At 31.3% G+C, this 71,468-nt stretch overlaps 6 protein-coding genes across 6 annotated transcripts; 2 read left to right on the top strand and 4 right to left on the bottom strand.

Moving 5' to 3' along the window:
• Window positions 1–12,047: 12,047 nt before the first annotated feature.
• On the bottom strand, window positions 12,048–18,789 carry HELRODRAFT_162689 (hypothetical protein; the record flags this gene model as incomplete). Its single annotated transcript, XM_009024820.1, has 10 exons — window positions 12,048–14,267; window positions 14,389–14,461; window positions 14,532–14,647; window positions 14,986–15,075; window positions 15,232–15,263; window positions 15,330–15,527; window positions 15,745–15,837; window positions 16,132–16,402; window positions 18,258–18,379; window positions 18,714–18,789. The coding sequence occupies 10 exons, from the start codon at window positions 18,787–18,789 to the stop codon at window positions 12,048–12,050; spliced, it is 3,291 nt and encodes a 1,096-aa protein (XP_009023068.1).
• Window positions 18,790–19,471: 682 nt separating this feature from the next.
• HELRODRAFT_162688 (hypothetical protein) lies at window positions 19,472–29,418 on the bottom strand (the record flags this gene model as incomplete). Its single annotated transcript, XM_009024819.1, has 14 exons — window positions 19,472–19,540; window positions 19,758–19,838; window positions 20,334–20,411; window positions 20,600–20,698; window positions 22,212–22,412; window positions 22,578–22,676; window positions 22,790–22,894; window positions 23,228–23,326; window positions 23,582–23,654; window positions 23,721–23,761; window positions 26,284–26,382; window positions 27,501–27,599; window positions 27,675–27,797; window positions 29,383–29,418. The coding sequence occupies 14 exons, from the start codon at window positions 29,416–29,418 to the stop codon at window positions 19,472–19,474; spliced, it is 1,302 nt and encodes a 433-aa protein (XP_009023067.1).
• A 4,013-nt stretch (window positions 29,419–33,431) lies between these two features.
• HELRODRAFT_185055 (hypothetical protein) lies at window positions 33,432–36,875 on the top strand. Its single transcript, XM_009024818.1, has 10 exons — window positions 33,432–33,546; window positions 33,691–33,764; window positions 33,832–33,837; window positions 34,235–34,575; window positions 34,704–34,738; window positions 34,802–34,849; window positions 34,908–35,097; window positions 35,174–35,386; window positions 35,733–35,855; window positions 36,268–36,875. Exons 4-10 carry the CDS (start codon window positions 34,381–34,383, stop codon window positions 36,340–36,342), a joined length of 879 nt encoding a protein of 292 aa, XP_009023066.1. The 5' UTR covers window positions 33,432–33,546; window positions 33,691–33,764; window positions 33,832–33,837; window positions 34,235–34,380; the 3' UTR covers window positions 36,343–36,875.
• Window positions 36,876–39,200: 2,325 nt separating this feature from the next.
• On the bottom strand, window positions 39,201–43,717 carry HELRODRAFT_95115 (hypothetical protein). The gene is made up of 5 exons (XM_009024351.1): window positions 43,056–43,717; window positions 41,213–41,410; window positions 41,005–41,137; window positions 39,883–39,982; window positions 39,201–39,660 (listed from the first exon to the last, which is right to left on the bottom strand). The coding sequence occupies exons 1-5, from the start codon at window positions 43,354–43,356 to the stop codon at window positions 39,472–39,474; spliced, it is 921 nt and encodes a 306-aa protein (XP_009022599.1). The 5' UTR covers window positions 43,357–43,717; the 3' UTR covers window positions 39,201–39,471.
• A 13,814-nt stretch (window positions 43,718–57,531) lies between these two features.
• HELRODRAFT_66732 (hypothetical protein) lies at window positions 57,532–60,131 on the bottom strand (the record flags this gene model as incomplete). Its single annotated transcript, XM_009024213.1, has 4 exons — window positions 57,532–57,826; window positions 58,075–58,187; window positions 58,278–58,346; window positions 60,063–60,131. The coding sequence occupies 4 exons, from the start codon at window positions 60,129–60,131 to the stop codon at window positions 57,532–57,534; spliced, it is 546 nt and encodes a 181-aa protein (XP_009022461.1).
• A 523-nt stretch (window positions 60,132–60,654) lies between these two features.
• HELRODRAFT_66523 (hypothetical protein) lies at window positions 60,655–69,785 on the top strand (the record flags this gene model as incomplete). The annotated part of the gene is made up of 11 exons (XM_009024187.1): window positions 60,655–60,805; window positions 65,904–66,027; window positions 66,144–66,229; window positions 66,904–67,025; window positions 67,137–67,315; window positions 67,479–67,619; window positions 67,912–68,064; window positions 68,224–68,325; window positions 68,709–68,779; window positions 68,999–69,087; window positions 69,699–69,785. The coding sequence occupies 11 exons, from the start codon at window positions 60,655–60,657 to the stop codon at window positions 69,783–69,785; spliced, it is 1,305 nt and encodes a 434-aa protein (XP_009022435.1).
• Between the last annotated feature and the right edge of the window lie 1,683 nt (window positions 69,786–71,468).

Here is a 71,468-nt window from a genome sequence, read left to right as displayed (position 1 = left end):
GTCAAAATAGACTTGCAAATAAGGCCATTGAATATTTGGTTCGAGGATTTTAACAAATTCCTTGCCTGACTTAAATATTAATATTAACACAAACAAGATTGCCCGATCACTGATTCATTAGGTTTCTTGGAGTCTTAGTTAAAGATAATCTTTCCTGGGACAACTATATTAATTTTATTTCAGACAAATTTAACATATTAATAAGTATAGCCTACTACACAAGATCAAACATAAACTAAATAGAAATATACTTCTGGAAATGTATAACACACTCATTTATCCTCATCTCGTTTATTGTAACTTACTTTGGGGTAATTGTCTTGCTGTGCGCTTGAATCAGGTCAAACGATGTCAAAACCGTTTCATTCGTTTGCTGCTAAATCTCCATCTGTTTTGCTCTGTTTCAAAATATTGCCCTGTTTTGAAGATTTTAAATATAAACAACATCCATGTATATATACTTTGTCTCAATTTTCATGTTTAAATCAATCAATCAATCAATTAGCTTATAAAGCGCTATTTCCGCGATGTTCAACAGCGTTCCTCAATGAATTTTGAAACCAGATGGGTCTTGAGATCCGCTCTGAACTTCGCAAGTGATGGAGAAGTAGTCAGAGAAGTAGGTAGAGGGTTACAGAGAAAAGGACCAGAAAAAGCAAAAGCAGATTTGGCAAAAGAGTGTTTAACACGAGTTAAGTAAAAGCGAGAAGAAGAAGAAGACGATCGTAAACCGGGGCGTTTAGGTGCAATTAATATGTCTGATAAATACTTAGGAAATAATTTAGATTGAGACTTATACATGAACGTGCAAATTTTAAAAATTATTCTATATTTTATAGGTAGCCAGTGCAAGAGAACAAGATATGGAGATATATGAGAAAAGAAAGGGGCACGAGCAACTAGACTAGCAGCAGAGTTAAAAGCTTTACTTAAAGGATAGAGTATAGAGTCAGGAAGACCGTAGTAGAGCGAGTTACAATAATCAATCCTAGATAAGACTAACGAAGTAACAAGAAGGAGAAGAATAGAATCATCAAGAAAAGGCAAAAGTTTTTTTATTCTACGTAGATGAAAGTAATAGCTTCTAGCAACACTATTAATCTGAGAAGAGAGAGAGAGATAAAACCTAGACTACGAAACTTATGAGAGACATCAAGAGTTTTAGAATCAGGTAAGATAATAAGAGGAATAGTAATAGAGTGTTTAGATTTATTAAAACAAATTAATTCAAACTTAGAAGGATTAAGTTTAAGACACATAGAGTCAGACCAAGCAATAATTGAAGAAAGACATAGAGATAAATTATGAAGAACACTATTGAGATTAGATGGAGGAAAAGAAGTATAAATGTAAGAATCATCAGCATATAGTTGACTAGAGAAAGAAAAGTTATTAATAATACGAGGTAGTTCAGAAGTATAGAGTATAAATAGAAAAGGGCCAAGGATAGAACCCTGAGGTACCCCGAAAGTAAGAGTAGAGGAGTTAGAAGTAGAATTATTGAGAACAACGGAAGAAAAACGATTACAGAGATAAGAAGAAAACCAAGATAGACAAGAATCAGTAATATTAAAAGAATGATGCAGCAGTCTCAAGAGAATAGTATGGTCAACAGTATCAAAAGCCGAGGAAAAGTCAAGAGCAAGAAGAAGAGTAAGATTACTATTGTCACTAGAGAGAAGGATATCATTGTGTATTTTGAGTAAAGAAGTTTCAGTACTGTGAGCAGGTCTGAAACCAGATTGAGATACAAGTAGCAAGGAGTTAAAGTTTAAATAGGATGACAGTTGATTAAAAACTACTTTTTCTAATATTTTAGAGATGAAAGTAATATTAGTTACAGGTCTATAATTAGATAAAGAGGTAGGATCTAGGGATGCGTTTTTAAGAATAGGAATAACAATAGAATTCTTATAAGAAGTAGGAAATGTAGAGGTGGAAAGAGATAAATTAACTAATTTGAGAATGATTGGATAAAATATTGAAGAAAATTCTTTAAGTAAATTAGAAGGAAGTAGATCTAGAGAACAGGTTGTAGACGACATAGAATTAATAATTTTAGTTAGTTCTAAATACCTACATAAATTGCTTCCTCTTTCTTATAAAGATAATTTACTCTAATAAATACTATTCATAGTAAGCCTTTAAGACACAATTCTACTTTTTATTCAAATCAAGCCCGAATAAAATTAAATAATAAAAGTTTGAAACTAATAGGACCGAAGGTCTGGAACACGGTGTTCCACTTGAGATTAAAGCTCTCAGTCACTTGCATTTGTTTAAATCTAAAATTAAAAGCTACCTGATTCAAAAAAATACTATTTTCATGAATTAGGAAGTGTTTGTTATTATCGACTATATAAAATTATGTTTTTTTTTATCTATTTACCTTATGTGTTTTGTGCATGTATGTGTGTGAGGGTGTGTGAATGATAGAATGCGTGTATTTTATGAATGGATCTATGCGTAATTCTCTTGACTTTAATATTCTATCTGTTATTTTTTGAATTTACTGGATTTAAATAATGTTATTTCTCACATATCTTAGTGTCTTGTTCTCTTAATAAAACATAGAATAATTTTTAAAATTTGCACATTGATGTATAAGTCGCAATCTGATTTATTTCCTAATTACTTAATAGATATGTTAATTGAACCTAAACGCCCCGGTCCACGATTGTGTTCTTGTTTTCACTTATTCTTAACTCGTGTTAAACACTCTTTTGCTAAATCTGCATTTGCTTTTCAAGCCCTTTTCTCCGAAAATCTTTTCATCCTTCTCTAACTTCTTCTCCTTCACTAACGAAGCTCAGAGCGGATTTCAAGACCCATCTGTTTGCAAAATTCACTGTTGAACATCGCAGAAATAGCGTTTTACAAATTAATTGATTGATTGATGTTTGACATAAGAAACCGTTTTATTGCAGCCAATGAATCCAAAAAATATAGCGTTTATTAAATGTAACGCGTCATATAAACAGCCTCTACGTTATTCACGCTTCAAATGATTTTTTTCTTATTTCATGAGCAAAATAGATAATTAATAATCAAAGGCTTCAATTTTAAAACATAATTTTGAAAAAAGTTACACAATTTGATTAAATATTACTTTAGTGTTCCAAAAGTGCCATATAAATAAAAAAACAACGCATCATTTAAAACCAAACCAAGCGTAACAGCAAAAATGAGAATATAAAATTGAAAAAATAATCATAAAAGCACATAAAATACGAAAATCCAATTATATCCATAGCCACACAACATATTTAAAGAACAGATAATTGTCAACCAAAGAGTGAAAGTATGAAAGTTACAAGGTTATCGAATTGGAAAAATCTAGGAACCTAAACTGAGATATCAGATATTGTGAGACGATTCCCGAAATTAATTTACTATAGTAGGGTTAGTACCTAATGAAATTTTCGATAGAGTATTTTATTTTATATGAGAGTACCTACTTGAAAATGCGCCTCGGACAACAGCACAGACTTGCCCTCCTTTCCTTGCTACGCCGCTGAAATAATAGTATGTTTTGTATTGATTCTTCAATTTATAATTTAATTCGGTCTGGGAGATTACAATGCAAGTGGCCAGGATGCCATGTCATGAATGAACCTATAGACAGTTGGCTTGAATTGTGGTTTATTACAGTTTGAATACGTTTAATTTAAGTTGGACCACATTTTTTTTGTTTTTAGTTTTTAATATTTTAAGCACAAGCAGAGCCGTAGGTTAATGTTATTTTTCTTCTGATCATATTTTCAACCTCAAGCACGCTCACAAGTTTTTATGTGTTGTTTTTATTTTGACCTTCCTATGAATAATTTTGTTTGATTTTTTCCCACGCATCAGATATAATGACGTCACACCATGCCATGAGCTAAACATACATTTTTTTAACAGCATAACATGCTGCAGCATGCTGCGTTCTCAAGTTCTTAGTAGAGTTTAATTGAGTTGTTTTTCTCCCATTTTGTTTAGAACGTTGATAAATCGTCGGGTGTGCATCTACGAAACAGAAACTCTCCTTAACGTTTAATAACAAAACTTTTGTTTTCCTTTTCAAGAAATGACTGGTGAGATAGTTGATATAAAAATGTAATAGTTTTTATTAAATAAAATAATATTTTTGATCTATTGAAAACCGAACAACGAGTACGGCTGGAACATTTTTAAAAAAATTAAATTTATTTAAAGCCAGTTTGCATGGTTTCTAACTGAAAGTTTACTATTTGAGCATACCTACTAGTGAAACATTTGGAAGAAATTAAATTCAACTTCACAATAAACAGCATAGAATTTTGTTGTTGAAATATTTTTCCTTGCACAGAATTGTGAATAATCTATAAAATTGTTGCTATTTATTCCGTAATAGTTATTAACCTCAAATAATATAATAAACTGAAAATGATAATAAAACATCAAAAAAACATTACGTATAATTTTTAATGAGATATATGTTGGTGTTAGTTTGGTGCCATAACTTAAAATCCTGTAAGTTCTGCGAAAGTGGCGTTGAGTTCGCTGTCGATAGTCTTGCACTTCTCTTTCTCAGCGGCAAGCTCATCTGAAAATCATAAAAAATTAACGATCAAAGATCCTAATGCGACTAACAATGAACCCACCAAGAAAAATTTATTAAAGTTTCTTCGAAAACGTTAAATTTTCACTTGGTTTAAAAATTTGTTAATAGATTGGCTAACAAACCTTCCAGCTTGTCGACTTCCTTCTGTAACAATTGCACGTAATTCTCGGCGTCTGCGCATCGCTGTTCAGCCTAAAGAACAACAACGTTAAAAATTAAATAACAATACTGATTACGTAAAAATTTGAACCCCTTAAGTTACGCAAAAATGCTTTCCTCTTAAATAGATGCTGTTTGGTACTGAGAGGCAGCAAGAGTTCCTCATCATAAGCGAGGAAGAAAGATTGTGCGGGGAACTATTTAAATAGTTTTCAAGGCTTAAAAACTTTTAAAATATGTTTCCCGTTCTATTCGTCTTACATATTTTGAATATTTCTCCTAAATTTTTTCCTTGCATGGTTTAGATTGAATAAATGGCGATTATTTAAACCTATCACATTATTTATTTCACGGGGCGTTATGTAAATATTAAACAAATAATAATATTAACAAATAAACAACAAAAATAAAATATGATACATTTTTCAATCCTTCGGTCAGGGCTGCAATTCTTTCTTCATACTCCTCCTCTCTTTGATAAAACTGAAAATTGACATAACACAAATATAAATTTCTATGCTCTCTCCAACAAATCAACTGCAAAGAAACAAACTTCTTGCTCGGTGATCTCAAGAGATTTCATGTTGTTGGTAACGACATGCAACTCTTCCTCCAGTTCAACTACTTTGCTGTAGAAATTTTTTATCATTTACAAGTTCTGATTTTTTTCACCCAAGAGTTTAACAAATTAGAGATGCTGTAACTACATACTAAATAGATCATGCTAAAATGCATGAATTTATTCTTATACATGGTACAATCGCTTCGTCGATATTATAACACGTTATATGGCGAGATGACATAGTTGAATTTTGTGTCTCAGTGTTAGAATTTCTCTCTATCAGGCTGCTCATACATGGTGAATTGTTTTGGCCCCTTTCTGCTTGGAGATGATAATTTAAATCTAGCGCGCTTGACGCTGCACACTGAGCGCTATATAAATGTCATCATATCAACGTTTTGAAGCTCATTTGAATTCAGATGAATGTCGTCAAACTAATTCTAGATGAAACATTGAAATTAAAAATCGCCATGTCATTAAATATTTTATAAGCTAATAAAGCTGGATGGAATTTAATTAAAGCATGAAACTTACGCGTCAGCAGCCTCGTACGAAGCCTCAGCCCTTGTTAGCTCCATGTCAGTTGTGGCCAATTTTTTGAAAATCTGCGAACGAAAATAACGAAAAAATAAATGTTAAATGTACAGTAGGTTATGTTATAGCCATTATTGAGCCTATAAAACATGATAAGTTAAAAACGTTTTGAAAATTAGAGAATTAAAAATTCTAGGAGTGTACCTCTTCAAATCTTCTATCAGAATCTTCACCCGCCATTATTGTTTCTTCCAATTCTTTTTCCAGTTGTTGAATTCTTTCTTCCTCCGTGATCATTTTGTTTTCTAATACTTTAATACCTCTACAATTTTATATTATAATTGAAACATAAAAATTAACGGTAAATGATCAACACGCTAATAAAACAGAATTTTTTCTAGCTATGTGTAGTAACCTTTCGCTTTCATCGGCAGCTTTGCTGGCTAATTCCAATTTTTCCGAAGTTTGTTTCAGTCTGTTTTCAGTATCCTCAAATTTTTCTTCCAAGTTTCGCACTGTTTTTGTCAAGTTTTGAACCTCGGCTTCAGCCTATCAACATAATGTTGCAAATAATTATCTTTAAATTATATATAAATAAAGTTTTACTTAAACAATGAAATAGTTAAATTTGTTGAATAAATTGTCATATACAAGAAGTTACTAAAAGTTAAAAATTTATTACACTCTTCTTAGGTTCAGAGGAATCGGTAACAACAAACATCGTATACTAACAGCTGTGAGATCGTTGGAAACGGCTTCAAGTTTTTGATTCTGCTCGTCGAGAGATGCCTTAGCAGCCTCAGTATCTGCTTCCAGTTGAACAATTCTCTTTTGCAAGTTCGTTATTTCCTCAGCTGACTATTTAGGAATGTTTATTCAATTATTATTTAGCTGCATTTTTCAAATAGTTCAATTAATTGTACCAAGCAGCATTATTAATAATTAACTTTCATGATTCATTTGATATTATTATATAAATTACAGAATTATAAAATTATCAGAATACAAAGAGAAAATAAAACACTGGACTACTTTTTCGTACACAACTTTCTGCTCGGCTAATTTTTGTTCCAGTTGATCGCACTTGTCGAATGCAGTTTCCTTCTCGAGCTTCATGGCCTGCATCTTCTTCTTGATGGCGTCCATTGTAGCGTTCGAACCCATCTTGATGTCTTCTGATTCAAACTACAGTACTGAGGTGAGTCAATATTTTTTCGTGAACAATAATTTTAATCTTTAGAAAATAATTTGTTTTTTAATTTAATATATATCATTAATGCAATGTGGTTCAGATTTATCCGTTTTATATCCTTTAATATAAAGTTTGTATATAAAAAATAACTATAAACAATTTTATTCCAACAAATACATCAAAAAACTGCACGATGTTTTGCTGTAAACTTCAACCAGTAGAAACGATTTTGAAAGAATTTTTTTAAATGAAAATAATTTAATTACCGAAAAAAGAAAAAATTGAAGCAGACTTCACACAGATTCGTAGCTGCAAAAACGGTAAACTGATTCAACGAGTTAACAACGGTGTGCATGCAATTTGTTGCTCTCAGAAGCACACGCACACGCAAACATTCCTATTGGGGTAGATGTGGAGATACATCGAGCCAACATATTTATATGTTCATCATTCGCAACTTATTATATTTATATCTATATAATATTTTGTGTATACCTTTATCAGATATATATGTACGTGAAAGAGTTAGCTTATATATGCGAAAAAATGAGAGCATACGTACATTCAAATTTCTTTCAATGGTAACGATATAAACTAAAAGTGAAATAATATATATATGATCAAAGCAAATTACATATATATATATATATATATATACACATATATATATATATATATATATATATATTGTATATGGTAGTATATATATATATATACTGGAGGTAACATATATATATATATATATATAATAAATAAATAATAATACGTGCATGTATATTGTATTTTACAACGTATATATATATAGTATTTTACAGCGTATGTATAATATATATATATATATGTATATATATATATATATATATATATATATATATATATATTGTATTATATAAATATAACTTTTACATGTACGCTAAAATACAGATGCAATGATGCCAGCACATACAAACTTGAAGTTAAGGTTTGCATAGAAGCAACAGAAATGTTTGTGCAACGTGTTGTTATTTGAAACACAAACACTCACACTAATACTTGTATGTATATTGTATATATATATAAATATATATATATATATAAAGTACGTACATATGTATATATGAATGCATGCATCCATGTATGTATTTATGCACCACACATTCATCGCACAAAATAACAAATATGCTAAACATGCCAATGCCAAATCCTGTAATTAAACAATGTTTTATTTTAGCAAAGTTAAAGTATGTACAAAATTTTTTCCAAACCAAGCCAACGCATGTCAATTTAGTTTCTGTTCCATTCAAATTTTACAGGAAATGAAAGAGGACAGCTACTTGCAGTTAATCCACTTATTTGGCTGCCATTTATTGTCTTGTTAACCATCATTGCATTTGTTCATTTGGCTGAACAATAGAGCAAATAAAATGAAACACTCCGCTGAAAATTTATTTTATATGACTAATAAAGTCAATCAGTTCTTGCAAATATTATTTTTCAAAATTATCTTTAAAAAATTTGATTGCTTAAATTTTCAAAATGCAAATCATGTCACACTACATGAAGATTTTTATGCACGTTAAAAAATTTATAAATGGAAAATTAAGTTCGGAAATTAAACAATCACTTATTTATTGTTGCAGTGGGGATAAGATAATGTATGATTACACCGTTGTAAGTTGTTGACAGCATACCAGGAAGAGCAGTGCGCAGGAATGAAAAGAAGAAAAGAAAAGTATTCGTTTGGACAGGCTGGACACGTGTTTCGTCCCAACCGGGGACTCATCTGCAGCTCGAATACCTATCAGAACCGTATTGCAGTTTCAAAGTATATAGCCCCCATGAATCACTTTGTTAGTTTGTGGTGTTTATATATATTTTGAGGGTCGTTAGTTTCAATCATTAGGATTTGCGATCCTGCAATATTTATGATACAGATGTTTTTTGCTTTGTCTGTTGCAAGGAGCAGTAAAAATAATTTATTGCTAACGATCTAATTTTGTACCCTGATTAAAATAATGTTTTGAGAAAAATTACAATTATTAACATTTAACCCGAATCGTGTTTTACAACTTTTTGACAAAATTTGCCCCTTTTACCCCCTATACTCCGCCAAATGCATAAGCACGGCTTGAAGAAGTTAACAATGAAGATGAGGAATGCTAGTCTGATGCTGCAGATTGTTTTGTTTTTAACACGTTTAACTATGGTTTTTAAAGTCACAAATAACATTTTGTTCACATATCTAAATTATTCTACATTTATTTAACTTATATCAAAATAAATGTAAAATACTTAAGAAAATTAAAATAAAAAAAAAACACAAAAATTTCAAACTCAAATTACAAATTAGTTGTGGTTGTTTACTTTTTGCTGCTAAACAACACCACTGCTAAGGTTGATTAACAATTTTTTTTAATAATGGACAAATCTTCCTCATATATATACCGGGCAATCTATGAAATGGCCTAAACATATAGAAACGAAGAAAAAAAATATCGACATGAATGAAATTCTGTCAATAGAACACTTTTAACGGGAATGTTGGGAAGAGTATATGGTATACGCCGCATACCCTATGTTTTTTAAACTTTTACACCTAAACCGCAGAAATATCGTATATATTCTGATAAAATAAAACAAAGAACTTGTCTTAAAAAGAATTACTTTTTATATTTTATTTGTTTCAGTATGGTAGAGATCATGGAGTGGAACGGATTTCGAGCAGCTTTAGAACAGTAGAAGCTACATTGTAACATCCACATTTTAAAACCCTTGTGAATCTGATTCTACTTACTTGGGTAGAGTCATATAAAAAAAACTTCGAAAATTCATATTTAGCGCTAAATGTGTTTCAAGAATGAAATTGCTATTTTCAAAACTACAATTTCTAATAACTTCACTAACATGAACAGAATATTTTATAAATTATAAAAGCTACCAGGGTTATAAAAATAAAAAGTTTCAAAACATCTCCTGAAAAAAGTTTGTTAGCTTTAGATGCAATTAAAAAAATATTAATTAAAAACATTGCTTCGGTTTCTAATTTGAAAATTGTCCCAAGTCATGATTGAGCGAATTAAAACAAAAATTTGTAAAAAATTAAATGAAGAGAAGAAACAGTTGCTCAACAATACTTTAACATTAGATGAAAATCAAAAATGAAAAAAAATTGTAAATGTCTCAACATTAAAACTACTTATTTGAAGAGCAATTTCAGCCTTAAATCGTTCAACAACTGGACGCGGATTTATTTTAATGAATATAACACAATGGATATAAGTTTATTTTAATGAATATAACATAATGGATATAAGTTTATTTTAATGAATATAACATAATGGATATAAGATCGTTTTTCTTTACATCTGGTGTTCCAAGCTTGATGTTCGCTCATATATTCCTATGGGCCACAACTAGATCACCTTCAGCGAAAAAATATTTTGAACCGAGGTTATTGAGGCACAGATTTTATTGATCAATGATATAAATCAAAAGTTTGAGCTAATAACATTACAAATTTATATTGTCAGCCAACGTCGGATACTCTAAAATAAACATTTATGCTTTGAATCTAAATTTTTAAATAAAAATTTTGTTCAACAAAAAATTGTTGACCATAACTTCCATCAAGTATTTTTTGAAAACTTTGATATGAAACTGAAAGCTTCCTTAGAATGTTGCATCTTGTTTCTTAACAAGTAAAATTTCTGTAAAATCACCCGCTGACAAGAAAATTGTTGCTGTTTAGATTCGAACTACAAATATTTAGTCAATCATGTTTACAATCGACAGTCCTAGGTGAATTTTAACATTAATCACTATTTCTGTCCCATCTTAATATGTAGATTTTTACTCTACAATTACTGGAATCTACGATTACTTGAATGAAGTAGTAATTAAATAATAAAATTAATTAAATTAAGTAATAACGAAGACGATTCACCAACTAATACTCATTTTGAGCAATATATGACTATATTTCAGAATTTCAAACAATTGTGTAGACTTATTTTGAGCAATAAAGTCTGTTTCAGAATTTCGAACAATTGTATAGACTTATAATTATACAAGTCTACATAATTGTTCGAAATTCTTTTCAAAATATGCTGAAACAATCACGGACAGCATATAAAACCAACGTATTTTCCGATTAAGTTGTTAATATAATTCGTATAAACTTTTGGCCGAAATTGATAACACAAAGTGATGGCATTGCCATGTTTGAAATCAGTTGATATGATCAGTTAAATACAAAAACTTCAAATATTCAATTGAGATAAAAAAAACTTGTCGACAATAAAAATGTGCAAAATCGTACAGGGCATACACAAATCCAACACAGACCCCGAATAGTATGGGCAATAGTGATCTGCGGGAGCAGTGGTAAAGCACAAGGACGCAAACTTTTCTAGGCTAAGGATCAGATCGAAGGCTATATTTCATTATCTGTTTAATTAAATGCTTAATGCATTTACATATTTGAATTTATCAATAAAACTGTCTTATCGTTTTCTTCACATCATACACCTAATTTTAAGCAACAATAGAATTGATGCTATTCGTTACACTTTGTACATTACAACGGATGTGATTGTATAGTGATTACAAAAAAAAGTAAACAATTCTTACTAAAAAAATTCTGCGCTTTGAATCTGACGCACTAAAGTTTTCAAATTTTATTTTTAAATTCACTATCAATTAATTAGTGTCAATGTATGTAAGGCGTCAAAAAACATTTGATATCAAACATAATTAAAGATTAAACGCACATATAAAATTTTTCTCAATAAAATAATTTGCAGATATGTTTAAAAATAAAAATGATATGAATCAAAGTAAATTATAAAAAAAATAGTGAAGAAATCGACGATCGGATGATGTATAAAAATGAAATATAATATATCTACAATAAAATATCTTATGAATATATCTTAAGACACACAGACAAACTTAATTTATCAATAATATTAGAAATAGGAATAAATTTCAAGTGCCAAAATTGGAACGTTAAAAGTGAAATGTTTTTTAGTCGGCGCTCAACTAATTTCAGGTTTGGTGGTTAATGATACTGACGCATGAAGTTGAGAACTATAATGTTTTAAATCATCTAAAATCAAATCATTTTTAAGTCCGTTTACTTTATTAGTCCCACCTACAGATTCAACATTACTGTTGGCGACGTTATCGCATTCAGCAACACGACTGCTGATGAAATCGTTGGATTCTTTATTTTCTTCTTCCTCGTCATCCAGATAAATGCCTTCACTGCTAAGCGGCAAAGGTTTAACTGCATTGCTGTAACTCTGACTGTAATCGTCATCTCGATAACTCACGTTAATATCATCGTCAAAAAAGTTAATGTCATCATCGATTTGATCGTCGTAGCAGTTCATATCAAGCTCCGCACGGTCTGTAATGATTTCTTGATCAACTTTTTCACTGACATGAGGGCTGCTAGAATTATTTTTGAGACGTTCGTCTTCATTGTTAATGTTTTCATCATGATCAGTTTTCTCTTCGCGAACATCGTCGTTTTCTGATGATAAGATGGGATCACCTTCAAATTTATCCTCAACTCTTCCTATTTCATTCTGATCTATATGAACTTTTCTATACATAATTCCTAAGTTTAACAGAATATCCACAGCATCAGGCCTTCCTAGTTCGGTTAACCTATCGGCCAAAACCTTAATGGATGTGTTGGTTACATTAGAGGATTCCATGCCAGACCAGAGAGTCAAAATGCGACATGTCTTACTGACTGGAACGTTTCCAATCTGCTCTGCCATAGTATCAAATATTGGGAGTTTATCTGATAAGCCCAAAAGTATAGCCAGCATACACCAATCACATCCGTTATGATGACTTGGATCGAGACAAGCCGCTAATTTTCTTTTAACATTTATTAGTAAAGTAGAGACCTGGAGGTTTGTGCCAAAAACTAAACAATCTCCCACATCCGAACTCCCAAAAGCAATTAAATCTAACAAAGACTCAACACTTTCAGATTCATCATTTTCTTGAAAGCAAACAACGCCATCTATGCCTGAGGTTTGATATGCTTCTAATATTTCTCGTTGTGTAAAAGATTTAACGTAAAGTCGATGATCAGATAGATGGTTACTGCTAAGTATTTCAACCCTGTAGTCTAGCGATGGACAACACATGCCGATGGTCCGTCTAAACACCCGCTTAATACTTTCGGAAAATTCAAACAACTGCTCTGCCATATCAGACGGTCCTCTACATTTGATTTCAATTGCTCCTTGACAGCAGAAGCATGAACCTGTCGATACAAATCCACCCATTTGATTATTCAAAGTATTTGGAAGTGATCCAGAGTGACAATAAACACAATGTTTGTTTTCAAAAGTGATCATCACTTCTAAATCACCTTTACAATACTTAGACCCTCTAAACCACTGATATAAATCAACATCAAACTGATTCCGTTCCCGCATGTAATGTCTTCTAAGGTTCGTTTGTAATCGAGTAAATAAATGACCGAACTGATTGTTGTTGCGACAACACAAACCGCTATCATCTAGAGATGGTAAACGATGAACTGGTAATAAGGTAGATGCTGGTCGTTGCGGTGATAGAGAAGATGTCGTGCTGAAAGTAACATGCATGGATCCCAGAGAAGATTCACCCACGCTGTCTGAAAGAGATCGATTGACTCGCGTATGATGTAAGCTGGATTTGTGTTCGATGGATGGGGTAGAGGAATTACTTCCACTGACAGCGTTCAGCTTAAACGAATGGCAAAACTGACAAAACAAAATATATCTACATCCACCATATACCGTATTTACAGCTTGGTAAGGGTCATTTCTATCCCATAATCCATTTAAAGTTTCTAAAAAATTCAAACAAGGAAGTTCATATTCAACTCCATAATAATCTTCCTCAACATCTTCTATTATTTCTTTACCATCTGATATACTTTTGCAGTCAGAAGTTTTCTGATTTAATTTATTTTTATGTTCAAAATTACATTTATAACCAATATCATCATCATCTCCCAATTCACATCTCGTACACAATCCTAAATGTTGAAGTAACTGCAAGAGTTCAGCTGCTTCGTAATCGGGAAACAACAACTGAAAATCTTCAAGACCAAAACAACCAGTTGGTCGACAGGTTGTTGTGATAGCACTACTGAGCAATTTGCCCAGGACATCTGCGCACAACCATTTGATGTTTAGTACCACCGAGTCCTCTTCATCAGAATTATCTGTTTCCACAAAGGTAACCTATTTGAAGTATATTTTTACAAAAATGAATAAATTTCAAAGAAATAGGGTGAACGAAGATGTTTATACGACAAACATTCCATTATTCAACTAGAATAAAACAAAAATCCAACAGACATACCTCCCCCATGACTTGAAGTTTGTATATAAGTTCTTTTAAATGCTCCTCACTTGCTAACAAATTTACTGTCGATCTAAAAAATTGAAAGAGAAATGTAAAAGATTCTGTGAATGAACAATTTAAAACATAAACGATGATATCACCTTATATAATGAACAAAATTAGACCAGGAAACGACAGGATAGCCAGCAAGCACTCGTCTCCAGGCCGGCAAGGACTGAATAGTGGCATCGAGAAATCCACCGCCAGATGGCAGAGTCTGCACAACAAACGTTACTTGAATGAAAATAACGTAATATGAACGAAAATGGAGCTGATACATCACAAATAACTTAAGATTCGTGAACGGCTTTTTTGAACCTTGGCAACTTAGTTTGAGGATGAAACAATTGTATGAGATTAGTGGAAATAATCTTCTATTTGTTAGAGTATAATTGTAATCTTAGCAATAAATTAAAAAATGTATACTTTAATGCTAAAATATATACGAATAGTTTTGACCATTTTAAATTAAAAAATGTTTAATTAATGATATGTTTTGGATAGGATAATTTCATGCCAAACAAATGAACTTCTTGGAAAGTACAAGATACAAACCTTGCAAATGTGTCCTTTTAAATGGGCAATACATGATCTTAAACCTTTAATTTGGGAGGACATTGGGTAAGATGGATCAATGAGAAAAACCTGAGGATGAATTTCGAGGTCTGGCTTATAAGCTACCTTCATGGTCAAATAAAAGTTTTGAAGTTGTTTATAAAAATCCGATTCTTCGTCATAACTAGTAGGAGATTGTTGCGGAGAAGGCATATCAGCTTTCAGCATGATTCCTACAAGGATAACTTTGGCTCGTATGGGCAACTTACCTTCTGTACCTGCAGCAAAGAATAAGATAACAACTTTAAAAAAATATTGAAAACGTAATACCAGAACATACTGACCAATGATATCAGAGGGAGGAATTCTAGATTTGATGAAATTCAACCAGAAATTAATTTGTTGAACTTGTTGCTGGTACGGTTGAAATGGGTTGAAACAAACCACGTGCACGCAATTAACATCACCAATAAAAATATCATAAAACTGGAAATATGATTCGTATCCTGAAAACTCCCAAATGCTCATCTCACCAACACCACCTTGTCGTAAATTATACAAGCGTCGTTATAAAAAAATCTTCAACAGTTATAATTTTATTTTCAAAAAAATAGGAAACTATAAAATTTTGGTATTACAACCAGAAATGAAAAAAAAGTTTAAAATTTATCGATCAAATGCCTACAAAGAAGAACTTTCTACCCACAAAAAAACTTTTATATATAGAAATAATAGCAAAGATTGGTGGTCAAAAACAACCTGAAAGTGAAGACGTTTGAACATCAATCCCTTTCGTATAGTGCTCATGCACTGGAAGGTGGAAGGTGGAGAGAGGTATGGAAAGCTTCTTCTCTTCATTTGTGTTCAGTGGTAAACATTTTCATTATAGGTTTCATTATATGTTAATATTTAAATATTTTTATATGACTGTTTAACATTCTTAGCAAAAAGCCTTATACTTTCCATATAATGATGACAGCTTAACTTGTCAAATTGAATGACATGCTGCAGAACGTCTTAGAAAAACGTTTAAAAATTATATTAAAGGTCTTATTTAACACATTTGAAGAAAACAGAACTATTTATACAGCTCTAATGAAATATGACCTTTGCTTTAATTAAACACAAAACTGTTGCTAAATTTACTTTTGACTAGTGTGCTGTTTAATTGACCGTGCTGATCCGATGACAAAGAATGTTGTAGTTGTTGTTGGTGTTGGAGACACTGTTGTTGGATGTTTGCTAAGGAAGCAATTGCAGGAACTGTCTTCTTGAACAGACTGCCAAAAAATCCACACTTGAGTGAATTTATAAGAAGGGACTTGCCCACGCCACTGTTGCCAAATATTTTCAGTTTGATTCGTGAAAGGCTGACGGTGGATGGCAGGAGTTGTTTGATGAATGCATCCTGCTTGTCCTAAAGTTCAACATAAATGTGCACGTCGTGCAATATTTCAAATGAAAATTTCACCTTACAATGAACATTAAGAAAGCTGCCGTAAACGTTAACTTAATTATATAAAAAAATATATTAAAAAATACAGAAAAGTTGCAAACGTTTAGCGTGATGGCGGCACGTTTTCTCGGTGGTTTTGTAATTTGGGTGGTTTCTTGTTTTTTGCTTCTGAACAAGTGAGTTCTCTTCTTTTTTACTATGACTATTTTTTTCTATATCTTTCTATATCTTTTTTTTAACTTGTAAATATTATTATGTCTTATTCTAGAGACTTTCTCTTAAGCCTCTCTAACACTCCTTTGTCTACGACGAGAGTAGTTCGGCGGCGAATTTTTTACTTTAATCTTAGGTCTAATAATAACAATAAAAACAATAAATCTAACTCTAACAAAAATATAAATATAGTTAGTAACAATAATTATATTAATAATAATAATAATACTAATAGCAAGTATAATAAGAATAACTTTATTAAATCCCACTCTAGTTTAATTAATACTAACGATAAGAATAATAATTCTAATTCTATTAGTTTAAATTATATAACTAGATTTAAAAGTACCAATATCCAACCTACCTCTACATTTTCACTATTTAATATTAACATAAGATCAATTAATAAAAAATCGCTCTATATCCATCAAATAATCTCTTCCTCCTTACCTGATTTTTTTACTCTTACTGAAACTTGGCACTAGGACTCTAACTCTCCCTCTCTTATTCTTGCTACTCCTGATGGTTACAGCTTCCTTGAACTCTCTAGACCACCAAAAAATCTTCTAACATCTTCTCATTCTTCTTATGGGGGTATCTGTCTATTTTATATATCTCTATTTACTGCTTCCATTAATACTTCCTTTAATTTTTCTTCTTTTGAATGTCTTGCTGTATCTCTTAAGTCTTCTTCTCTATCTTTCTATATTGCTGTAATCTATCGCCCTCCTTCTTCTTCTCTCACTTTATTTTTAGACGAATTCTACTCACTCGCTGAATCTCTCTACTCTTTTTCTATTCCTTTCTACATATCTGGTGATTTCAACTTGCACTTCAATAATTTATCATGTTCTTACACTCGAAGATTTAATGATATTTTGTCTCTTTTTAACTTAACTCAATATTGTTCTTTTCCTACCCATACTTCTGGTAACACTATTGATTTTATTATAGCTTCATCTTTTTCTAAGCCTATTAATATCTCTGCTAGCTCTGTTCCTTATTCTGATCACCTTCTTATTGAATCTGTTTTTTCATTAGATTTCCTTCCTTCAAATTCATCTATGTCTATTTCTAAAAGATGCTGGTCTTCTCTTAATAAAGATATTTTTCTTCAATCTCTTACTGAAACTATTTTTGATACTACCTTATTTTCTGATGTTGATGATTTTGTGTATGCTTTTAATATCTACATTACTTCTATTCTTGATAAGCTTATTCCTCTTAAATTTTTTACTTATAGGCTCTATTCTCGTAAGGCTCCTTGGTTTGATTATGCTTGTGTAGTAGCCAAGAAAAGTGTCAGACGACTGGAGAAAGCCTATAGGTTAAATCCATCTAACTCTCTTTATTCTATCTATGAATCTGAATTGATTAATTATAAATATCTACTATTCTCCAAACACTCTACTTTTCTTAGAAATTCTATACCATCTGCTTCAACATCTAAAAATAGGTGGTCTGTTCTATCTAAACTTCTACATAAAAAATCCTCTCACTCATCTTTTTCTGCTCAACAGTTTCATGACTTTTTTGTAAATAAAATTACTTCTTTAAGAACATCTAATTCTAATTTTTCTTCTCATAACTTCACTAAACTTACTACTGAATCTTTTTCTGTATTTACTTCAATAAATCTTTTAGAACTAACTAAAATTATTAATTCTATGTCGTCTACAACCTGTTCTCTAGATCTACTTCCTTCTAATTTACTTAAAGAATTTTCTTCAATATTTTATCCAATCATTCTCAAATTAGTTAATTTATCTCTTTCCACCTCTACATTTCCTACTTCTTATAAGAATTCTATTGTTATTCCTATTCTTAAAAACACATCCCTAGATCCTACCTCTTTATCTAATTATAGACCTGTAACTAATATTACTTTCATCTCTAAAATATTAGAAAAAGTAGTTTTTAATCAACTGTCATCCTATTTAAACTTTAACTCCTTGCTACTTGTATCTCAATCTGGTTTCAGACCTGCTCACAGTACTGAAACTTCTTTACTCAAAATACACAATGATATCCTTCTCTCTAGTGACAATAGTAATCTTACTCTTCTTCTTGCTCTTGACTTTTCCTCGGCTTTTGATACTGTTGACCATACTATTCTCTTGAGACTGCTGCATCATTCTTTTAATATTACTGATTCTTGTCTATCTTGGTTTTCTTCTTATCTCTGTAATCGTTTTTCTTCCGTTGTTCTCAATAATTCTACTTCTAACTCCTCTACTCTTACTTTCGGGGTACCTCAGGGTTCTATCCTTGGCCCTTTTCTATTTATACTCTATACTTCTGAACTACCTCGTATTATTAATAACTTTTCTTTCTCTAGTCAACTATATGCTGATGATTCTTACATTTATACTTCTTTTCCTCCATCTAATCTCAATAGTGTTCTTCATAATTTATCTCTATGTCTTTCTTCAATTATTGCTTGGTCTGACTCTATGTGTCTTAAACTTAATCCTTCTAAGTTTGAATTAATTTGTTTTAATAAATCTAAACACTCTATTACTATTCCTCTTATTATCTTACCTGATTCTAAAACTCTTGATGTCTCTCATAAGTTTCGTAGTCTAGGTTTTATCTTTGATTCTACTATGTCTCTCTCTTCTCAGATTAATAGTGGTGCTAGAGGCTCTTACTTTCATCTACGTAGGATAAAAAAACTTTTGCCTTTTCTTGATGATCCTACTCTTCTCCTTCTTGTTACTTGGTTAGTCTTATCTAGGATTGATTATTGTAACTCGCTCTACTATGGTCTTCCTGACTCTATACTCTATCCTTTAAGTAAAGCTTTTAACTCTGCTGCTAGTCTAGTTGCTCGTGCCCCTTTCTTTTCTCATATATCTCCATATCTTGTTCTCCTGCACTGGCTACCTATAAAATATAGAATGATTTTTAAAATTTGCACGTTCATGTATAAGTCTCAATCTAAATTATTTCCTGAGTATTTATCAGATATATTAATTGAACCTAAACGCCCCGGTTTACGATCGTCTTCTTCTTCTCGCTTTTTCTTAACTCGTGTTAAACACTCTTTTGCCAAATCTGCTTTTGTTTTTTCTGGTCCTTTTCTCTGGAACTCTCTACCTACTTCTCTGACTACTTCTCCATCACTTGCGAAGTTCAGAGCGGATCTCAAGACCCATCTGGTTTCAAAATTCATTGAGGAGCGCTGTTGAACATCGCGGAAATAGCGCTTTATAAGCTAATTGATTGATTGATTGATTGATTGATTGATTGATTGATTGATTGATTGATTGATTGATTGATTGATTGATTGATTGATTGATTGATTGATTGAAACATTATGAAAAAAATAACTACACCAACGAACCAAACTTCTAACAAGCCAAAAACGATGGAAAAATAATTTTTTCAAATAAATGTATTATATATCTGTAGAAACATAAAAACTTTGCATTCTAGAAAAACAGTTAAACTGACAAAAAAAGTCTGTGATTCTTTTTAAAGGTATGTAAGATGAGCAGTTGTTATAATTACAAAAAAATCAAAATCAAGGAATGTTGGCATAAGTAAATAATATCTTATCGAGTAAATTAAATCCAAAATCGTTCAAAGATATTTTGTTATGATATTATGTCATTTCACTACTTGATTACACCAGCAACAACCATCAAAAACAAACCACACAAACATCAACACTAACAGGAGTGATTCTAGTCAGCAGGTCTGAAATGTTATTCTTCCCACGTGCCAAGGCTATCATCTGAGCCGTAATGTTACTCTGTAAATGAATTTCATGTAACAATGAGATCCAAGCATTTATAGATAATTTTTTACAAAAAAACTATGATTATAAAGACCTCTAAAGTCGTAATTTTTTATATTTATTCATAAATTATTCTCCATTTTAATTCAAGCATCTCAGCATAATGAACATTCTCAAATCATCATCACCCCCATGAAACGAACTTTGTTGCGTATGTCTACGTTGGCACCAGCGAGCAGCAAGCAACGAACGATCTCCGTGTTTCCTTGCTTCGAAGCTATGTGTAAAGGTGTCAATCCTGACTGATTAGGCGGTGAATTCATTTTTTATCAATCATTTATTCGCATGCAAAAACTTCATACATTTGAAATATATGTCAATATTGAAAATTTTTAAATTTATTACAACAATTATTCACCTTTATTTATTTATTTATTCATTAATTTATCTAGACTTGTTAAAGCTGTGATGCAGCTGTATGAAGGGTTGGAAGGGTTGGAAGGGTGAGGGTTGGAAGGGGAATATCGGACGCTTTTAGTGTTAAGGTAGGAGTGCATCAAGGATCAGTGTTATCACCGTTTCTGTTTGCAATTGTGATGGATGTTGTGTGTGGAAACATAATGGAGGGGTTGTTATTTGAGATTTTGTATGCAGATGATTTAGTCTTGATGGCTGATAACATGGAAGAATTGCAGTTGAAATTTGACAGATGGAAAAGTGTTATTGAAAAGAAAAGGTTAAAAGTTAATATTGGTAAGACGAAGGTAATGGTGAGTGGGGAAGGAGGGGAGCGAGTGATAAGTAAAATAGACCCCTGTGGAGTATGTGACAGGAGAGTGAAGGCTAACTTGGTATTGTGTATAGGATGTCAGAAATGGGTGCATAAGAGATGTAGTGGTGTGAAGGGGGCACTGAAAAAAGTGGAAGGCACGTTCAAATGTAAGAAATGTGTTCATGGTGTGATTAATAGGACGGACGCAAGGACGGGGTTGAGTGGTGGTATTGAAAGAGTGGAAAGCTTTGTTTACTTAGGGGATAAGCTGAACGCGGATGGAGGATGTTTGAGCGCAGTTACGGCTAGAGTTCGTGTGAGATGGAACTGGGTGGGGTATTGTGGGGTATTTAGGGGACTGGGTGGGGTATTGTGTGGAAAGAAATGGTCAGTGAAGATGAAAGGGAGGGTATATAAAGCATGCGTGAGAGCAGCGATGGTATATGGTGGTGAAACTTGGGTGTTGAGGAGAGAGGAGGAAAGTATACTGCAGAGGGCTGAAAGAGCTATGGTGAGGATGATGTGTGGGGTTAAAGTGAAGGATAGGAGGAGTAGTACAGACTGAATGAGGACATTGTGACATTGATAAGGAGATCGAGATTGCGGTGGTATGGACATGTGTTGAGAAGGGATGAAAGGATCGAGATTAGGCGAGCGTTGGAGTTCGAGGTTGAAGGAGTGGTAGGAAGGGGTCGTCCACGATTGGGATGGAGAGAGCAGGTGGAGAAGGACAGGGTGAAAGCGGGGTTGCGTGATACTGAGGCGAGTGACAGATGTGGATGGCGTCGAGGGGTATTTCGGTTTCATCATAGGTAGCCAAACGGCAACCCCCGATCTCGGGGAAAATGTCGTCTAAACGTGTGTTTGTTGTTGTTGTTATTCATTAATTTATCTATTTGTTTGTTTTAAACACAGTGCATATTAACATAATCAATAAATAAAATATTTAACCTCACTAATTCGTACTGAGTAGCACAATAGATAAACAGGTTTAAATAAAACAAACACGTATTTAAAATAAACACGATTGCAAGCAACATAACCTTATTGATGAGATCAACATTGCATCCATTGGCAGAGAGCAGCTGAACGAGAGGTAGGATGGCTGCGTGGCATGCGATGTGGATGGCAGCATCTCCATTCTGATCGACGGCATCCATGTGGCAGCTGCCGTGTACCAGCAACTCCTTCACGATGTTCAGGTGCTGACAGTGGCAGGATAAATGTAAGGCTGTACTCTTGCGCTGATTTCATTCGGTTAGGAGGAGAAAAAAAAATTCATTTGGTTAAGAAAATGACATCAGAGGAATAAAAAATTATAGTTATGAGACTATCATAATTACATCCTCATTCACCTTAAATATTTATTTTTAAAATTCTAAATGTTGAAGCCATGTAGGATAAGTAACCTTATCAAGAATGTTGATGTCAGCTCCATATTTGAGCAGGCACTTTAAACAGTCAAGACTTCCTCTGCCAGCCGCCACATGCATGCAAGTTTCACCATTCTAAAAATTGACCATTTAAACATTAATTAAACAAAATTATTATCTCAGTTTTCAAAACAACATTAGCCATAATACTTTAAATTTGTATTAAAAGTTAATATTATCTTTTTAACCTTATTTCTGGTTGAAAATTGCATAGAGTTATGACTGCAGAGCACTTCACAAATCTCAAATGGTAGACCCAACCAGGCACACATGTGCATAACTGTTTCACCTCGCTTGCAAGAAAAATACATAGAACAATTGTTAAAAATTATTAATATATAATGGGAATGGTCAATCTCTTTTAACGTAATACTCAGAAGACACACACACACACACACATGACGTGAATCAAATCATGATACACGTTGACTCTGATAGGTGAGCATCTTTCTACATTCAAATTCGGTCACAACAAGCAAGACCCATCACTGCACTATCTAAATATGACGCATGGTAACATCGTAAATAACGAAAAACTAGAGCAAATTTAAAATGTCGAAAAATGTTGGTGAAAAGAATTCGGAATGGAGAACATAGGCGAAAAATAAATTAAACTCCGAATCAACCTGATCTTGGGCATTGACGTCAGCTCCAGCTTGGCACAAGTATTTGATGATTTCCGTTCGCTGGTATCTCACAGCAGCGTGCAAACATGTCTGACCAGTCTGTTAGCAAACGATACACTTCAATTGTAAACATCAATTCACATTTGTTAACAAACACTTGACAAATTGCTAACTATAATTGCAAAATAATGAAAAAAGGAAAGTTTGAGGGGTTTGTGGAAGATTGCAACTTGTGTTTGTACAACAAGAGCAGCGGAGTCGAAATTTTTCGATGAGTCGAAGTTGTCGGATTGAAAGCCTAACGACTAAAAAAACTAACAATCTTCAACAATAAATAAAACACCATCAGCTAACGAGGTGATTTGTGCGGGCTATATAAGAAACTGCGATAACTATTCCGATAGGTATTCGGGCTGCTGATGAGTCCCTGGTAGGGACAAAACACGTGTCAAGTCTATCAAAACAAATACTATTCTTTTCTTCTCCCGCTTACTGCTCTTCTTGGTTCGGTGTTCTCAAACATAAGCGCAACTGCTACAAAGTTAGATATTTTTTAGTGTTTAGAATTTAAAAAATTTAAATATTTTCTAAAAATATTTTTTCAACATCGTGTGTAGCAATATGCTATCATCTTTAATACTGATAAAAGATGTTACCCAACAAACTGTGCAATCTTTAGTAATTTTAACAAGTTATAAAAAAAGGTTATTTTAAAACCGCGCTTATATATGTAAAATAATCACAACATTTTTTTCTACTCGCTGATAGTAATTTTGAAAGAAAAGACACTTCAAACCACACGAGTGCTCACGGCTCATAAAGTAATAGTAGTGGCAGTAGTGGTATTATGAAATCTTTTAGAATATTTTAAAACTCAAATATAAAATCATTTTACTAAGAAAAGCCATTACGTTGACTGATATTAAATGTTTTTTGATGAATTTTTTATTTAGTAGTGGTATTTAAACAAAATTATCAAGTAAAAGTTTGGAAGTTAAGGTTGGAAATTTTTGCTGGCAGTCGGAATAAGGAGTCGGAGTCAGAAAAATTTTCATCTGACTCAGATTTTTGGGGCGACAAATAGTAAAAAATTCTTAAACATATGCTTGATTAAACAAAGCAAAATAATATAATTACAAAAAATAAGAAAAGCTTCTGAGCCGGTTGCAAATTATTATTCATTCTTATCATAGCTACAGTTGTGAACAAGTGTTGTTTTTTTATCCTTTAAAATGCAACTTTGTCAAACGCAGATCTGCTGACACATGTTATTCTATGCTTATAATCAAACTTTCATGCCAAAAAGGCTGCACTATCTACACCAAGACATGTTCATTAAAAGATTCGTCTGTAATTAAATGAATTGAAAGTAGGTGATGCGCATTTTTGTGTCACCTGACTGTTGACTTGTGCCAATGCAGCATACACTAATAAATCACCAGAGCTTACACTATTGTATCACATTATGATTATATATTCCTATCAGAGCATTCTATGCAATAAAAACAAAATATAAAAAATTTCATACGATGAATTTACAACAGCTCCCACTGAATCCACTTCAAATTACACGAGTTGAATTACAAATTTAAAATGCTTGAACTTGTTCAGTCTAATTGCAATAATTACCAATGCCAAAAAATTGTCATTTGATAAAACTCATGATGGTATTTACGGATTTGAATAAAAAATTTTACACCTCTCTGTACCCCTCTCACACCTCTTCATCCAGTCAGTAGAGAGCATGTGACTGCCACGTCATTTATTATAGTCTCTAACTTAATCAACAAAACTAACTTAATCATATTTTATTAACTTTGAAAAAATTTAATTTTCATTAAAATTGTTAAATTTCACAATAAATTCAATATATAAATAATTGCTAAGAAAGTACATTTTAAAAACAGTATAATCCGTTTTTAACATAATGATATAAATAATGATATAAATAATTGCTAAGAAAGTACATTTTAAAAACAGTATAATCCGTTTTTAACATAATGATACCTAACTGAAAAAACAACTAAGATCATACTTATTTAGTGTTTGTACTCAAAATATTTCGTTAATGACAAACATGCGGAAAAAATTGCAATAATTATAAAGATTTAAAATAAAAATAATCAACTAATACAGCACAGAAATTCATTTCAAGTAGGCTGCAATTTATTATTCAACGTGGATGGATTTCGTGAAACAATAGAGTGATAAGAATCTGAATTGCAAATTTTAAAATAAATGGCTAGTTGATACAATCACTCACTGTTACACTAACACTGATAGAAACAGTTCTCAAATATTAAAATGAGTATTGCTTACAACATGTGGCCATACTTTCACAAAATAAGTTTTCTCCATGAACACAATATTTGATGAACTTATTAAGATCAGTCTTGAAATGTTTTTAAAAAATAAGTAAAAGTAAATATGAGGAGGTAATATTTTTGGTCTTTTAACCCAATTATTTAGATTTAAACAAAATATTCAAGTAAAATCAAAATTATTCATGAAATTAAAAAAAAAGATATACTTCAAAACATAAATTTGTACTTCTTGAACATGATCGTATGGACAGATAAATTTTAAATTACAACAGTGAAGAAAAAGTACTATAGATAAATGTATAAATAACATTATTTAGTGCTAATATTCTGATTAAGTTTTTTGAAATATTTTGACTATGTTATAAAAAAAAACTGATCCGAAACCATGGTGAGTGAATCTAAGTAAAATCAACAAAAAGAATGGAGATAATTCAGAGATAACCACATGACAAGAAAATAATTTCTGTTTGCAATTTTAAAATGCAATTAGTGGAGAATAAAAGCTTTTGATGACGTTTTTCAGTTTAGCTATTCCTTATAGTCCATGGTTGGTTAAAATCTTAAATGAATAAATTGTCAGTGAATTTTCACTGCTTCATGAAAGAATATGCTCAGCTGAATTTTTCTATCAGATAAGCTTCAAAATTATTTATACATATAGATTGTATTCAAAATACTTGTTCTCCATTGTAGCAAACATTGAATCATCAAGAATAACGACATTCTCATCACCTTATTTCTGGTATGGATGTCAGCATCGTTGGCTATCAAACCTTCGACAACCTTCAAGTGGCCTTGCCTGCAAGCCCAGTACAATGGCGTGTCATCATGCTGCAGAAATTTGAAAAATTTATTCGTTAAAATTTATCCATAAAGTTAAAAACTGTAAGTTGATCCATCAACCAACCAACAAAATAGGCAGCACAATATTATAAATCTTAATATAATATTTCTTCAAAAAAATACATTAGTAGTAACATTTAATTTCTTAAAAGACAAATTGACATCTGGAATATTTCTTTTTAAAGAGTCATCCAACAAAAGCAAAAGTTGTGAAAGATGTTTAGCAAAACTTGAAGTCAAGAGATTATGGAAATAATATGTAAAATAAAACTTGTAGACAAATTAGAAAAGAATTTGTTGAGGTTGAATTTGGTGAATATTATGCAAAACTTTCAACATTGATGTACTATGAAGTTTAATGAAACGTTAATCCCAAAGTTTCATAAGATACAACAACAACAACAACAACAGCAACAAATGAAACGTTAATCCAAAAGTTTCATAAAATACAACAACAACCAAAACAACAAATCAATAATGGGTTAACAAATTTGGGCACCAAAGAAAATAATTAATAAACAAACAACCTCAAACGAATCTATGCATACAAAGTAGCAGCCAGAATCTGGTTTGATTAAGACAAAAGCTGTTTATATGTAACTGCAGTGTGAAATAGCCCACTCGGACATCAGTAATATTTTTATAGCAGTATCAAACAAACATGAATAAACGATTGAACCTGATATCAACAATTTCATAATAAATATATGAAATAAATCTTTGGATTAATACTGAAATATGAAGAAAAAAATAAGTTAAACTAACATTTACAATTATTACAAAGCTAAATATCATTCCAAGATATGTTTTGTGTTCCTAATTAGTTTCAACAGCACACAAACAATCAATAGCATTAAATCTCACAGAGCTCTGCAGCATTAAATCTCACAGAGTTGAACAACTAATGTAAACATAATGTACACATGTGTGTGTGAGAGAGAATTCAGCATGAAGCTGAGCATAACATAGCTGTTAATTAGTTCATTGGGAGCCTGACAAAACTCCCTGCCTTATGAGTAATTTTGGCTTTGCTACTAAGTTTAACCATTAAATTGACGAATAATTGAAAAGTTATCACACCCATGATAACAGCACAGAAAACCAACCTTATCTTTACAGTTGACATTTGATCCCCTGCTGATGAGAAACAACACGACATCCAAATGACCAGCACCAGAGGCAAAATGCAGGGCTGTCTCTAAGTGCTGTCCAGACAATGAAAATAATAATGTTAATGAGGTTATATGAACTTAACATCAGGTGATCTCGCAGAGAGGTACCTTGTTGTGGATATCAATGTTGATGTTGGGAACATCCATGAGAAGATCTTCTATGTCCTCCAACCTGCCCTCATCAGCTGATCCCAACATTGTGGATATCATGAAGTCTTCTTCCTCATGTTCCTACACATAAACAGAACATTGAAACATTCTGATATTGAAAATTCGAAAAAATTATGCAACTAAAGAAATAATCAACAAAATCATTTAGTTAGAATTTACATCAAGTTACTGCAAACCATACAATGTTATAAAATAATCATTCAGCAAAAAATGGAAAAATTTGCTTGACAATTGATATTGAAATAACGTTGACAAAATGACATTGTAAAACTAGAAAAATGAATTCTTTTAATTTATTCTTTTATTTATTTTAATTAGTTACATTATCTGTATGATATCATCATTCTTCAAATACTGGCCCAACATTGAATGTTAAAACAAAAAGCAATAAAATATGCAAAAAACACTCCTTAAGGTTTAAAGGCACAAACATCTTTAAAACAGTAAAAGGTAAAAAGCAAGCAGATTGTTGGCTTGACATATCAGTTAATCAAAATGTAGTCACATGGTATGTTGTTAAAGTTAAAAGTAATGTCATTAGACAAAATGTAATCAAATTAACAGCTGCTCAAATATTATTACAAAATATTTGAGATGATTAATGCTGTTTTATAGAAGAATCAGTTTATTAAACTGTAAAGAATATTTAAAAATTATAAAATTCACTTTGTTCAATCATATTAAATGAATTATGCCAAAAATGCATTAATGAGAAACAATTACCAACAATTGAAAAAAAAATTATTATAGTAGTATTGATAATTATAAAATAAAGTAATAAATTTAGAGCCATTCATATAACTTTAGATAATTTTTCTAGATAACAGATTGTAAACATCACAGTTAAGAAGATAATCTCAAAAACATTATTCATAATTATTAAAGAAATTCTAATCAATCTAATGTTATCTAAACTTAAATTATTGCATAAAATAATTTTCCTTACCCCTCGTAAAAGTCAACTCAAAATTAAGGTGATGGAAGTAAAAGATTGTCATTGATATGTTATTTATTAGTAAGTTTTTTATAAGCAAATGTAAAAAAAACTAAGAACCAGAATAGTAAAGTTAGGTTAAAGCCTTAAAAATAAGTATAAAATTAAAAATGCTAAAAACACTATGAACACAATTTACTTTAATTTTAATTTAGAGTTTCAAAAAACTTTAATATTGAAATTATAATATAAAATAAATTATATAAAAATTAATATAATAGTCTTTTTGCCTAACTCTATCCTCAAACTAATGCCCAAAGGTTTACCACACTGTCACTCAATAGCAAAATACATGCATTTATTAAAATAAGTTTACTTGTTATGTTATTGAATTAAACTTGTAATATTAATATAAAATAAATAAATATACAGATACACAAATGTTCACAGATACACACTAGCAATTTTTTCAAATAGCAATTTTTTCAAATAGCAATTTTTTCAAAGTTTGAAAAAATTGTTAATACGTTGGTTATGTCCTTTCCTTATGATATATATATATATATATATTATAATACAATGCAATTCAATACACTTATTTATTTTAAATATTTTTATAATATATAATTATTTATTTGTTTACAATACAATACAGAATACATACATGCCATTTTTAAAAGTTTGAAAAAAAGGTGCATAAAAAAATATTACCTGAATAATATTCAGCTCACTAAATGATGATTCCATGTTTTCATATAATTTTATATGAGATTTTATAATCCCTTTTTTTCAGAGAAAAAATTATTGAATAAAACAAACAAATAAATAAATTTAATTAAATAAATAAATAAATTGATTTCACTACTTTACTAATAATTTATTCATTATTTATTTATTTATTTATTTTAAGGAATCAAATTATTAATAAAATAATAATCATATTAAAATTAAAGGTGAGAACCTACAACAATAATTATAATTTATAATATAATAATCTTAATCTAACAACAGTGGTAACAAGTACTATAATACTGTATTAGTTACTAATTAATCTTTATTCAGAAAATTCATCAATGTATATCGGATTTATGCTGTTATAAGAATGAATTATATCGGATATCTATACATTATATATATCGGATATATGATATATATATATATATGTATATCGGATTTATGCTGTTATAAGAATGAATTATATCGGATATCTATACATTATATATATCGGATATATGATATATATTGTAAGTATATATACGGTTATATCTAAGCATCATATATTATATTGAATATACCCATATAAAAAACCAATGATTTAAAATATGTTGATTTTTGTATATTCTACTTCCACCACCATACGTTCACCTGAAGTTAAGAGCAAACAAACGACATGATTTGCTAACACATTCACTCACTCACAGACTCACAGTGACTCAAAGACTGAAGAAAGAAACAGCTACAATATTTCCAACGAAAATTTGTTTAAACTGTTAATACATTTATTCATTTATGCACAAACATTCAATTCAATCCTATAAAACACCTTATTACTGTAGGTATGGTGCATACATACTGTTGCATATTGAGACTTCTTTCAAGCGATCACAGCAATAAGTAGCACATGCATAAATTATTTTAAAGAATTTTATGTACCATCGTCAATCGAAAAGACGATTTAATCTATGTAATATATATTATAGGCATTTTGTATACCCACTATAAATATAGTACTATAATATATCTTTAAATGTATTAACTGCGTGTAGTTGTATTATTGGATTAGTACGTTATATACATGTGCTACGTGTGGATCGCACACATGTACACAATTGAAGTATTTATACCTATTGTTAATTCTATTGTTTAAATATGCTCGATAAGTTTTTTACAGTTTACTTGTTCTTCTACAGAGTTGTGGCTGCAATTTTTTTTTATTAACACGTGCCTTCCTGCGCTGTCAAATTGTTTTTCATTTCTCTTTTCAAAGCATTGTTGAAAATGATCAATATGTTTGTGACAGTTTTTAATTGAGTCTTCTTCCAACTATCTCATTTTTTTCAACTACGAAAAACCATTTTCTTTTGGATTGGAAGACAGTGTTAATGAAGTTAAAAATATAGTTGGTAAATGCTAGAAACTAAGCAATTTCTTCAAATTGTTACCTTAGCTGGTAATAACGTTTTCCAACTGTGCACTGCCAAAGCTTCTGTCATCAAGCATGCCGTCGTCGTCATCTCAGGTTGACATTACCATGTAGTCCATCTCAGAGTTTTCTATTGCTGACAAGTACTATCTCGAAAATATGGCTTTATCTACTTAGACCCATTGTTGTCAATCCAAAACAGATGATCAAGTTTTGTACAGAGTACTGAAGAAAACTTTCCTCTGCAGTCGGATGTTGTAGGCTATAAACAATCTTCCTTCCGTGTCAGTGATAATCCTGCCGCATGGACTATCATAAATGAACTACGACAACGTTTTGTGCAGCATCCACCAGTTGAAACTATTAATGATATTGACTTCTCAGGGTCTGTTCGAATGTATAGTGTAATCAACGGTATTGTTCCGAAGAAATGTTTTACCGCATATTGCCAAACAATAGAAAGAAAAAACGGAACGGAAAATTAGATGAAGCTTTCAAAATCTACTGCTTCTCTTTTCTGTTACATCAGTCTATTGTTTTCACCTTCCGAATCGCAGCAGTTTACCACTGGTTTTAGCGATTGGAAGCATGCTACACAAAGGCTTTCAGAATCTGAAAGCTGTGTTGAACACCAAACATCTTTGCTAGCATATTAAACAGAACACGAGTGCTCTGAACAATTGACTCACAATTGATGCAACAGTCACTATTGGAGAGAAGTCTTGAAACGTGTGGCTGCAGTTGTCAATTTCTTGGCAGAACGTGATTTGCCTTTCGGAGGTGAAAATGAAATAATTAGATCAACTTCTAATGGTGTATACTTGGAATCTTTAGAGCTCCTGGCAAAGTTTAATCCAATTCTAAAAGAGCATATGACTAGATTTGGAAATAAAGAACGAGGTCAAGTAACTTATCTGTTATCAGCAACTTGCAAACAATTTATAACTAAGTATTTCTCGGTTACACTTGACGTGAGCCACACTGACCAACTTACTCATAATCCAATATATGTCTCCAAAAGACCATCTTCCTATCTAGCGCTTTTTTACGTTTGTTCCCATCAAAGCTCATAATAGTGAAAATCTGGCCAACACAGTTTTATCTACTCACACAGAAAATTACATTGACATCCACAATTGCTGTGACAAGAGCTACGACAACGCTAGTAGTATGTGAGGTCAATACTCTGGGCTGCAAGCAAGAATTAAGCAAGTCAACAGTTTAGTTGAATAGATTCCTTCCTTCTGTCACTCATCTGTTGAACCTTGTAGGGGCATGTGCGGTTAAATGTTGTTCTTGGGTTTTTACCCTTTTATATTCATACAAGTCATCTACACCTTCTTGGCCGATAGACCAAGATGACAAGTAATTTGACGAAAGACGCAGTCGTGTTGAAGAGAGCAGCTGATACAAGATGGTTTTCCCATGATTATAATGCCTGTCATGCTTTTGCTGTGAACCACAAAAAGATTCGGGATACGCTTTGTCAAATTGCTGTGTACTCGTAAAGCTTTTTTGAGTTTGGTGTTGCTAAAAAATGTAGTTCAATGAATCGAAGGGTTAGTTTAAAGGCTTCTAAATACATTTCGGCCAGGGCTCAAAACAGTCTTAATCCGGTACTGCTGATGACTCTTCGTAGTTTCGATATTGTGAAGACCCTTTTTTTGTGGAGGTATCGCTCGGTGCTTAATCCGGTCTTTATTTTATTCCTCCAAAATAATGGATTCACTGGCTTCAAACTTGTTGATGTCAATGGGTCTATAAGCATGTAGATTCTCCAAAAAGCAAAAACTACATCAACTACTATCATTATTTACTATCTTCACTTTCATCAATATTTTAAGTTTTCAACACATTAGACGATATACCGCATATGACGACATATAAAAATATAAAATCAAATCAAATTCTTGCCTTTCACTCATTTTTGCCAACCACCAATGAAAACCATTTTACACCTTCCATAATGTACCAAAAAATTGAAACCATTTAATTTCATTTAAATTTTTAATAAAAATGAGATCTCAAAAAATTTTACCAATAAGTATCGTTTTTTATGTAATATTATAATGAATATTTATTATCGGATGTCTTTGTTATATGAGTATTGATTCGGCTTGTCGTAAATTATAATGGTTACAGTTATGGTTGCAGCACCGTAAGTAAACAACACTGTTTGACCCGTCAAAAATTAAAAACGTTAATGGTCTTATAAAGGCTTCTCACATTGCTCACCATCAATATGGAACAGTTTGCCACTCATCATCCGTCAACAATCATCAAGAGAAACGTTTAAAAAGCGATTGAAGCAGCATCTGTTTGAACAGGCCTTTGGCGGCCGTGCTGACATTTGTTTATCCGAGCGCATCTGACGCTATGCATAGGGCGCTCATAAATGACATTATTATTATTATTCTTATTATTATACACTATTATTCTAAAGGTAAGAGAAATAAAGAGCACACAAGGAGGGGAAAAATTCAGAAGTTATCCAATTATTGATTCTTGATGATTTTTTTTTGCAAATTTTAATATATCTTTACCTATAGCCTTGCGTTAATTGCAGTTTTTTAAATTTGAAGTTATTACTAAAGTTAACTTTTAATCATCTGTATGAGAAACGGGAGAGGTGATGACTTTTTTAAAATTTCACAAGCCAAGAATTTATGAAATTGGTGATAAGACGTTTAATTTTTGCTATGTTGAAAAGGGGCACTTTATTCGCGACTCAGGTTGTCAGATTTTTGTACTAATCACTGAGTTAGCTCAATGCCACTTCTTGCTCTTCTTTCAGATTATTATTATTATATATTTATTAGTCTATTACTAATTATTAATAGAATAATAATTATTAATTACTTAACTTACATTTACAGATTACACCCATTGCGCCTTTACACATCATTACTTTCTATCTTTTTGATGGCATGGTTTGAAACTCAAAGACCATTATACATGTATGTATGATACTGTGCTTGTATGATGGTCTTTGCTTTGAATTTGAAGGAATAAAAATAATTACAATAACATGCAAGCAGCTCTGCGTTTGACAATGCTGCATTGTATTATATTGAAAATGTAAAAAATAAATAACTTGTCAATAATTAAGTTAAGTCCATACCATACCCCAGAGTCTAGTAGCTCACACTCAAAGTAGCACTTAGGCTTTGCTTGACTGTGCAACCACTTTTGACTACCCAACAGTAATGAACCTGACATGTTTACCACACATTTTAATTTTTGTAATTTATTATTTCAAGTGTGATGCCAATAAGGAACGCATAATTGCAAATTTGAGGCATTATTATACAATACAAAATTTACAGGCTTTATTTTATAACATTTTATAAAATATAATATATATAGTAATTGAATATAAAATATAAATTTTTCATCTAAAGATAACATTTATCTAAATTCTACAGATAAAGATATTTTTACATTTTGTGTCGTCAAGTAAGACAAGCAAAGTGACACGATAATCTTAGTAGTACCAAATATTTGACTAGAGAAGTTATTTCAATAAATTTATAACATACACACACATATGTAAATACAAGTTGGTAATGAGTGACCAGAGACGAAATGTAGTTCAAGGGGCTTGGGCTAATGTCAGTACAAGATCCAAAAAAGTTGATGGCTCACTTGCAAGTAAAAAAGGCATGGTTACTTTTGATGTTAGAAAAACTGCTGAGAAAAATGATAATGCTTCATCAGGTTCAAATCTTGTTAAGAAGAGTTCATTTCAGTTTGAAAATGTGGTAATTTCCTATTGTTATTGTTTTGACACTTCATTGTAATATAACTAAATTAAAATTTATTGTACACACACTTTCACTTACACTCCAATTAAATATTGCTAAATTATTTGATATTTTTAAATTAAAAGGAATTGCCGAGAGAACCATCTTTCAGAACTATAAAGTAAAATTTTTAAAAATTTGTGATTAAAAAATATAAGGTTCTTTAATTTTTTTCTTCTAAAAGCCAGTCAGGAGATTACATTATTAGTGATGAACCCAACGGTCAGTCAAGGTAACAGATCGAATTAAATTGATTTGTAATTCAACTTAATGATATATAAATTTTGTAGGATTGCTTTGGTTACAAATTTCATTGACTCCAGTGAGTGTGGGTGGATGTTTGACCAGTTAAATGATGAATTAAGCTGGAAGCAACATGAAGTGCACAGAATAGGAAAGACATATATGCAACCAAGGATGACTGCATGGATTGGAAATGTTCCATATTCTTACTCTGGAATCACTCACAAATGCCAATGTGTTAGTTATAAATTTCATTGCTCAACACTAAGGAATATTCTCATTCACAGATCACATTTTTCACATAAAAATTCAGTGGAATCCATTGCTGACGATGTTGAAAGACACCATAGAAAACAAAACAGGGCATCAGTACAATTCAGTTCTTGCCAATCTCTACAGAGATGGTCACGATCACGTTCCTTGGCACTGTGACGATGAAAAAGACTTTGACACTCATCCTTCTATTGCCTCTCTTTCATTTGGTGATTCAAGAATATTTGAATTGAGAAGAAAACCTTACAAAAATGTCAAGACTAATTTTAATTCTTTTTTAATAGTTTACTGTAAAATTCATAATGATGCATGACATTTAAAATAACTGCAAATCAATCCAATTTGAATTTATAATTGCGAATTTCTCATCCTGACTTTTTTCTAAATATTTCTATACTTCAAGTCAGAAAGTTCTTATTTGATTTTTGTTAGTGTGTTTAGAATTCAATTGTTTTACTTGTTACAGTTTTTAACTTTTTATGGTGGTTTTATAAATTACTTTTCAGCTAAATAAGTTTTAAAAATAAAAATACTTCATTTATTCTGTAGATGTATTTTTTACAAAAATTTTAATAATTAATTTAAAAACGTTTTCACAGGAACACTTGAAAAGTTTGAAAAATGATGCCCTGACAGATGCAGACTACTTGGAATACATAAAGATCCCACTCAATGCTGGCTCGCTCTTACTTATGGAGGGTGCAGTTCAGCTCGATTGGCAGGTCTGCTGCTCAACAGATATTCATTTCTGATTTATTTTCATCACTAACTGCGAAAATTCTGCTACGCAGTGATGTAATGGCACCGCTACTTCTCTGACTGGATTCAGTTACAGATCGTTGCTTCACATGAATTTGGGTGCACTGGGTGTTTGTTATTGATGTCTAAAAAATGTTTAAGAGAGAATTGCAATAAACAAATAAATAAATAACAACTTGAACTGAAATTTGCTTGAAAAATGTCAATTTTTAAAATTCTATATAAAAAATACTAATTTGAAAAACTTTTCATTTTAAAATGGTGCTTTTTAGAAATAATAGACATATTTCAGTAATATGCTATTTAAACAACGTTAAAATTGAATGCTAAAAAATAGTAACATTATCAATTTAATTAAAATATATCACAAAACAGCACCGAATAGTCAGAGAGTATCATGATAGAGGGCCCAGAATCAACTTGACTTTCAGATCCATCATTGACAGATGACAGATTTTTTTGTTTCACAGTTTTTTCATTATTCAGTTTTTTGATCATCTTTTGAATATTAAAAACCAAACAAAACTTTTATTCATTGTGGTTCAAAAATTTTACTTATCCAAGATGTAAATTATTTTTAAATAACTAGTTTTTTTAAATAGAGTAACATCAAGATATCTAAATTTCAAAGGAAAAACCATGCTTTGTAGTAAAGAAAATGCATGTTATAAGAATGCTATTAGAAATTTAGATGACTCTTATATAATAGACAAAATATTTTTTGATTCTCAAAAACTGGAATTACTTAAAATTATTGATTATGCTCTTAAGTTTGTCTATAATAATCATTTCAAGCTGATTGTTCTGTCCACATCTCACTAGATCATTGCATCCATTTGAGCAATTTGTACCAGCTTTTTTAACTTCATTTATTTTAAACATTCTATCTTGTAAAGAATCTAACAATTTAAAGATTTCCAACATTTCTATTTTAAAATCTTCTTTTGATTTCAACTCATCAGGGATGAAATGGATTTTTTTCAGGCCCCTTAGCCCCATCTCCTCCATGTCCATTGAATATTTATCCCATTTATCATTTTCAAAGCTGTTGATTTCCTTCCTCAGTACAACAATATTTAAAGGAACATTGTCAGGTAAAGAATTATATAGGCTCATCATTTCCATTTCACTCATATTTATTGTTTGTGTGCCATTCATTTCAATTATTTTATCACTTTCCATCAAGTATTCATTTGAATTTATTCTTTTGATGAAAGGAATGCTGAACTGATCGGTTTTAATCATGAACTGCAACTTGCCATCTTTGCATAATGATAAAGGACAAAACTTCCAAGAGGTTTTGTTGGAAACGTCCTTGCAAGAAGTTAACAGTTTAAAAAAATTTGATTTGGTTGCTTTATTGCTTTTTGTTTCTTCTCTCAATTTATTTATTTTTTTTTCAAGTTCTTCATTAACGTTTTTCAGATTATCAATCACATGCAATTTTTTCTCTATCTCTAATTTTAAATTATTTATTGTTTGACCTTCTGATATTTCACATTCATGGTTATCAGCTTTAGAATTGTCAATAAGGTTGTTAAAATCATTCATACTTTTATGATTTTCTTCATATTTTATTGAGTTTTCAAATACAGACTCTGATTCAAATGTTTTGTTACCTAGGCTATCATCCTCAAATGTATTTTCATTAAGCTTGTACAACTTTTTAAAATCTTGAAGCTTGGATAATTGGCCTTGGTCAGCAGTTTTGTAAACATCAGGTTCTTTGAAATATGAGATGTACGTGCATGAACTGTCATTCAAGTTGCTTGTAGATAGGATAAAATGGGGGCTATCTGTCAAACTATAGTTTTCATTGGTTAAATTAATTTGTTTATTTTCTAAAACATTTTCTTCATTTATAGATTTCATTGCATAAACAGTGTTAATACTATTAGCAATCTTGCTATTGTTTAAACCAAGTTCATGATTTTCAGTATTTTTACTGAAGTCATCATCAAACTTTAAATGTTTTATATAATCTTTTTTCTGAGAATCTTTGAAATAAGAACATGTATGTGCATCTGACGATGTTATCACATTCTGGTTGTCAAAAACTGCAGGTTTGAATTTCAAACTGTTACAAGACAATGCAGATGAGTGATACTTCGACTTGCGAGGCAAAGGAACAGGAGTTTGGCCTACAAATAATGCTTTTCTTAAGGTGGCATAATTTTTTACTCCACCGGGTGTTATAACTGCTGTGTCCACAATTTCAACTTTTTTATTCTCCTTAAATATAAAATCATATGATTTAAAAAGCACATATTTTTATATTAAGTGTTGATAGCCAACCTTGTCTTCTTCAAAGCATTTCTTGTGCACTGTTGATGAATCATCCTTGGTGCAATATTTGGTATTAGATGAAGATGAAGATGAAGTGCTCATGCTTAACTCTACCTTTAATTCGTCTGCCATATTTATTCCAGAATTGTATTCTGAAATCATTTTACCCTTTGTGGAGTAGCTATTATCGCCTAATAAATTAAAGTTTACTTTAGGTTTACATGTGAATATAAATAAAATAATGCATTTATGCAAAATATATTAACATAATATATTATAGAATATGCAAGAATATTAAAAATTAAATAATATAATTTAGCGTTGGTTGCTACATAATTAATCTTACCTTCGAACGAGTTACTATTTCTTTTATCAGAACTGAATTCTTTTTCGTTCTGACGGTCTTCATGACATCCTTTCACTAAATTGTCGAGGCTGGCCGACCACTTCAAAAGTGGAGTTCTTCTTTCTTTCGCTCCATTGTTAGTGTTTACAATTGATATAGTTAGTTCTTCTATATTTAACGAGGGGTTCGTGTACTGAAGTTTAATTTTAGGTTTACTGGTCACCCGGTCCGGTTTCGGACAGACATTTAGATTTATATGGTCGCTAGAACGGTGAAGTGAATTTGAATTCGATTCACTTTTTTGAGATTTCTTAATGCTTTTTATCAGATTTTTTATCATTTTAGTTTAAGAGGTTGGTTCTTCTTAGGTTGATTTGGTAGTATAATAAGCAACTGAGCCACTTTCCTTGACAATTAAAATATTATGCACGTTGAAAATTTTTATTTGGCGCGCTTTTATATAACATAGACAACCGAGTAAAAAAACAAACTCAGACGTAAATATAAAAAATTGACAAAACAATTTCAAATTCTGACCATTATAAAATAGACGTAGATTCTGATTCAATTCTATATATATGATTCTGATATGATAAGAAAGCTTGAAATCCAAAAAATTATTTGTTTTAACACATTTTTTAAATTTATTGTTAACCAAAAACCACAAAACGTTAATTTTTTTTATGTTGCTGAAAAAAAATGTTCAACAGGTGGTTTAATATCATCATAAAATAAAACGAATGGCCCATTTTTTGTTGATATATATATATATATATATATATATAGGTGCAAATGGTTGATCTTACATAATTTTTGCAATATATATATATATATATATATATATATATATATATATATATATATAATCTTTTTCTTCTTTTTAAGACACATAAAAAATTTATAAAATTTATTTGCTTACGAATTTGCGTAAGAAAAAACTTCTCTATTCAAATAAAAATAAAACTGTCGTTTTTCATTTCACATTGACATATGGTAGAATTGTTCTTGCGTATCCAGATTCCACTGCAAGTAGGTTTGTTTGTGGCCCAACGTGATTCTAATCCAACTGACCCTTCCCCACGACATCGGTTACCATGATCCTTGACCATGGCCGTGAATTGACATTCCACACACACCTATTTGTTACATTTTATCGATCAATATAATGAGCCTAGTAGTATTACAATTGAGTTACATTTATTTAATTTTAAGAAAAAACAAAAAATGTTGAAATTATTGGCTTATTCTATTAGTTTTTATCAAAATAGAACTCAGAAGTTTTAGTTTTTTTTTATTTAACCCGCTACCATGTATGTCACTTTCAACAAATTTTAAAAGTTGTGTAACGACAAATTAACCTCCACTCCGTTCTTCAAAATGCTGGTCCAGGAAGGCAATCCATCTTCAGTTGAATTGCATTGAGGCAGAACTTTAACGATTTCAAAAGTCATACAAGTTCTAAGTGCGCGTTTATATATATATATATATATATATATATATATATATATTAGGATTTAGACCATATATATATATATATATATATATATATATATATATATATATATATATACACACACACAGAGATGGGCAGTAATGTAATTCAAGTAACGAAATTACGTAATTCAAATTACATTTGTAATTTGTATCGAAATTACTTTTTAAGTAATTCGTAATTTAGTAATTTCATCTTTTATGTAATTTGGTAATTTCAAAGTAATTTCAAATTACATTTTGACTAAAAAATGTAGTTTATATGTGATTGAACAGATATACTTACACAAATTATTATTATTATTATTGAAAAATTTTTTTTTTTGAAATTCTAAAAAAAATTTTAAACTCTAAAAATTTATTTGATTAAAAATTTCATTTGCTTCTTTGAAGTTTTATGGTCATATAGCTACATCAAAAATTTTACTTTTTTGATTTTTGACGCTTTTTTTCTTTCTTTCTTACCTTTTTTCTTCAGTCGTTCATTAAACGATAGAACAAATTGTTGATCGAAAGAAAGTAACTTAATAAATGAATTTAAAAATGACATCAAAGAATATCAGCGCAAAGAAAAATCAATGTTTAAATAATTTCAAAGAAAATTTTTTCTTCATTTATTCAAAACTTGTTTGATGTAATTTAATTTCATGTAATTTGAAATTAGTAATTTGTAATTTGGCACTTTTATTAAATATAATTTGTAATTGGTATCGAAATTACAATATTTAGAGTATTTTGTAATTTGTATCGAAATCACAATATAGCGTGTAATTTGCCAATCTCTGTATATGTACCTATATGTATTGTGGATTAAGACTGTAAGAAATGCAATTATTGATGAAAATCACAGCATGTGTATTTATACACGTATTTATATAGACATATTTTTAGTGTTGAGCATGTATGCGTGTCTTGGTTATAAATTTTATGTGGTTTGAAGCATTAAATTTTTCGTAAAAAAGTTTATTTAAAAAAATTGGCATACTGACGATGATCGATTAAAATCATGAGCTTCATCGGGGTTACGTCTAAAGTATACGTTTTGGCGAATATCAGCGAGAGGATTGTACTCATTGCTTGACCTATGTTGGCCATACGTCCATGGAACAATTTTTGCTGTTTCTTAAATTTTTTGTTAGTTATAAACAGTGTCATGATTTAATTTAATCATAGAATTAACTTTAACCGAAATTAAACCTGTAAGGATGGCAGATATGGACCTTCCACTTTTGCAATTATATCCTGCACAACCAGCCATCTCCAAAGTGTTTCCACATGGTTTGCCAGAATTTTGCGGTTGAACGATAACTTTCCTGATGCGTTGGCGGACCCCCGTGCCACACTGGACATCACACTCGCTCCACTGTTCCCAATCACTCATTATGCAGTCAACAGCTATTTATTTGGATTCGATCGATGTTGCTAAGTTCACATTTATTATGTAATAATTAAGTTTTAAAATTTAATTTGTAAGTTACAAGTGGAAGTCAGCATTCGCTTACAACAACCTTTGTTGAATGTTAAGATTAAAAAATTTTTTCTAAAAATTAAAACGTTTATTAAAAATATTTTTTTTTATAATATCTAAAATAAAACATCACCAGATCTTTTATGCAAATTCAGGTAGCAAGAACTGAAATAAGCACAATTAAATCAAATGATAATAACTCTTCAGTCGTTAACTAAAAAATCAAATGGCATACTTTCAACAAGTGGATGTAAATAAACTTGTTGAACTTTAAGGTCTGCAAAGTCTATCAGTTGACTGTTACAATAATTAAACAAACCATAGATGAAGGCTTTTATATACATACCACACATAGAAGCTTAACATGATGCACATTTGAAAGTTTGATAATGTGAAGTGTGTTTAATTGAGAGTGCGCGTGCGTGCATGTGCGTGTAAGACGGTGCTTGAATGTGTGAGTTTGTGAGCATGTGAGTGAACCAAGGAAATCAAGTTATGCATGAATTTGTGTGTGTATGCATGTGCTGTGATATATGTGGAGTTGTTCCGTCTGATATTTGATAAAAATGTAGGGCACCTTACTAATTATGTAAGTTTTGTTTCAAATCAAATGAATGTATAAACCGTTCCGACTGATTTTTAATTCTCCTTGAAAAATTAGAAATTAATTTAGCAAATAGAAGTTTGTAATATATTACTGTCTGTGCAAACATTTAGGTGTTTGTTTTATGCGCATGTTTTTATTCGGAATCATACAAATTTTAGACCATTCAAAGGTGTCAGGATTTTTATTATCTACCGTTTGTTATTTTAGTTTTATTTGCTCAATATAAGTTTAGTTAGCCATTCAACCAAATCATTGGTAGGGGATGGGTTTTCTTATGTAGCTTTATATGACGAGTAATATTATAAACAACAGATGAATCATCACATAAGCTGATCGATGTGATTGTTGATCTTTGAATTTTATCGTAACCAGTGAACGATAGAGAAATCGAAACGAATGTTGAAAAGAGTGAAAGAAAATTAAGTAAATTTGCGTCTTGCGTGGTGATATGGGATGTGATTAATTCGATTTGTTATGCGGCTTGTTAGAGTTCTGCTGGGTCAATGAGCTTTCAATCTTGACAAACCGACATGCGAAACTTTGGAAAAGTTAATTAACGCACAATTGAAAAAAATTTCATTCAACAGGTCACTTAATGTTAGTTTTCATATTTGCGCATGTTTTTGTGGTCAATGTAATCATTATAGAATACAAGAACTATGATCAACAAAGTATTTGTACTTCATAATGACAATAGGATACGATGCGGCCAAGGGATAATGCGACATTGAACTCAATGGGAGTTGGTGTGCGTGACGCTCATGAAAACAAAAACGAAATCGTTGCTAATTAAACGAGATTGCATCTGTCTGTTGCCAAGATTGTGAGGCAACGTGCGGACGATTTTCGTCAAAGTCTACTCTACAAATTATATAAATCCCAATAAATTATTTACACAAATTATCAACTGTTTGTTTAAATTTAAATATTTTAATAAAAAATTAATATAAAAACTTTGAACTTACGAGGACAAACGTTTTCGTAATCAGTACAGCAATCACTAAGATGTTTGCAAGCTTCGTCGCAAAAGCAAACAGAAGAGAGATTATTATTAATGCGAGGTCCGTGACTCCAACACGTGTTGTTCCTGTTTGAGCAGCATGAATATTTGCCGTGCTTACAACCTATCGTGTCTTTATTTTCATGAAAGTTTGTAGAACGATTAAATAAGTGGCTGTCAATGGGTCCAGTTAGCAAAGATGTGCCAAAGTTTTGGCCCGCTGTTGAACTGTTGTCTTCTTGTTTCACTGGGATGTGTTCGGTCATTGAATCTAGTGCTCCTTGCTCGCTATATCTTAGGTTTTCATCTTCAGTTAATAATGCTGTTCGTCGATTTTTATTTATTGGCTTTTTAGATTTTTGTTTGGCCTCGTCACCAAGAAAGGAAATCTTTTGATTAAACTGGTTAAAAAGCTTTGTTACACGTGGAGATTGTAAATAATTGTTTGTTTTTTGGACGCTTTCATCATTAAGGAAATCGTTTAATTTTGATAATGACAGTTTTTTTGGTGAGGTTTTTTTTGAATGCTTTATTTCTCTGACCAGATATTTATGCGGATTATATACTAATTTTTTGCTGTTATCGATATTTAATTTATTATTTTCATTAACTTTCTTGTGAAAAAGAGGAAATTTTTTCTTAATATTTAATAAACCATCCTCATTCTTCAAATTCGATTTTTCTTTTGAAACAAATTTCTCATTTGTGTAAATCATATCATTATTGAAATTTTTATTTGCTTGGACAACGGGCTTATTCTTAAGATATTCAGTTGACTGACTTTCATGTTGCAAGCTGAACATCATCATTAGAAGGTACAATGTTGAACGCATGTTTCTTATAAATATTGTTACTTAGATGTTGAAGTTTTTCAGTGAAGCGGCAGTTTCAACAATGTAAAAACAACTTCTATTCAATAATGATGGTGATGATGGAGATAATTAGATGCTCATTCAAAATGACGAGTGAGATTCAGTAGGCCGATTGCTATCTATGTAGACTGAGTTAATGAACCAAATAAAAATATACGTGATCAAAACGAAAATTGGGTAAATAAAAAATAAAATATTTTTGATAAGATATACCTTGAAGCGATTGCTTACTTTAATAGTAAAAAAACATAATAACACGTAACAAAAACCAGACATTTACAATCAAACATGTACGTTGTAGTGTGTGTTCCAGATGATGATTAATAAAATCGACGACGGTTGTGAGGAAGACAACGACAATGGTGAAAATAAACATTAGGAATTATTTTGTATGCAGAAAGAATTTTAATAAAACAGCTGAAATTAAACTTTAGCAATATTGTATCCTTACCAATTTTTATTTGAATATCAGCTTGAAAGTTATTTTGTTTTCCTGCATTTAGTAATTACCGCAATACCGTTCGAAAAAGAAATGTTGATGTGATGCAGGAGGATGTTAAAAACTCCGTGCGCGGTTTGAAAGAAGGTTTGATAACGTTTGTAACAGCAAATAAAACGAGCAAAATAATTAAACTCTAAATAAATTAAACAATTTGTCATTAGATATCGACATTTCCGATCGAAGAATTTTTTAAAACTTTTATTACAAAGTGTTATGCCAAACCTTGCTTTTCTTATCTCAAATTGTTCATTTGATCCATTTGTGTTTCACTATTAAAAATTGCATTGAAATCTTTTATTCGTAACTTGTTCACCCTAACCCAAATTCAAACCTGGTTCAATTTGATATCTTGATTTTTGATTTTATACAAATTTCTGCAAAGAATGTTTTCTAAAATGGTTTTCAATAAAACTATGAACATTTATAAAGCGTCGTAAGCGCCGCTGTTTTGGATGTGTCCAGATCATACGAATGCTTCTATAAGGATCTGCTATAACATTTTTTGAATTGACAAAATTAGCTCAAATTTTATATATTGTTATAACCCTTGATTCTCGTAACTACCAATACCAATGTTATAACTTCAATGATATCTATATTTTCAACACCAGTGATGTAGCTTCCAACGATCGTCAAGTGTTCTTTATTACGTAGGTTCAACATTTCCGAATGATGAACACAACTGCTTCAAACGCAAACTTTGTTTAACGTTTATTTGAATACCAACAATAATAGAAACATCAAAGTAATCCAAGTAGCTACGTAAATCTCATTTACGACTTTGCTTTCTCTGTTGGAAACCTCACTGTAAACCTGACTATTCACTCGCTAATACACCAGATATTCCCACAATCCAAAGATTACAAATATAGCAAAGATAACAAAAATATCAAATACATGCAGCGCAATATGATCATTTCGGTGGGATCAATTGGTTCTTTGTTGCTAGGCGACAATAAAGAAAATTTTTCTTCGAGACTATTTGGTCTTAACTAAAAGACCGGTTCGGGAGGGCAAAGCTTCCAGGACGGGTCACCTCCAGGTGACCCAAACGTCTCTTACAAGCGAAATGACGAGGAAGAATAACAAAAGAGCAAGAGAAGCATCACTTGATCTTTTGAATGAAGATGAGGAAATATTTCCTCGAAGCCCAGTATATTATGTCATAGAGGCTGAAAAGGATGCAAATTTAAATACCTTAACTTGTTTCAGAATTGAAAAAAAAATTCACAGATTGGTGGGTGAAGTCGATAATATAAAAATTGGCAGAAACAAAATAATAATTAAAGTAAAGGATGCCAAACAGGGCATAAAATTACAAGAATTAAACAGAATTCATACAGAAAAAGTTAAATGTTCACCACAAATGTCCTTAAACTACTCAAAAAGAGTAATAAAAACAAAAATGTTTAAAAATTGTTCAAATGAAGAAATAATCTCAGAACTAAAAAGTCAAGGTGTTGTGGAAGCAAAAAACATAGAGATAAAAAAGGGAGAACAACTAGTAAAAACAAATACGTATATACTTACATTTCAAACTCACATCAGTCCTAAATCAATAATAGTGTGTTATGAAAAAATTCAGGTTAATGCATTTATTCCAAATCCTATGAGATGCACAAAATGTCAGTTGTACGGACACCATAAAAACATATGCCATAATAAAAAAATAATATGTAGCAACTGTGGGGAAGATGGTCACGAACACACACGGGAAAAACCTTGTAAAAAAGAATCAAAATGCTATCATTGCAAAGGCAAACATCCAACTTATGACAAGTCATGTAAAATATACCAACAACAAAAAGAAATAATTAAAACAAAAATAGAAAATAAAATAACATTTCAAGAAGCAATACAGATAGTTAAAAAAACGAATCAACAAAAGTTATATGCAGACATAACTAAAAGTAATATCCAAAAAATAGACAAGAGCATAACATGCGACATCCTGGCAGCTGAACCACTGACAAAATTTAAAAAAATCTCAACATCAACATCAAAAGAAGATATAAATAACACTTCACAAACATTAAATAAAGATGTAAGGGAAATGGAAGTTTTTTATGTAAGAGATGAGACTGAAGAGACATGCTGGAATTTAACTAAGATAAACGGAGAAGCCAGCCAATATGGCAAACATCAATAATGTAAATGAAAATAATATAACAAATAAAACCAACATAAAAATCTTACAGTGGAATATAAGAGATCTTCAAAGCAACATCCCAGAACTAAAAATACTCATAAACAAATATCAACCTCAAATCATTTGCCTGCAGGAAACAAAGTTGAATACAGGAAAACAAATAAATCTAAAAAACTATGTAGCCTACTCTAAAGTAGCCGGCCCAACTCATTCTAATCCATCAGGAGGAGTAATAATATATGTTAATAATAAATTAACCCAATCAGAAATAAAGACCCATCAATATAATCATTTAATAGCAGTAAAAATAACCACAAACAAATCAATAACCATATGTAATGTGTACATTCCCCCAAAAACACTGATGAAAACCGATGAAATCTTGCAGGTGCTGGAAAGATTACCAAAGCCTTTAATCCTCCTTGGGAACTTCAATGCCCACAATCGGTTATGGGGCGGCAAACAAACAAACCCACAAGGCAAATGCTTAGAAGAGGTGTTAATTCGAGGTAATATATGTATAATAAAGCCCAATGGACCAACTTATTATCACGAACAGACAAATACGCTCTCAACGATTGATTTGACATTTACTTCCAGGAGGACGTAAGTTTAAAGATAGACGATGACTTGCATGGCAGTGACCATTTCCCAATAACAATAGAAATTAATAAAACACAAAATGCACCAATAACAAAAAGATTAAATTACAACAAAACAAACTGGGGAAAATTAAAAAAAAAACAGCCTCTCAATTTGCTATGTGGAATGAAATAAATGAAGCATCTATAGAAAGATGGACCAAAACAATAATGATGATAATAGAGCAGACAACACCAAAAATAAATAATAAAAACAATAAAATGATAAATCCCTGGTTTAACAGTGAGTGTAAAGCAGCAATAAAAAATAAATTAAAACACTTAAAAATATTTACAAATAATCCAATACATACTAACTTAATAGAATATAAAAAGGCCAAGGCAATAGCAAGAAGAACAGTAAGGCAGGAAAAAAAGCAGTGTTGGAACAGATTCATAAGTAATATGAAATCAAATACACCAATGATACACATATGGGAAATGGTCAAGAAACTTAAAAGTAAAAGCACAGAAAGCCGTACAAGCCATATAATTTTCCAGAACAAAACATATGAAACAGATGAAGAGATAGCAAATATACTGGCCAATCAATTCAAAAATAAATCTCAGATATCCAATCATAGTAAAGAATTCCGAGAACTCAAAAAAGAACAAGAAAAAATGGCCCTCAATTTTGAATCTAACAACAATGAAAGCCACAATCAACCAATCACCAAAAAAGAAATGATGGACGAAATAGAAAACAGTATAAATTCTTCCCCAGGCGAAGATCAAGTAACATATAATATATTGAAAAATATCCCAGACATAGCTGTTAATAAATTATAAGATATATATAATCACATATGGATCAATTCAAAAATACCTAAAACATGGACCCATGCAATAGTACTACCTTTCAATAAGCCAGGAAAACCCAAAGAAAACTCAGACAGCTATAGACCAATTTCACTAACAAGTTGCATATGTAAAATTTTTGAAAAAGTAATAAATAATAGATTAACATGGTACCTCAACAAAAACAACATAATTTCAAACACACAATGTGGTGGAAGGAAAGGAAGAGCAACACTTGATCATGTTGTATCGATGGAAACATATGTAAGACAGGCATTAGCAAACAAAGAGCAAGCACTAATAATTTTCTTTGATGTTGAGAAAGCATATGATACAACATGGCAATATGGGATCATGAAAAATTTATACAAAGCTGGTCTAAGAGGAAGACTTCCCAAATTTATCAAAGAATTTCTACTTAATCGCACTTTCCAAGTAAAGATCAACAATACTTTGTCAAAAGTAATGAATTTTGAGATGGGTTTACCACAAGGGAGTATATTATCACCTATACTCTTCTGTCTTAATATAAATTCAATAAACAATATAATCCCAAAAAATGTGATGACATGTCTCTATATGGATGACCTGGCAATAACAATAAAACATAAATGCATAAACCACATTGAAAATGAAGCTAACAAAATACTTGATAACAAAAATAAATGGTCAAAAGAAAATGGTATAAACTTCTCAAGATCCAAAACCACCTGTATATTTTATTCAAAAAAGAGAAAGAAAATAAACCCAAAAATAATATTTCAAAATGAAGAACTAAAATATGCAGATGAATATAAATTTTTGGGAGTAATATTTGACAATAAATTAAACTTCATCCCCCACATATCAAAAACGAAAATCAAATGCCAAAAAGTTCTAAACCTAATTAAAACAATATCACATTCTAATTGGGGGGCGGATCAAAAAAATCTTTTAATAATTTATAGAAACACAGTAAGATCCATCATTGATTATGACTGTCAGGTGTATGGTGCGACCAGAAACTCTTACATCAAAACAATTGATCCAATAATTAATGAAGCATTAAGACGATGCCTTGGAGCCTATTGCACATCACCTGCAGAGAGTATGCATGTCTTGGCAGCAGAACTACCAAGATATTTAAGACAGCTAAAATTATCTTTAAATTATTTTATCAAGATCAAATCCCAAGTAAACAACCCAGCATATAAATACATCATTCCAACAAAAAACATGGTCAACATCAAAGAGTTAAAGGCAATACCAACAATAGATGAAAGGCTGAAAAAGCATCTTAAAATGTTGAAAGAGATAAAGATAAAACAAGAAATAATATCAGAAGTGGCTCCATGGACAATGAAGATACCAGAAATAGACCTATCAATCACCAAATATGAAAAAAACACAGAAGAATGCAAAATAAAATATCATGAAATTATATAAACAAATCAAAATTGTATAGCAATATACACTGATGGTTCCAAAAAGGCAAATTCAACATCATCAGCAGTCGTGATCCCCAGCAAAAAGCATACAATACTACAACATTTACCCCAGTATGCATCAATATACACAGCGGAACACACAGCAATAGAAATGGCACTTAACTATATTATAAGAAACAACAATACCAAGTATATAATATTTACAGACTCCTTATCTAGCCTAATAGCAATAAAACATCATAGACCCAATAACCCATTAATAATAGTGATTCAAAATTTAATACATCAAAACATAATAACAAATAACAATAATATCAAGATGGTGTGGGTACCAAGTCATACTGGAATAAAAGAAAATGAAAAAGCAGATACGGCAGCGAATTTAGCTCATGGTCTTCCAATATCTAATATACCAATACCATTTACTGACATCAAAACAATAATAAAAGGGTACACCAATTCTCTATGGCAACAGGGATGGAATGAAAAGAAAAAGTTTCTCAAAATATCAACTCCAAAAATCCCGATCAAAGAATTAAAAACTATAAATATGCCGAGACTACATCAAACAGTTGTAAATAAAATAAAGATTGGTCACACAAAAAAAACTCACTCATGGATATTAGAAAAAATGATGCAAAAAAACTGTGAGACATGCAGAACAAAACTGACAGTTCATCACATCATCCTTGAGTGTATCAAATATAGCGACCAAAGAAAACGACATAACATTCCAACGAATATGCAAGAAGTAGTTCTTAACCAAATGAACATACAGAATTTAATAAAATTTCTGATTGAAACTGATTTAATTCATAAAATTTAAGAAGAAGAACGTTCTTACTAACTAAATAAAATTGAAAGAAGTGGGCGTGAAGATAGCCAATTTGTGCTGAGGCGCCGGAAAATATAAACAAACAAACAAACAAACAAACAAACATTTCGGTGGTTATAACTTTTTTGTATTTAACTTTTTTTATGTATCAGGTTTTAACAACTGTATTTACTACCATAGCTCATTATTTTGAGTTTCATGTCTGATGATTGTGTGTGTGATTGTGTGTGAGATTGTGTGTGATTGCGCGTGTGTGTGAAACATTAAATGATGATCTAATCAGAATATATCTGTATATTGTATTATATTTTAGAACTCAAAAATAACAATTTATATCAAAAAATTTTAAAACACAAGTTTTTTTTTATCTTTTAAGTTCTTGCCTGTTAAGTTTGTGAAGCCTCATACAAAAACGATTTAGGAGCAGAAATGTCGTTTAAAATATGAACATGCCTTTTTTCATATTTTATAACATTGAAATAGATCAACCGTTTTACAAAGAAACTCCTCTAAATTTTCAAAGTTCATCCCTTATGGGTTTTTATTCGTAAGTTCTATGACATATTATGTGTATGTTTTGAAACGTATGTGAGTGAATTTGTGTGTTTGTAAGTTACTTTAAATAATTAGCTGATATCCAATTAATTGTATTTCAAAATTAAAAATAAGCTTTTTTAAATTTTCAAAAAATTAACATTAAAAAATTTGAACCAGTCAAATTAAATATCATGATGAGAGATTTTCTACTAAAAAACTTACCATAGACACCTTAAATTAATTTAAGGTGTCTATGGTACTTACAAATGACGATATATACATTACATGAACGTCTCATATGGAGATGTTCGTGTGATAAACAGAATTTAAAAATTGTCAGCAACAAAGTTTGAAACAAAAATTTTAATGGAATATTATTAAATAAACTAACCTCCACCAATAACCACTATCAACTTTTTACAGAGTCCAACAATTACCAACAGCGCACACACAGAACTTTAAGCACTATCGATAATCAAGAAATGCAGCTCAAAATGCGGTATATATATAATCAGAGAGCTATATATATGCATATATATATATATATACATATATATATATATATATATATATATATATATATATATATATATATATATATATATATATATATATATATGTATACATAAAAAAATATATATATATATATATTGCGTGATATATATATATACGATATCATATAAAAAATGCAAAATATATTCGTGAACCTATATTTTACAGCGTGTGCGTGCTTATATACATACATACATCATACATACATACATACATACATACATACATACATACATACATACATACATACATACATACATACATACATACATACATACATACATACATACAACATACATACATACATACATACATACATACATACATACATACATACATACATACATACATACACACATAACCCNCTCTCACACACACAACACACACACACGTCCATACATATACACCCACACACGCATACGTACACACACGCACACATTCATATATTCATATATACAAACACTCACAGCCCAGATAGCCACATTTCAGCAGAATCACATACAAAATGACACGCCGACCGAACAAACTCAAACACGCGTAGACAACACACACACACACACATACACACACACATACCGAAACACGCACTTTTACAAATAGCTTTCATGCAACTATAGTTGAATGCTTACATTCCCATCATCATCCTGACAAAAATCATTAAATTTGTTTTCAAAAATTCTAATTATGGCACAGAGTTGTGGCAAAAAATTGACTATCCAAATGATGAATTCAAATTAGAAAAAACATCAGCAACTTCAGCAACAACGATGGCGATGATGACGACGATTATTATCGTTTATTTTGAACAAACAATAAATTTGTTACATAATGGGTCATTCCAAAAGAGTAAATTTTAACTAAGCGGAAACAGGCTTGATAAAAGGCTTGGACTGGACCGACGGGACCACCGAGAAATTTCCGACGGGCCGGTGGTTGCCAACCGTCAAAAAAAGTTAAAAATTACATTTTTAAAAAAAGTTATAAATTGCATTTTTAGTTCTAGTAAAAATTACCTTTTATTATATGACAACTTTAAATAATAGTTATTATTGAACGTAGCCAAACTGAAACAGCAAAATCAAAACAGAAAACTAAATATATTTACACAATAAGCATCCTAGGTCAGTGGTTATAACCTAAAACCAGGGCATCGAACCGGAACTGAACCGTAACCAAAAACCGTTAAAAACCGAAATTTTGCTCGGAACAAAAACCGTAACCGAACTGAAATATTGTTTGCTAGTTTAACCGAAACCGAAAACCGTAACGAAATGAATAACGGTTCGATTCTAAAAATTTCAAGGAAATTTTATGTTAATTTTTATTATCTTTGAAAATTTGTTATCTATGTTTTTGTTTATTTTTCCTACTGAGTTCGCTGATAATTTGAGTAAGAATTGCCACGTGAGGAGAAATCCAGTAGGTATAATCGGAGAAATTAGAGATCAAGTGCGATCATCTTCAAAATTTTGAAGTACCAGCTAAACAAGTGAGCCTGGAAGCATCTGACAACATTTAAAAATCATTTTTGTTAATGATTTCTTATTATTAACAATCTAAAATTTAATTCAAATTGACATTGTTGTGATAGTGTAGCGGTTGCGTTTATGTTTGAGAGAACACCGAACCAAGAAGAGCAGTAAGCGGGAGAAGAAAATAATAGTATTCGTTTGGATAGGCTGGACACGTGTTTTGTCCCTACCGGGGACTTATCAGCAGACCGAATACCTATCAGAATAGGCATCGCAGTTTCTTAGATAGCCCGCACAAATCACCTTGTTAGCTCGTGGTGTTTTAATTTATTATTGAAGATTGTTAGTTATTTAGTCGTTAGGATTTCAATCCGACAATACTCCCGCACCAGATCGTCGCGTTTGTGTTGGCGAATGTGATGGATGAGATTGAATTGCCGGGATTAATCCTGTGTTGTTGTATCGAAGAAAGATTCGCGTTGGGGTGGGAACTCTCGTTGCTTTTCTCATCGATCACGTCGGAGTCAACAATTTGTAGCGGTTGCGCTTATGTTTGAGAGAACACCGAACCAAGAAGAGCATTAAGCTGGAGAAGAAAAGAATAGTATTCGTTTGGATAGGCTGGACACGTGTTTCGTCGCTACCAGGGACTCATCAGCAGCCCGAATACCTATCAGAATAGTTATCGCAGTTTCTTATATAGCCCGCACAAATCACATTGTTAGATCGTGGTGTTTTAATTTATTATTGAAGATTGTTAGTTTTATAGTCGTCAGGACTTCAATCAGACAATAGTTGGGTGTCTGTATGTCCGTTAAATGCGTTTAAGGAACTATGCTTGAAAAAATTTAGTTTCGGAGCGAAACCGAAAACCCAAAAAACCGACATTATTTTATGATCAAAAACCGGAACCGAACCGAAATTAGTTTTGCTGATTGAACCGAAACCGTAAACCGAAACGAACAAATTACGGTTCGATGCCCTGCCTAAAACATATTAATTTGAATGCAAAATTTGGATTCAATTTTTTAGGCAGCTACAAATTTTTCAAAATTTGCAAACATTGAACCAGATAAAAAATCTCGACATTGAACTGCAGTCTGTTTTGAAGGAAAAAAGAATTGCGAACCAACCGCATGAAAATGTGAAAAATGAATTTCGTGCCATTGTTCACAAAGTAGTAAAGGATCAAGGGATTAATTGTTTAAAACAGGAATTCTCTGAGCATCTTTACGCTGATTTATTTTTTTAGATTCAAGAAATTTCGCTAAAATTTCGAATAAAAACTCCTGGTGACGCACTGCAACACTTGAATGGTTTTTTCCAAAAATTTTATGTCACTGTAACAAAAGACAGCTTCAAATTGAATTATTGGATTTTGCAATGAAACGGGAAAATTTTCAAGCATTAAAATCTATTTTACCTTTGGAGGGTCGCATTGGAAACTATTTTACCTTTGGAGGGTTGCATATGTATATTTCAACCGTTGATTGGTGGGAAGAAATTTGTCAAGATATTAATTTGTGGCTGACGACTGTTTTTTTGGTCATAATATCTGCCTGGCGTCCTATTTATTTAGTCATTTCATTTTTTTTTCAAAACGCGTACGACTCGCGGTGGCATAAAATGGCTTGGCGGGCCGCATGGGGCTTAGCCCACCCTTGGTCCAGGCCTATAGCTATTCAGTAAACTGTTATTTCGAAAGACCAAAGATCAATCAACGAAACGGCTTAAATTTTGTACGTAATAACAATACACGTATGACGCAATCCCACGTATATATTTATAAGAAATCGCCATATACAGCGTATGAATATTTTCCTACTTATCGTTATACCATTAAAAAGAAAGAAGTAATCATTTAATCTTTAAGGCTTGCTTAAATATCGAGTCGGCGCTCAATAGCAAATGATGTTAGAAACGGCAGTTTATATTTTTAGTATAATGTTATTGTTTTCTCATGTAAACGAATCGATACGTTGTTACGAATGTGGCACAAGCTCGACGAACAACTGTTCCAATCCTTTTGACTACTCTATCACGAAGAAAAGTTTGTGCAAACCGGGGGTGACCATGTGCCATAAATCCATCGAATGTAAGTTTCCAACCTTTTTAAATCGATTTGAATTTTTCACCTAATAAACATACTTATCAAGGCGACTTGTTATCGGCCCACAACGAATCACAATTCCACAATCGTCTTAATTCATCTACATCCCATAAATAATGCATTAATAACTTATCGTGATATCGAACCACGTTGTCGTCTGGTAGCCAATTAATGAGCGCACCCACTAGTTAATTTAATTTGCAGATATTGTAAAACTAGAATGACTATTTATGATGCGAAGGCCGAGCAAGTTTTTTTTACTTATCTGTTTTAAATATAATATCAACTACCGCGACTACACAGCTAAAGTACGATTTACTCATTGACAAATTTCGCTTTTGCGATATTTTGCGTGCATTCAAATTTTTTACTAGCTAACCAAGATGACATCCAATGTTAACAGTTGGTGAAATATTTGAGATGAAGAAATGTTCACTTTTCATATCCGAGATGGGATGTTCTCAAATCTTCTCAGCTGTTAGGCATGGTTTGGTTTGTAACTGTTATGGCGAGGATTTATGCAACTCGTCCCAAAAAAATGACTTACGTTTGTGCTCTGTTGCATTGTTGTATGCAATCATATTCATGATAACAATCTTGTTAAATTAATTAGTTAATTAATTAACTATGTGTGATATGCTTAAAATTAATTAATTAACAAGCCTATTAACAAGTTTTGTCGATTTTTTTAAATTAAAAAACTCATTAAAATACAAGAACACAGAGATTTTGATTGATTTAAAATTGGAATAACGATAAGTAGCAACAAAGGGTCCTGAACGTTCGTAGTGCAATCAACTAACAAGAACCGACACAAAGCTGAAACAAATAATTAAAAAAATTAGTTATTTTTATATAAAATTTATTACAGCTACAGCGATTGAATCATCACTAAACATGCTAAGCTAACAGTTAAACTATATTTGCATAGATAGAGCTACAAAAAACAACACACATATACATAAATCTAATTACAGACGAAAATCACGGCATGTTAATTTTTCGATTTTTCTATGGGTAGATCGTCATTGTCAAGTTTCTTGAGTTCAAAACCAAAATTTTTATTTATTTTAAGCATGATAGAAACATACACGACATATCAATTCGAACACCGAAGATGGTCTAGAAAATCTGAAAAAAGCTTTACTGTCCTATCATGTTTAAATATATATATTTGAACTCAAGAAGCTTGACAATGATTTATGATCTACCGTTAGAAAAATTAAACAGGAAGCTAACTAACGCGGAACACGCTGTTATTGTTATCAATGATTGCATTTCTGACAGTCTTAATCCAATATATATATATGGAAGGAGACCATAATTGATGCAATATTTGATAAAATCTACCGAATTTTTAGCTTTTGAAACTTTTCAATATTTTTAACAGTAATTTTATAATTATTATCTAATTTATTAAAACTAATAAAATAAAACTGTTGGTGTTCGTGGTGAAGCGTATATTTCAATTTTTTTTAGTCTTTATTATTGCAGCTCTGACATAGAGCAGAACCACTTACAATGTTACAGATATATTATCTATATATATCTTTTATTACGTTCTTCATATTTTAAACCATTGATTTGAAGCAGCCATCTTCGGCACAAAGGCTGTTTATCCTTTTCATACGACGTACACATGTATTTATGTGCATGCGCAAGCACCGCATCATATACGCTGGGTATATGATAGCCATTGAGAGGTTTGACTCAGCGAGCATTTGAACTACTGAGCCATCTCGCCGGCTAACATGCGACAACTTACGTCGTCTACCCATTTACCAACCTCGAAAGAATGGACGGCTGGGTTGGCCGGGGGTCGGCTACCCGGATAAACCTGTAGAAACTGCAGGATTCGAACCCGGGTAGTGAGAGTGGTTGACTCTAATTTCTCCGATTATACTGTGTCTCTTCAATGTTAATCCTTTGTTTAAAGTGAATTATTTCTTTGTTTAATTTTACGATAATAACTTTATGCAAATACATTGTGATTTTGTGCAATGACACTTTTACGTGTCATTATTATCGATGATTTCTCTGTTTCTAAATTTATTAGTGGGTAGGACTCCAATTGCACGTTGTTGAATATTCATTATCCGATGTCTTTGTTCTATGAGTACTGATTCGGCCAATTGTAAATTATATTGGTTGTTATTCTAATGTAAGATTTTATCATTGTTGTTCAAGATTTGCCTAGCAATTTTAGTTTTGTGTTTCTCTTTCATGTGATTATTTATAGCTCCAGTTTGTATGTGAGACTTTTTTACAGCTTGGTCGTCGTCATACCAATATATTCAGAATTATGGTGCCCACACCCACCTATATTACATTTAAACAAATATATTAGATGGCTATAATCCATTATCGATTTTGGCTCACTAGTGCAGTTGTTTTTCATCACGAGAGATGACGTTCTTTGGTTAGAGTGTACATTCGTAGTCTGATACAATAGTTTTCGTTTGATACTTGAACGTTATTTTTTATGATTCTTTTTATTAGATGGCTATGATCCATTATCGATTCTGGCTTACTAGTGCAGTGTATTTTCAACACGAGAGATGAAATTTTTTGGTTAGAGTAGTATATTCGTAGTTTCCGAAAAATCGAAAAGTAAATATGGAGCTAACTAATGCGGAACATGCTGTGATTTTCATCAATATAAATATATACATAAAAGACGAATTTATTAAAACAAATAACCAATATAAAGATAAGAAAAATGCGACAAGATGATATCCAATTTTGACCATGGTTTCTTTGATGAATAAACTTAATTGTTGTCTGTTGTGTATCTCAATTGGATCAAAAACTCCGAGATTACCTGAAGGCACTGTGGCATACCTGCAAGATGAAATAACTTAATCCTTAAAAAATTGACTTAACTTTTTCAACATGTATTAATAAGTTTAATCTGTTTTAAAGCTTCACCTTTATTACTAAACATGTAAGTTATGTGTTATGTAAAGTGATTGTGGTTTGCTAGTCATTGCAAATCAAATATAATTTTTTTCTAAAGACTAAAAACTGATGATTATGTTAAATATTTTGAGATACATGCGCTATTAATGTGCTATCATTTAAAATCAAACTTGTAAATGGTCCAAGCTGGCATGAGCATGAAGTAGAGAAACAAGATAACTTGCATATCAATGAGGTGCAACAGTGCCACACTTGCGGACAACAATATTTCAGGTATGACAACCTAAAAAAGAACATTTTGAAAATAATTTAATAAAGATTGCTCCACACTTGACCAATATCAAATGAGCACTAGAACAACTATATTGTAAACCTTGTTCAGTCTGCCACAGCAAGTTTTTGAGTTGATGTAATCACATTCCAAGTCTGACAGTGTGATCATCTATGAGAGATCATTTACAACATTCAATTACAATATTCTATCAACAATTTAATTTTTAGCTATTGATGTCCAGTAAAAGCAGACTCCACAATTACAAAAATATTTCAAAATTTTTGGTAAGTCTGTTTAATATTTAAGATTTAATTGTAATTTGAAAAAATAAACACATAGTGTTATTAAAAAGTACCAATGAAAATTATTACTAGAAGGCTCAATAAAAAAGGGGAATGGGACATAATCAGAAAAATTACAAGTTTTGTTCATTGCCATTTCTGCTTGCATACTGCCTTCGTAGCTGTCCACTGCCATCAAGTCTTTCAACACATGGGATGGGATCAATTGGTTTTGAAACTTTGAATGCCAACACATCATTAATGAGTTCACTATAGAGCAGTAAGTGCAGGTTGGCAGATTAAAAAAAAAACAAAAAATGATAAATAAGAAAGGAACCATAAAACAGCTGAGTTAGCACAAATAGTTAAATCTAACAAATAAGCCAACAATAAAATCAATAGTATTCTCCAAGACAAGCATCAATGGTACAACAGTGATGTTTACTTGGAATGTTGATGATTCAGCTCATACAAGTTTTGTTATGTTTATTTAGTGTAAAAGGTGATCATTAGTGATGATATAACTTTTCTTAATTGTTCATTCACTTATTTATTCCCATTTAATTTTCCAACTTCTTATTGAGATTGTTATCATTTTTTGAACAATAATTTATCACTTTTGTTTTATTCGATCACAATGACGGATCTAGCAGGTGGCATTATTTGTGTTAAAAGTTAGTAAAAGTCATTGTTTCAACGGAATAAGTAGTGTTTTGGAAGAGATAATTGACATTACAAGCCCATTAGCAGAAACATTGACAAATAAATTTTTGAACCAAATTTGTAAAAATTCCCCGTTATCGACTTTTTTTTAGAAATTCCCACCCCTGGTTGTTATTGTTCAACATCTTGGCCCCCAACCAAAGTTGTCTAGATTAGCCCCTGTTTGATTAATAAATTTTTCAATTACAGAACTGTTCTAAAATGTCAATAAGCTCAAAAGTAAGAAAAAAATTAAAATTTTAGCTATGTAGCATAAACTAAAGTTGTTACAATGAACAAAAAAGCCATTGTGAATAAAATGAAAAAGTTAAAAATAAACAAATAAAGCACAAAAAATGATATATAATGTAATTTACAAAAGATCTATTTAAAAAATCTAACTAAAATTAAAATTAAATAATAATAAATTGAATTCACTAACTATACTAAATTATTAAATATTCACTAAACTTTAGTGACTAAAGACTAAACAAGTACTTAAAATACTAATACTAATACACATACAATACCATATCATATTATGTAGGATATATAATTATTTATATATTATATATATTTTGCCATGGGATTATATATTATATTATTTATGTTTTATATATCTGTGATATATGATGGCGTAAATAAAACTGAAAGGCAATTAAATAGCTACAATGTATGAATGAAGTGATAATATTAATAATTAAATATATAATATTATAATTATATATGACAGTAATTAAATTATAAGACATGTACTGTGACAATTATAAATTATATATTTAGAGAATAAAATAAATAGTATGATAAGTAAATAAATAAATTATAAAAAAATTGGTTATGTTATTTATTATATTATAATATTCATTATAATATATAATATAATATAAGCAAGGTACCTTACATAAAAAACTGATATTCCCAGCATAGAAAGACTTTCGACCAAACTATAAATCGATATGAACAGTCCCATTGTGATGCGTTCCAGACTTGTTGAGATAAGTTGTCGCCTGCCGCCGTTCCCTCGTGCGGACGCTTGCTATCAACAACTATAAATAGGTTTTCAAATCTATAACGACGACAAACAAAAACAAACCCGTCATTTCAAAATACAGGTGGAACTAACATCAGCACGTCCATGTGGGAATCAACTAAAATGAAAATGTCTAAGCCATATAATTAGAAGCTGTATTTTATCTTATATATATATGGCTGTAAAAATATTTTAATATATATATTTATTGCTGTAAAGATGCTAAAAATAGTTTTACCTGTTTCCATAATTGAATAGCGCTATGTACTATGTATGTTTGTTTCTGACATTTGGTTTTTAAATGTTTATTAACTTTCTGGCGTTCCATATTTATTTTTAAGTGTTACTTTTGCCACACCAAAAACGCATGGTGCTCAGTGTTGTAAACTAAAGGAAGCTTGTTTATACTTTTTAGGTTTGTTTTGTTGTGACCCAGTGGTTTATTTTCATTCTGTCCAACCAAATGGCATCGAACACATCTTCAGAAGAAAATGCTTCTGGCAAAACGTTTCGTGACTTGGGGCTGAATAATTGGATTGTAAAACAATGTGAAATCGTGGGGATATCCAAACCCTCCCCAATTCAATTGAACTGTATACCAAAAATTTTAGAAGGTAAATTTTTTGAAACAGTTTCATTTTCATGAATAAGTAAATAAAGTGAACAAATTAGTTTTTTTTACATTATGGAGGTGAATGCTTTTTTTGTCTTACTAAAATACTAAATTTTTGATTGCAACGATAATATTTTTTTTATTAATAATAATTAATTTATTGATCAATACAATTATTATATTAAATATTAAAACAATACGATAAATTTTAATTTTTTAATCAATGGTAAATATTGCTGCTGAGTTATTGAAAAGTTGCTAAAGAATATGAGACTGAACTTAGCCACAATGACCGACCTATATAATTTTATAAGCAATCTTCGATGCCAACTATACACACGTTAAAAAGCCAATTATACACACGTTAAAAAAGAGATAAACGTAAAAGAGAGAGGGTACAGCAAGCCTGCATGCGATATATGTTATATTATGTTATATGATAGCTATATTATGTTATATCTTATATCCTGTTAAGTGGCAGCTAACAGGTTTGCATATATACATGTATATATAATTATATAGTTATATATCGATGCTATAAAAATATATAATACTGTAGTTGTGTGTATTTGATAATCCTATTAATTTCTATTATTTATTAGTAAATTAAATTTTGTGTGGTGTAAATATTAGATAATAATTATTATTTTTCTGCTGTATTTGTAGAAAAACATACACAATGAACACACAATGCATTTTTTTAAATCAATAACGATTAAAAAAAAACTTTTGCCTTTTCTTGATGATCCTACTCTTCTCCTTCTTGTTACTTCGTTAGTCTTATCTAGGATTGATTATTGTAACTCGCTCTACTATGGTCTACCTGACTCTATACTCTATCCTTTAATTGTGAGGTGAGCTGGTCAATTTTCTTTATGCTATAACACGGGTTATGCATAAGTTATAAGCTGATCTTTGATAACAGAATTTGGCATATTACACAACTTATTTATATATTTGAATTAATTAACTATTTGCTTGGTGTTATTTTTTGATGTTCAACATAACCGTAAATTTGAGTATTTTTTTAACGTATGTAAAATGGTAACTAAAATCCGGTTTAAATTTAGTGTGTTTAAGCATCTCTCTGGTTACTATTTTAATAAAATGACAACAACACAATTTCACTTGTACAATTTTAATAGGAATGACGTCACTGGTTGCCCATTTCATTGCATATTGCAAATACGTTGGAATTTCCATCGTGTTAAATCCTTTCAAAACAGCCTCAATAAGTGCCATAGAAAAATCGGTTACAACATTCGAATACAAAGGCCATTCTTTCAATTTTTTTGAGACGTAGTGCTTATAGTCAATAAGTACTTGACTTATGTGATCCACGTCGTGCCTACATGTTACAAAGTCGATCATTGAAATTATTCTATTATCTACTGAAATAACACCAGTGTAATAAAAAATTCTCTTCTGCTATGAGCTGGTCCTTCTTATCACCGATCCTGTCGATTCAAAATACAACACTGGCAATATGTTCTTTTTTTTGGTTCGTTTAGCAACTTCAACCTGTTTGTATGAATATGAAACGATGCATAACGGCTCACTAACATGTTGTATAAATCTATCACTATCTGAAGCAAGTAGTTCTTTTCTTAGCTTTATAATTACATCAAAAACGTTATCTTTATCCTCATCGTCAACACTCAATGACTCAGATCTAGCATTAGCTAAAACGTCATTTGAGTGAATTTGCATCATGTTACCTTGATGCACTGTATTATCATCGGAGGCATTAATACAGTCTATTCGGACAAGTGACGGTAGCTTATTAGCCAGTTTTATTTATCTGTGATTTCTTTCTAAACCTCTCAATTGTCTTATTCCTTTTCCTATGTGAAAATAGTACTTTATGTTTGTTAAAATTTTACAATTGACCAATGAATCAGACGGACTGGGTGATTTGATTTGCAAATTTATTTATTTACAAACATACATACGTGCGTACATACATACTCACACACGCACACACACATATATAAACATATATTGGTATGAATGTGAAAATAATGCACTGTAATCATTGGTTCGGGCATAATGCATGCAGAACCAATGGCACCGCTCTCAACTAACCTAATGATGAACTACGTTGTGCGATTGGCTGCAATAAAAAGGGCAGACATACACGAGCGCACGCCGCTTAAAATTCAATACTAAAAAACATACTTCGATGCCACTGGACTGAAAAAATAGCACAACCAAAAAAGCCCATTGAATAAAACGCACATAGACATAAACGAACATTGTTGAATTTGAAGTCAGTTAAATTTATCATAGAATTAATTGTTAAAGATATCGTTGGGTTATTTTGTTAATTATTGACACATACAATACACACACAATACATGCAAAAACATAATACATACACAAACACACCCACGCATACAAAGGCTAGAGGAACGTGTAATTTAAGTTTTTTTGTTGATCCATTTATTCACAATAAAATAAAGTGAAAGAGTCAGCCTAGCAATAAATGCTTATCTAGGGTTGAGGTGTTATAATGATTTTTATAATGAAATAAAAGCGATGATGGCAGACCAATAGTACCGACCACCATGTCTGCGAGTAAAATATCTTTCTGTTTCAGTCGCTGTGATACGACGCACAATGAAATGTGTTAGTTTTTCGAGTTTTGAACACCCTGGAAGGCTGTCTTTTTCAGTGGCTGATATATTGTTAGAAAGGTAATTTAATTCTACATCAGTGGTAGAAATCTTTTTTTGAGGCCGCAATTATGAATAGTGAAAAAAAATATTTTTGTTATTCGATGCACAATGTAAATGTTTTAGTTTTTCGATTTTTGAACACCCTGGAAGGCTGTTTTTTTCAGTGGCTGATATATTGTTAGAAAGGTAATTTAATTCTACATCAGTGGTAGAAATCTTTTTTTGAGGCCGCAATTATGAATAGTGAAAAAAATATTTTTGTTATTCGATGCACAATGTAAATGTTTTAGTTTTTCGAGTTTTGAACACCCTGGAAGGCTGTTTTTTTTAGTGGCTGATATGTTGTTAGAAAGGTAATTTAATTCTACATCAGTGGTAGAAATCTTTTTTTGAAGCCGCAATTATGAATGGTGAAAAAAAATATTTTTGTGATTTGATGCACAATGAAGTGTGTTTGTTTTTCGGGTTTTGAACACCCTGGAAGGCTGTTTTTTTCAGTGGCTGATATATTGTTAGAAAAGTAATTTAATTCTACATCAGTGGTAGAAAACTTTTTTTGAGGCCACAATTATGAAGGGTGAAAAAAAATATTTTTGCGATTTGATGCACAATGAAGTGTGTTTGTTTTTCGGGTTTTGAACACCCTGGAAGGCTGTTTTTTTCAGTGGCTGATATATTTTTAGAAAGGTAATTTAATTCTACATCAGTGGTAGAAATCTTTTTTTGAGGCCGCAATTATGAATAGTGAAAAAAATATTTTTGTTATTCGATGCACAATGTAAATGTTTTAGTTTTTCGAGTTTTGAACACCCTGGAAGGCTGTTTTTTTTAGTGGCTGATATATTGTTAGAAAGGTAATTTAATTCTACATCCTTGGTAGAAATCTTTTTTTGAGGCCGCAATTATGAATGGTGAAAAAAAATATTTTTGTGATTTGATGCACAATGAAGTGTGTTTGTTTTTCGGGTTTTGAACACCCTGGAAGGCTGTTTTTTTTAGTGGCTGATATATTGTTAGAAAGATAATTTAATTCTACATAAGTGGTAGAAATCTTTTTTTGAGGCCGCAATTATGAATAGTGAAAAAAATATTTTTGTTATTCGATGCACAATGTAAATGTTTTAGTTTTTCGAGTTTTGAACACCCTGGAAGGCTGTTTTTTTCAGTGGCTAATATATTGTTAGAAAGGTAATTTAATTCTACATAAGTGGTAGAAATCTTTTTTTGAGGCCGCAATTAATAATATTTTTAATGGATTTTTATGTTCAACTTACTGTCAATTTTTTTATGTTGTTCAATACATCATACAATCATTGTTCATACATGCGTTACTTAAATATATAGAATACATACATTTCATACATTTCAATGATCAGTTAAGGATTTATATAGCTATACAATTATTGGTAACATATATGAACATCTGCTGTGCATTCAGCAGATGGTCCTCTCTTTTTTCACGATCTCTCCGCGCACATAATGTATAGGTCGGTCATTGTGGCTGGTGGCTAAGTTCAGAATCATCTAAAGAATGAAGCTGTGAATTTTGTCAATAGTAAATTAATCATGTTTTTTTTTTAAATTAAAATATCAATGCAAAGAACTAAATTTGTTGAATAAAAATTTCCTAAAAATATTAAATCAACATGTAATGAGCCAATTTATGTTCTTATGAACGATCAAACGATGTTGCGTTTACATTCCTAGACTGACAACACTTGCTTTTCATTCTTGGAGCACATGTGTACACGCTGCAGTTTTAGAAACAACAATTTAGGAATGCATCTGTCAACCAAATATTTTCGTGCAGGACCATTCATGCATTTGCACATCAGAAGCGATATTTTTAAGTTATTCTTTTTCTAACATGCAACCAGTAAAGTTCTCTGAGCATCTGAGCTACGTGCTGGGCTGTATGATTTTCAATGAGTTGAATCTTGAGTACCGAAAAACAAACTGTTAAAACAGTAATCCAACCTTGTGTGTAGAAGTGCAACGATCAAACACCAAGTCAATTGTTTCTTCCTGCTTTAAATTTCAAAGATGCAAAATCTTAGAAAGTAGAAATTAATGATTAAAATAGCATTTTTTATCTTTTAAAAAGTCAACATTAATTATCTGAACCAACATCAGCCATTTCATGATTAACTGCAGTAGTAGAACTAGAATATAAAATTTTGGTTTGCCTAAGATATATTTTCTATTATGATCTATAATAACTAGCTGCATTCAGGATCAAAATTTTTTTTTTAGAAACTAACATTTATTTCATGAAGTAAGGTGCAAAAGAGGATGTTTTTATTCTAATTTCATAAAGTTAAATTGTAAATAACATTTTTATAGTTTGATGAAAATTATTCTTACAATGCTTAATAATACATGATTAATTTTATTTGATAACCTATTAAAAATGGCATGAAGGATCAGATTGCATAGGATGTGCCAAGACCGGCAGTGGGAAGACAGCAGCCTTCGTCCTGCCCATGTTACATCTCTTGTCTGAGGACCCCTATGGAATATTTGCTCTCATCATCACACCAACCAGGTGACACACACATTCTTACTTTTCTGAAGTTAACTGGGGATTTTTTTTATTGATATAAATGCTTTTCTAAGAACCAAGTTTTCAATTTGTTTGATCATATAATTTGAACTTCTCAGAGAATTGGCTCATCAGATTGGTGAACACTTTAAAGTGTTAGGCAAGCCATTGGGTCTCAAATACTCAATCATCATTGGAGGAGCAGGTAAATTGCGTATGCCTCATATGTTCACAGATTTTTTGCCTTCACTTTTTGCAATGTCTTATTAAATTTTTTGCATCTATAACTTAATATGGTGCCATCACTTTTATTTACAACCGTCGAAGTTGTCGCTGCCTAATCAGGTTCTCATCTTTTCAAATCTCAAATGCTCCTACTCAACACCATCCAAATAATGTGATAAGTCTTATTTGAATCAAGCACAGAGATTGATTCTCACTCACTCAATTAGCATGGCAATATTCATCTTCCTCTACTTCATGCATTTTGCCTCATCTAATTTTTTAAATACTTGACCACACTTTTTTTTCTAAATTTTCAGACTTCACTCACACAGTTGCATTACATTACCTTACAGCATTTATATATAATGTAACTTTCTGAACATGTCTTTGATCAGATGTAACCGTTGCAAAATGTACATGTTGATATGCCTGCCGTCGCATACTTCATAAATGGATTGACACCAGAAATTTTTTAAACAATCTGCATTGCACTTTCATGTCACTATTTGCTTTGTGCATATCTACAATGCTAGAAGACACTGTCTTGGTGCTGTGTTGTGCCAGTCGTATTATATGTTTATAAAATGATTAATCACATTAATGTCATTAAATGTTCGAATCATATATAATTAAAAGATGATTGATGATTGACAGATATAATAGAGCAGGGTATAGAGTTGTCCAACAAACCTCATATTGTCATTGCTACACCAGGAAGACTGGCTGACCACATTGAACATGGCACTGATTTCAGTTTAAAGAAAATCAGATTTTTGGTTGGTTGGTTATAATTTGTATTAGCTCTCGCTAGAATGCACTTCAAAAAGTGAAATAACGACGTAATAAAATAAGAAGTGCTGACGAATGATGGATGTTGAACGATGCAGGTGCTTGACGAAGCAGATCGCCTTCTTGAAGATAAGTTTGGTGACCAGTTGCAAACGATATTTTCAGTCCTACCCGAGAAACGACAAACCCTACTCTTCAGTGCCACCCTGACTGACACACTGCAACAGTTGGAACACATTTCCAACAACAAGCCATTTGTATGGGTCTCAAGCGATGCGTTAGTATTTATCTGGCCCGTCGGTTTACCTTCAAATTCTTTCTTATCAACTTATTTATTTAACACTTATTAGTAAAATAATTTCGTTGTGGTTGTTTGAAGACTTGTATAATATTTTGAGTGAAAGAGGAGCACCTGACTTAATCACTAATGAACCATGCAGAGTGGCCACAGTGGATACGTTGTCGCAACAGTATGTCCTGTGTCCCGCTGACATCAAGGATGCCTTCCTGGTTCACATCATCGATGTCTTCAAGAACAAACGTCCTAACTCATCTGTCATGATATTCGTCAACACATGCAAGTGAGCCATTTTAAGACTGCCACATTTTCGTTGGACACTGTTTGTCACATTAATTGACTGGTCCTCCAATGACGCTCTCCTATTTATTATTTCCTTCACTCATCAATTTTCATTAGTAGCTCAATTAAATTATTTATTAATGATACACTGCTGATATGACATGATATGATATGATATGACATATATGATATGATATGATATATATTATATGCCATTATAATTTAGTCCCAGTTTTCGCTTTACTTGTGTTTTGCCTGATTAATTATATATTAAATGCTCATGAACATTTGAGGTACTGTCAAATATTGGCAATGGTGCTTGTCGAGCTGGACTTTGAATGTGTGGCCTTGCACTCGATGCTTCAGCAAAAAATGAGGATTGCTGCTCTAAACAAGTTCAAGTCAAGTCAAGTTAAAATACTGGTGGCCACTGATGTTGCAAGCAGGTTGGTCATGCCCTCTCGTCATTGTTTACTCTTTAATTAAATAAATGATTTTCTGTTTCATCTGTTGTGTCATTTTTCTGATAGTTCTCCACTTCATCAATTTGTCCAGCCAGCCTGGCTGCAGTTATAGTGACTTAAATTTTTACTTATGATCAACAGAGGTCTGGACATTCCCACAGTCGACCTGGTAATCAACCACAACGTGCCAACTCGTCCCAAGGACTACATCCACAGAGTAGGCAGGACAGCAAGAGCCGGTGAGTGAGACTGCTCCGCTGCTATTTTTTAAAAAACCAAATTTCACAAACAGTCATCACCATTTTTATCATTAATATCTTTTAATTTATATATTTATTTATTACAATACCAACTTTTCTTCAGCATTTGATTTATTTTTTTTTCTTTCTTTAAATATTGTTTGCATTCAATTCAATCTGCTCATTTTGTTTCAACGTTTATTCCCTCATGAACAAATATATTGACAATTCATTCATATATCACTGGCATGTGCATGTAGCATTAGCTACTGGTTTGACTCTGTTTCACACTTTTTCATTTTTTTGTTATATGGTAATGGATGAATGAACAGGGCTTCCAAAGGTTGTTATTATCATTAAAAAAAAAAATTATTGATGTACAGGTAGAGGAGGAATGGCTGTAACGTTGGTGACGCCATTTGATGCGAAGTTGTTAGTTGCCATTGAGGATCACATAGGTTTGGAAAATAATTGCTGATCATTTTTATCCTATCTGCTTTCTAAAATTTTTTTAATATCAGTAAAAAATGTTTACAATATTTTTTTCAGTTTGAATCATGTATTTAAATAACTGGGCTGCGAGATTTTCAATGGCGTGGTTTTGATAGTCAGCAATAATTTTTTTCATACCCACATTAAGCATCTCCTCACTTAATTAGTTTTTTTAATATTTGCAGGTACAAAGTTGACAAAACATGATGTCGATGAAAAGGAAGTTGCAAAAATTGCTCTCGAGGTCAACGTCCTTAGGAGTAAATCTGAAATAGTCAGTATTTTATTGCTTGTTGTTGTTTTTTGAAATAAAGTTTGTTTTTTTTTACAATTTGACTGCCATAGTATTGCATTTGCGTATTGCATTTTTCTCATGTGACTAGCCTCCAATTGTTTCGTTAAAAATTACGGAATGTTTTCATAAAACCGCCTTACTCATTCACATACTGCACTACCTGTAATTGTTATCGCTCGTCAACTTTTTGTTGTATCGTTCTAGCACACTACAAATAACACCAGGGATCTGCATTTAAAATGCCGATGTGAAGATATTGTAATAGATGAAAACTATTTTGAATATTTTTTTAAATAATTAGATAAAGTCAAATGAATATTTGTTTGATTTGTTAATGGAAGTCACGTGTCAACTGACTCGTGCTAAAAAATTGTTTTGTGTCTGCATTGAGATAAGATTTGAAAGATATCATGGGACGAAATTATTTTAAAAAAATGTAATTTCATTGTTTTCAGCAAAACTTTTGTTCATAGTGTTTACATTGAAAATTTCTTAAATTCGGTAACCTGATGTGGTCTTTCCCTCATTTCATGTAAATTTTTTTTAAAATTTGCGTGCTAAATTTAACATCTGTAAATTGATGTGTGCAGAAATTAGAAGAATCAAACTTTGGGGAGAAGAGAGAAATAAACAAACGTAAAAAGGAAATATTGAAACAGGTTTCTTCAACATCTTAACTTAGATTAATTATTAACTAATAAAGCTTATTAACTGACATCAAAACTGCTACATTGGATTTTATTAAATTTTATTGATTCGATTTTTACATGTTGAATATATTAATGCCATTCAACATAACTACGTTTGTCAATGCTAGTTTGAAATTTGTATTTACGAATCGATACAAATTTTTAGGATTTGGATGATTTGGAGAAGAAAAGTAAAAAAAGAAGAAAAAATAAAGCAAAAAAATCATAATTTTTATTTATTTATTAAAAAAATTTTTTTAATTCTTGTGTAAATATACTTATTTATTAACTCGTTTCCTCTTAGTGTTATTTTTTTTAGTACGTGAGTCAAGTGTGTGTTCTACTGTAAGATTTACTACGGGAAAGTTACGCGACATATTTGACGAAGGGTTTCAGTGGCCAGTATTGTGATTTTGATTGGGGATGGTAGTTATGAAGTGACGCAAGCGCTTACGAGTCGACGTTTATTTCAATTCCTACGTTTAAATTCTGTGGTGCTCATTCAGTGGTGCGCGACCGTTGGGTGATCCCTGTACGACAGTGTTTCCCAACCTTTTTCAGTGTTGGCCTCCCTAAAAAAGTCCTAATGGTAACTTGGCCTCCCCAAATCCCGTCGTCAATAATTGAAAAATAAATCAATTTGTTATAACAATTTTTATTCAGACAGATTTAATTAAAATTAGCATTGTTCATAATAATAAGGTTTAAGTAAGGTTTTTTAATTTATTACATAAAATGTTATTGAAGCTTAATGAGATGATTGTTGCTGTTTTCCATCACAGAGAAGATGAAATCGAGGTTCTGTATTAGAAAGAGATACCCTCATATCATTCGAGGCATCCAATCTATTTCTAGCTTTAGTCTTGATAGATACTAATGTAGAAAACCCTTTTTCACATAAGTAGGTGGTCGAAAATGGAATCAGAGCTGCCATGGCTTTTTTAAATAAATTTGGGTATATTTCTTTCAGACTGTACCAAAACTCTGCCAATCCTTTGGAATTGAATTCAGCTTTTACCAACTCTTTTGATCGAAGATCAATTAAATCTTCCTTTATTTCTTCTTCATCAGCAACACTATCCAAGTCAATAATGAACGGATTTCGTATCCAAAGATTATTTTCCAAATTTTTAGTATCAAAATAACGCTCAAATGATAGTTGGAGAGTTGTGATATGTTGTATAATTTCTTTTTTTATTTCAACAGGCATTGATTTGTTTCCACTGCTACTTATAACATCAGCTAGGTATGGAAAATTTGCAAGGTTTTCAGCTTCTACTCTTCTTTTGTACAATGAAAGCTTATTTAAAAATCCTACAAATTTTTCATTGGCGTCGATTATTGTCATTTCTGGTCCTTGCAAACAAAGATTAAATTCATTTAAGAGCGTGAACAGATCAGCTAAATTAGCCATATTAACTATGAAATCAGTCTTCTCAAAGTCACCTGCTAACGTTTTTTCTTTTTCTTGCAAAAATGAAGACACCTCATCTTTCAGGTCCATTAGTCTTGAAAATACCTTTCCTTTGCTTAACCACCTGACTTCTGTGTAATATAGCAAGACATCGTATTCAGAACCAAGTTCTTGGCATACAACTTTGAATAAACGATGGTTTACTGCTCTCGATCGTATAAAATTGACTATTTTGATCGCTGTAGACATGACAGACT

Source organism: Helobdella robusta (assembly GCF_000326865.2).
Source record: "Helobdella robusta unplaced genomic scaffold HELROscaffold_4, whole genome shotgun sequence".
NCBI classification, from domain to species: Eukaryota; Metazoa; Annelida; class Clitellata; order Rhynchobdellida; family Glossiphoniidae; genus Helobdella; species Helobdella robusta.
This window is presented reverse-complemented; position numbering and strand designations above follow the sequence as displayed.

Excerpts from the sequence above, each read along its gene's own strand:
- HELRODRAFT_95115 (XM_009024351.1), bottom strand. The coding sequence starts at position 43,356 with ATGACCGAACACATCCCAGTGAAACAAGAAGACAACAGTTCAACAGCG. Across the intron at positions 41,411-43,055 it reads TTACGAAAACGTTTGTCCTC|CTGTTGACTGCATAATGAGT; the intron begins GTAAGTTCAAAG and ends CCAAATAAATAG. Across the intron at positions 39,983-41,004 it reads CATGATTTTAATCGATCATC|AACTTGTATGACTTTTGAAA; the intron begins GTCAGTATGCCA and ends ACGCGCACTTAG.
- HELRODRAFT_185055 (XM_009024818.1), top strand. The coding sequence starts at position 34,381 with ATGAGTGACCAGAGACGAAATGTAGTTCAAGGGGCTTGGGCTAATGTC. Across the intron at positions 34,850-34,907 it reads GAACCCAACGGTCAGTCAAG|GATTGCTTTGGTTACAAATT; the intron begins GTAACAGATCGA and ends TAAATTTTGTAG. Across the intron at positions 35,387-35,732 it reads GAAGAAAACCTTACAAAAAT|GAACACTTGAAAAGTTTGAA; the intron begins GTCAAGACTAAT and ends ACGTTTTCACAG.